Source organism: Lissotriton helveticus, chromosome 1_1 (genome assembly GCF_964261635.1).
Source record: "Lissotriton helveticus chromosome 1_1, aLisHel1.1, whole genome shotgun sequence".
Taxonomy (NCBI): domain Eukaryota; kingdom Metazoa; phylum Chordata; class Amphibia; order Caudata; family Salamandridae; genus Lissotriton; species Lissotriton helveticus.
In genome coordinates, this window is record NC_136057.1 from 1,071,316,692 (window position 1) to 1,071,388,780 (window position 72,089).

The 72,089-nt window shown below is 46.2% G+C and overlaps 3 pseudogenes; all 3 read right to left on the minus strand.

The window, feature by feature from the left end:
* Window positions 1–33,274: 33,274 nt before the first annotated feature.
* On the minus strand, window positions 33,275–35,454 carry LOC144778316 (28S ribosomal RNA; annotated as a pseudogene).
* A 424-nt stretch (window positions 35,455–35,878) lies between these two features.
* On the minus strand, window positions 35,879–36,032 carry LOC144779860 (5.8S ribosomal RNA; annotated as a pseudogene).
* Window positions 36,033–36,617: 585 nt separating this feature from the next.
* LOC144781545 (18S ribosomal RNA) lies at window positions 36,618–38,440 on the minus strand (annotated as a pseudogene).
* Window positions 38,441–72,089: the final 33,649 nt, after the last annotated feature.

The window sequence follows — 72,089 nt, forward strand, 5'->3', positions numbered from 1 at the left end:
TTTATTAATAATTTTTTTTTAATATTTTTTTTGTTTCGCTCCCGGTCCGCGAACCGGGAAGCTTCCCGTTAGCTCAATTTGATTCCGCGATCCGGTCTGCGAACCGGTAAGAAATCAACATAGTGACGGTATCGCGTTGCCGCGTAATGCGTCTTATGACGTACTGCGTTAGCGCACCCGGAAGTGCCCCGGGGCGCGGACCGAGGCGCGAAACGCAGCTCCCCGGAAGCGATCCGCGGCGCGAAAGCGCGACGTATCGCGTTGCCGCGAAATGCGTCTTGTGACGTATCGCGTTAGCGCACCCGGAAGTGTCCCGGGGCGCGGACCGAGGCGCGAAGCGGAGCGACCCGGAAGCTAACCGGGGAGCGTTCCGCAGCGCGTAACATGAGCGTGAGAGGTCATGTGACTTGTTAATAAAACTTTTCATTGGTTCATTTCACTTTTAGTTTCATAATTATGGAAGGCTAGGTCAGGTGACCTAAAAATAACACTTTTCATTGGTTGAGAAGTATTGTTTTTTCCAAATGATGAAAACCCCTCCTTCTTTCCTCACTCTGACTTTCATCATTGTGAGAGGAAGACCTATTTTGCTTGTTGGAAGACCTATTTTGCTTGTGTGAAAATGGCTTCATTGGTTGCTTCAGCTGGTGGACCCCCACCACCACCTCCACCTCCTCATGGGAAGAGAGGACCACCTCCCCAGGTGATTACCAACACTGAGGAGGAAGATGAAGAAATGGATGAGGAGGGAGAAGAACCACAATTCCTGGAAGAGTTGCCCCGGGTTTCCAGAAAGAAAGCCGGTTTCATCTGGCAGTTTTTTTCGATGCCTCGTGGACAAAAAAAAGTCAACGCGAGGTATGTCACCTGCCTCATATGCAAGGAACAATTGTCCAGAGGGACGGACAAAAAATACAGTTATGGTAATCACACCATGCATAGGCACATGACGAGGAAACATCCCCTAAATTACAGCCGGGCGGAATTAAGGGATATGCTGGACAATCCTAGACCAACTCCTGTGGCCAGACCAACAATACCGGTTTCTTTAACACCAGAGGAGGCACGGGAAACTGTGCCAAATATCCAACAAAATTTTGGGCATATGATACATTTATGTATGCACTGTCGTGCATTATTTGCTTGTGGCAACATGAGCATCAATGCACTCAACCTTGCATATGAACACCATGATTGCCCTAACCGCCCCCAGTAATTTTTTTTGCTCCTGTTGAGCCCTTTTCAACGCCTGTTTTTTGTTGTTTCCCCCCCCAAAAAAAACCAAAACAAATATAAAATCGTTCAAAAAATACAAAAAAAACAAAAAATGTTCAAAAAAAAAAAATATATATAAAACAACAAAAATATAAAAAAAAAGTTCTTTTCAGAACTACCTTCCCTTTCAAAAAAAATTGCTACAATGTTTAGCACTCTGGCAAGCTCTATTTCTTTTGGTTCGCTCCCGGGTTAGCTTCCCGGTACGCGGACCGGGAGCTAACCAAAAAAAAAAAAAAAAAAAAAAAAAGTGTAAGTATAAGGAAAGTAAACAGAGAGTGATGTTAAAAGAAAGACAGCTATAGGGAGTAACGAAGAGATACTGTTTAATAGATCTATTTACCGAAGAAAAGACAGAAGAGGGTATAATTGTGAAAACCAAAATAGATAACGAAGTGAAAGAAAAACAAGCATTGGCATAGCCAATAGGTCTCGCCTTTGGGACCTTCTAAGTATTTAGTTATGCAGCATAATATCCTTGGTGCAGCAACATCAACTGTTGCATGGCTAAACACGTATAAGGTCCCAAAGGCGAGACCTATTGTCTATGCCAATGCTTGTTTCTTAAGTAGTATTGCAATACGTCTGACTCTTCCATGTGAAAAGATCTTATCTTGTGCTCTAAAGATTGCTAAAGTCTCGACAGAGAACAGGCTAGGCTGTAAGTAGGGTAAATTGCGCTTGGTGATCTGTTTGAGGGAGCATCTGCTTTGCCTGGTGTCTTTGGAGAGCAATTTTGATTGGTATACTGGACAATGTTAGTTTTATTGGTCCAGTAGACAATTAAACTGCTGCATGACCACACTGTGTGATCCTGGGCACACTTTACAAATCCTACCTACCATCCAGCGGCTGAAGTGCAAATTGTAAAACCTGATAGCTGGGCACAATTACAGTGTCATTGCAGGCACACCCTGTGTGATCTTGGACATTTATCACATCTCAAAGTACTTTTAAATGCTTGAGCTTGGGATAAACCCTAGAAAAATACTCTCATGCATTTGACCTACCCAGGTGTTTGCTGCTACGTGCTTGATAAGAAATAATGCAACACACAATTGCAACTTCTGTGCCCCTTCCAAATAAACACTAGAAATCAGAGTTGTAATTAGTCTCTAGAATGAGTAAGATGCCCTACAGCCTCCACTTGAAAGCAGGGGTGTATAGTTTGAGGGGAGTGAGGGGGGGGGCGAGGGAGGCATGCAATACTTTAACGCAGGTAAAAGTGTCCAAAGTCACACCATCTGCCCACTAAAGAGCGGCTCGCAGTGGCCGGCTGGCCCGGCTGATTAGGGGAGCTGTTGGTGCCGAGCCTGGTGGGGCAGGTCCCAGCTGTGCTCTGCCGGGCTGCAGGCAGCTCAGTTATTAGGCAGCTGGTGGCGTGGGGACCACTGCTATTCCGTCTGTAATGTGCCCGAGCCTCCCGGCAGGCGGGGGGATCACAAGAGCGACCGCTCCCACCCTCGGAGGCTAATTAATTGGCAGAACAAGAGCGCATTAATGCGGATATAGGAGGGAGCCCTGTGCTGGCACCTTCTGAGTGTATGAGCTAAAGGCAGGTGGATGTGTGTTTCAAATGCCTCTCAGACTACAAAACGCAGCGAATGCTACGTCCAAATCTGAAATTAGGAGTGCTCGTGTGCACGTGCCTAGGTATGTCTATCTAAGTGTGTGTGCTTCATAGTAATAGTCTATGTGTCACTGCATCTTAGACTGTGTGCCACTTTAAGCATGTAACAGTGTGAGGGTATGCACTACTGCGCTTGTGAGTCACGCTGTTTGCGAGTGGGTTTGTACCTGACAATTACTGACCTTGCAGTTGTGTGTGACTCACTCTGTGTCTGTGCCACTTTATGCGTGTGCATTTAACCTTGAGTGCCTGTGTATGTGGAGCGTGATGTACTGCGTGTGTGTGCGCGTGTGTGTACAGCGAGTTACTGTATGTGGCCTACTGTGAGTGTGCGTGTGTGAGCCACTGTGTTTGTGTACGTGTCCCTCGCTGTGCTGTGTATCTATCTATGTTTGTTAGTGTGTGTGTGCTGCTGTGTAGGTACCACTGTATGTGTAAGCGGGTGCTGGAGTGTATAGACAAACACACGTGAATCCTCAGTTTGTATGCAATGTACGTCACACGTAATTTACGGTCCTGTTCCGCTTTATTTTATTTTGATTGCAGTATAAAAAATGCTTGTTTATATTAGACTGGGGAATACAAACAGGAATCTAGTCTTCAAAGGGAGAGCTGCATGCCAATGTAGAACAAGCACCGGCCAGCTTATAACCCTACTCTGCGATGTTCTTGACTCCCATGCCATTGTTCACCATTTGAGTGAAGTCATGACCCCGCCTACCGAGCGGGGTAAGAAATGCTGTTCACAAGTGTGGTTGTAGCTGTCTGGGCACTTAAATATGTTGCAGCTGTCACGTTACTTAAAAACATTGTGAGAGCCTAAGTAAAACTGTGGTAATGCGAGGCAAGCGGCTGGTGGCATTGTGCACGCGCTTTCACGTGCACTGGAAGAAATCGCCTGGGAATCGCCTGATCTCGGTAAGCTCTGTTTAAGCTGCAATAGATCGAGCTCCCGCTCTCAATGCGCACATGCGCATTGAGATAGGTCGCTCGACCTAAAAAAGAGAGTATAACATTAACAAAGAAGAGTTTCTTGGAGAATGTGAGTGAATGTTCAAAATAAGATTAAAACATGGGGAATAACAGAGAGAAAAAATAGAAAACAGAAAACAAAAAATAACAGAAAAAGATTAATTGAAACAGCAAAGAAATGTAAGTAACATAGAGCCATATCATCAACATAGGCAATAAAAGTTTTGCAGCTTTTATTGGCAGAAATGTGTCGCTAAAGCTGCTTTTGCGGCAGAAAACTGCCACTAAAACTACTTTTGCACCAGTTTTCTGCCAATAAAAACAGCAATAATTTTATTGGCTGTGTTCATAATATGCCCCTTAGTGTGCTTCAACTACACAGAGAAAGCATTATGAACAAATAGTGATACAGTGATCAGTCAAAGACACTAAGAGTAATAGAGACGGAGTGAGTGAACAAGAGTGAGGAACTATGAGAAGAGAGGGACTGAGAAAAAGAGTGGAAGGAGTTGAGTAAGTAGGTAATAGAGAAAGGAATGAGGGAAGTAGCAAAGGCAGGAAACTGAGGATTAAAGAAATGAAGCAGTGGAACTAATAGTAGTTCAATGTGATAGAAATGTAACGAAAAGAGTACAAAACATTTACCTTATAATTGTCGTTAAATTACTCACTTTTTGTTTTTATACTTTCAATCTGTGAAAGAGAGAACAAACATTTGAAAAATATTAAAACATGTATTTAAAAATTACAAAAGACAAGGGCAAAGATTGAAGGACAAACAGTTTTTCAACAACTTTGACACTTACAGAAGCTTCTGCTTCTCCAGGCCCCCTACACAGTCCTAAAGATATACATTTTAAACTAACAGTATCTTGATGCAGATGAAGTGAGGCCTATCTTAAAACATGGTGCATATTTTGCATTGCTGTTGTTTCAGAAAAGTGTCGCAAGACACTAAAATTTTAAATAATTGCTTCAGGATGCCAATAAGATGTCTACTATCCAGAGTTTTGTTTCAGGTGAGGCCTACTCAGGGTTGCAGATGAAATTTCGAGTTGTTGAAGAGAATAGAGGACATAATACATGTGAAGGTCTACCAATGAAGTGAGTCATGTCCACTGCACTCTTCAACAAAGTCCAAACCTCCTATGTTTCCCTGGACAGACCTAAACTTGATCTGCACAATGTGATTCGTAATGATAGGAAACACAGGTGATGTAATTGAAATACATGCAATTTATTTTGCTCATTTCACAATCACATCACTTGTGTTTCCTTTGCTTAGGTATCTCATTGTGCAGATGTAGTCTAGCATATGAAAGAATACGCAGAAGTGCAGCACTGCATGCAACAACTTTGACACTTACAGAAGCCTCACCTTCTCCATGCCTCCTACACAGTTCTACATATACATCATAAATGCAAACAGTACAGAATTAATTATACATGTTAAATGGTTTATTTTTGCTGTTCTCAGAATGTATCAAAATTCACTAAAAACAGTGACTTGAAGGTATTCATCATGTAACAGCGGGGAAAAAAAAACACAATCAAAATGATTGTGTTTAAAAAACCCATACAACATCAGAAATCAAAATTCAGAACTCCTTAAAGTTAACTTACTTTCCATGACGTCCAAGGATGTCCTATGAACAGCTTACACTCTTTTGTGCTGTTATTACTTTCAGCCCGCCACTTTCTGAAAGAAAATCTCCATCGTTTTTAAAAACACGTTACATGCAATAAATGACTTCTTGCTCTCTACCACAATTTTCCACAAGGCCAAATCTGGTCAGAGCCATTTATAACTCTTGGATTTCTTGTAAGCCAATCCCGTCATTTGGCATTTCCGCAACTTTCAGAATTAAAATGTTGAAGATCATTTTCACAATCCTGGAATAGTAATATCTTCCCCTTCTTGCTCAGTCATGTTCTACTTTTCCTATGACACTGATACAAGCAGACTTACACTACCTCTATGACTACTACAATTATTTAATTCTCTACATCACTTTTAATCACAAAGCAATGTAAAACAGTAGACAGCATTGCAGACTTACATTCCCTCTACTCCATGTTTTGATTGGCTGCTTCAATTAGTTTATAAAAAGAAACAGTTTTTCTGAACTCATTCAAAGTGCACGTATTTCTCCATAATGTCCAGTCCTATGGTTAGAAGTTATGTCTCTGAACTACACTTATCCTCAAGGCCAAATTGTGTAGGAGCCATTAGAACTTCTTGAAATTCCACAGAGCACATCCCGAGATTATTTCCCTAAAATTTTGGTTTTAAAAACACCAGGTAAGAGTTTTTAAGGTCATACGGCAATTTTTTTTTGAAAATTAAAACAGAATCATTGCAGAATGACCAGCCATTTCTAGACTTTAAATAAGCTGCGTAATGTCCTGATGTTATTGAAGGGCCGTCATGATATATAATTGCTGCAGTTACAAAAGTCCTTCCTGATATTGACAACTGCGAAGCTACAAAATTTTTAATTAAAGTTGTCAATTTTGTTCCATCAGGCCTACATCGTTGGAACATTAAAATGACATACTGGCCATATGTTCGTATAAATAATGTGGACATCATTTCAGATTTACATTGGCTACACTCCATGTTGTGATCAGCTGCTTTTACTAGCTTATTAAAGGAGACTGATTTACTGTCTGGCAAAGTTAAATATATAAATCTTTCTGAGTCTACACTAGTAGTACTTGATACCATACAGTTCTCGCAGTCATGCTGCCATTGATAAGAAAGCCCAAACAGCTGATCTACATCTACACCTTCAGCATGTAATACATCAAGCATATACATTAAAAACTCCTGACAATCTTGCTGAATATTTTGAGAGAATTGTGTTTGGCCTGAACATCTGTCTAACAGATTTCGAATTTCAGACACACTTTCTATGTTTCTTCTATCAGTGGTACATTTCTCTAACACAGAATTTAACAAACTGCAAAATCTTTGATCAGAATTGACCACAATCTCTTCTTTTACATTTTTTAGAGAAAACAAAACATTAACCACTACATTAGCATAGCAGTTGACACCAGAACTGTTTTCAAACTGAAAACCAACAACATCTTCAACAGAATCCTTTTTGTTTCTGCTTGTAATTTTAGGTTCATTGACTTTTTGTCTTTTTGCTACAACCTCCCCAGTATTGTTCTCATTTCTTCGTTTCCGGCCTACCACACGTTTCTCAAACAAAGGATACTGAGGCAAATGTGGCGCATACTCTCTTCTTAACCTATTGTATTCCTTAACACAATCTAGATCCGCACAAATGTTTGTGACATCACACTCAATCAAGTACAATCCCGATAAAGTTCTAACTCGTGACAATGCCACATATGCCATACCCTCCTTGAACACAGAACTGCCAATATTCACCAATGCACTGTCTACACTTAAACCTTGCGATTTATGAATTGTCACCGCATATGCCAAGCAAACAGGAAACTGCTTACGGCGAACATATAAGTCTTTTACAAGCAAAAATCTAGCAGAACAACGAGCAATTAGCTGTACTTCCTCAATGCCATCAAATTTAATTTTTAAAAATTCAATTCCATCTCTATTTCTGTATTTCACAAAATCAACAACATTACCCATTGATCCATTTACCAGACCTCTTTCAACATGTAAATTCCTTCTTAAAATTATACGGCAGTTCAAGCACACATTCAGAGTCTTTTCAAAACCTGCAGTTTTAGATATACTCTTCTCTAATGAATCCAATTTTGTTTTCAGATTCTCAGACAAAATAATTGTTGATCCCATATGCTCTACTCTATCAATAGCTTCCAGTTTCACAATCTCTTGCTTTTCTAAATGCAACATTTTGTTGTTAAATTTGGCACATTCTGCAAGAGTTGGCATCAAACATATTCCAGATTTCTTCTCAGTAATTTTCTGAAAAATATTCTCAGGCACAACATCTTGTTCTGGATATAAATTTGACAGTAATCGTGCATGTAAAGCTTCTTTCCCATGCTCGGTCACTTTTCCAATTCTAACATCTTGTAGAATAGTCTTGTAAACTTCATCCTTCGCCTGACGCATATTTTCATGCAGTTCAGCATAATTGAAGTTTAACCATATATTGACGTTGCCAATGCTGCCTAGGCACTTCCTGGTATCTTCATGCGTGAGCATTTTGAACACAGGTTGCCCTTTCACTGGTGTCAGCTGCAGAAGATCTCCGAAAACAATGATGTGTTTGCCACCAAATAACACATCATACTCTGTTTTGAGAACTTCTTGCATTCTCAAATGCACAAAGGCAAGCATGACATTGGAAACCATGCTTACTTCGTCAATGATAAGAAGTTTCATTTTCCTCAAGATTCTTGAAACTTCAAAACAAGCATCTCCAGATAGCTTGTGATATTGTAATTTGTTGTCATGCTCCACTGGCAGCATCAGTAAACGATGTAAAGTAATCCCTTTAATATTATGTGCTGCCAGTCCAGTTGGAGCAGTGACAACACAAGACAGCGATGACTCTGTCCTTTCCTGCAAATAGCATGAAATTGCTTTAATGAGGAAACTTTTTCCAGTTCCCGCTTCTCCACTCACGTACAGTCGGACAGGCTTCAACGACGTACATGAGCACTCTTTCTTATCATGACTTAATCCATGATCAATTTGCATGGTAACTTCGTCATATATTTTCCTCTGCTCAACGTTGAGTTGTCTTTCCAACTCTTCTAAGTTAACCGCATCCTCTTGAGCATGTGCCATGGCTCTTTCCACTTCATTCATAGCAGTGGCAGCTTCATTTTCGATAACAGGTCCTCCTAGTGGATCCTGACTCAATGAAGCAGAACTCTGACTGTCCTGAGAACTGTCTCTGGCAATCTCGGCTGCAATCGTTGCTTCCTGCTCAATTTCCGCATTCAACATTTCTACATATTTGGGAAAAGCAGGACATTCTATGGTCTCCTTGGCGGCATTGAAAGAGTCTTCGTAACAGAGGAAATCTCCAAGCAGTTCCTCTTCTGCACGCCAAGGCTTGAAAAGTTGCAAAAGTGCTAAATAGAAAAACTCCTTTTTTTCAGGAGATTCACCACTCAATTTTCGATGGTTTACCAAGTGGCATTTTCTTTGCTTGACCAGACATCCCTCACTTCCTATTACAGCATACACTCCTTTCTCAGTATCTTCTTTGATGTTCCTCTTGAATATGTAATTTTGCAGAACCTCATACAGACAAACATTCTCGAGGTGACTGCTTCGATTTGGATAATATGTATCCAACATGTTTGTCTTCAAAATGTCGGTACTGTTTGGCTCCTTTTCCGCCAAATACTCAAATTCCCGCACAGGTTTGAGAACTCGATTACGCGTTGCTGCAAGACCAAGACTCGCCCAAACGATACTCCTGGACTTGGCATAGAGACTTGCTGAAGACAACCGGTCAGAACATTCGTACGCTCCGATTTCTCGATGCGACAACATCTTCAGACTGAAACTGTACAACTTCTTGCTGAGGCTCTTTTCATGGGAAATGTCCTCCCACATATCCTTCAATTCTGTCTTCTCTTTTTTGGTGATGTAAGACGTCACATACCGAGCCACAGCCATACAGTTATCAGCCACAAACTGTATATCCATGTTAGCATTCCACATGGACAAAATCACCGGGTTGTAGTCGTTGATGTACTTGGACTCTTGGTTCCTCTTCAAATTGTAAGTGTTTTTAGGTGATTTCTTCATGACATTGTGTCGCAGCGAAGACATCAAACTGTTTACTCTTCCTTTAGAAATCACCGGTCGTGGAAAGCCGAAACGACATTTAGTGTAGAACTTGTCCTTGTTTCGGAATTTACGACGGCAGTACTTTCCACATCGATGGCTTTGGAAACGCAGAACTTTTTCTCTTAGGCTTTTCTTCTCCTTTGCGTTTGGAACAGCACACGTAGAATACTGTTGGATGAAACTCATCACTGAGTCTTCTGGATCCGTTCCAAATTTAGGTGCATCCTTGATCCACAGCAACATATGTATATGAGGAGCACCTCTTGCTTGGTACTCCTTTCTCCAGAAGAAATCCAACACCTCTCCAAGAGGTGGATTCTTCTTATTCATGATGAAAGACATCATAGCTTCAAATCTATGATTGAAGTACCTACATACATTGACTGGATCCAAAGAGCACAGTTCTCCAGGTGTCTTGAATTCGATGTTATCTACGTTAGCATTTGCCTCTCGTAGAAATTCAAGTAAGTCTTCCCAGCCATACTCGGCACAGCTCAGAGTGAGGAACCATGTGGGAGTACCTAAGTTCCTCAGCATACATTTTAAATCACCATGACGACGGTACCAGTACTCATTAGTACCACGCTGACACGCCATGAGATTAATCAGGTGAGAATCCAAAATACTGTCTTGGACATTGACTTTATCCATAAAGTCACTTGCCGAGATGTTTTGCATGTGTATACCACTTTTCAAGATGTGGTTCACTGCATATGACAGTCCAGACAGATCGCTTTCAAACAGGAGATGAAACAAATAAGGAATGCATTGTCGAAACCTAGCATCTCCTGCATACAATCGCAAAGTCCGGTATTCAGAAGCAGGAATTTGATGAGGTCGCTCATCATATCTTCCTCCCTGACCTGTTGGAAAAAGCTGTGGGAAACACCGAGCTTCCAAACTTTCCTCCCAAACACTAATGGGACTCCCTTTGGCTTGTTTCATTTGAAACAACTCAATAGCATTCCCCATGACTTCCTTGGAATGCAAAGGATGAACACTATAATGTTCATATATTTCTTCACTAGTAGAGGGTTCTACTTTCTCAATTTGACCAGCACACAAATCGCTATCCTCTTCCTCACTTACTTCCTCTTCTGCAACATATACATTCTTATAGTATTTATTATTTTTTTTCAAATACAATGTTGCCTTTTTAACTTTCCTAACATCTACTAAATCTTGCCATATTTTCTTATTCTTTATCGGAACCCCATTAACTAAGATAACCAGAGGTTCCTCTTCCACTTTTTCTACTCCAATTGTGTTAATGTTTTTCTTCAAATCTAGAGGCAAATAAACAACTCTTCCCTTTAATCCTCTCTGTAAATCTGATGGAGGCAATTTCCCTGTCTTTGGCTCCATTCTTACAATAGCCTGAAAGGGATGGATACTTTGAATCAAAATAGATTCATAAGTATTTAAATCCTTCAATTCAGAAGGAATCTCAACCAATTCCAGATTATTATGAACTGCTCTAGCAGGCATCTGGTTTTGATTTAATTTGCAACAACAATAAGTACACACACGTTGATCCAATCCCAAATCAAAACAATTTTCTACCATCAAGTATGTTGCAAAATCCTTCCATTCACTATTATTTTCCCTTTCACTTTTTGCATATAAATCCACTAACTTAGTCTGATTCTTATAATAAGTGCGTCGACAACACACACAAGTGAAATTAGGCCTCTCACTTGATTTCACCTCAAACGTCGCAATTTCCCTCTGGAAATTATCTGTACTGGAAACCTGCACACTATCTTCCACATGACCCTCTTCTTCTTGCTCAATTTCAACATTCTCCTCTTTACTTCCAAAGTAACAAAACTCAATTTCTTCACATATATTCTTCACATCTATTTCAGAACCATGCAAAAGAGCAGCGCATAATTGTTTAAGCATAATTGCTGGACTCTTAGCATAATACAACATTCTAACTAATTTCCTCACTTTGTTATGATGCACTGCTAGCATCCTGAAATGATGAAAAACACTCTGGCATACTCTCCTGGAAAGACAAGCCAGTGAATGTCCATGCAAACCTGTCACTTCTCTTACTCTGCAAGGATCTAATTCTTGCAACAACATCATTTTCTGCTTCAAACTTTTCTTATTAAATGACCGTACAAAATCACAAAGCAAATTGATGGAATCCTGTCGCACACTGCAAATACTACTACACTTCCAGGTGTACACAGGACCCTTAGCACGTCTTCCTAAAACCTCATTACCTAACACCTCTTCTGCCTCTGTTGTCACAAGTTTTTCTTTTTCAACTGGACAACCATCTTTCACTTCATAAGCACGACCACTGGTGTCAACTGCATGCACCAAATCATTATCCTGGAAATAACTCTCCTCATTAATAAATGCCTCACAGCTTGAACTATGCATCCATTCTCCAGAAAAAACTTCACAAAAATTACTACGATTAACTATTCTCTTCCATCTACTATTTCTTTTGAAATCAAAAATTGCCTTGTTTAGCTTCCTAATTCTATTGATTATCAAAATAAATAACTTACGTTTAATTTCAAATGTCTGATCAATAACTTTCTCAACTTTTTTTTTTGTCTTATAAAAAACCAGTTTCTGTTGACCTTTCTTAATATTTTTTAACAAATTGCCAATTATCCTGTTCCGGAACATTCGTTTACAAATCTCCCTAAACTGTTGTTTCCTTCTACTATCATGCACAGAGTTATCTCTTGCTCTAGCAGTAACATTTTTCATTGGCCTTTCTTTTCCATTTGATTTCCTTCTCGTTTTATGGACTGAAACATTTTCTGTAGTAATATTTTTTTTACTACACATATTTCTTATAAATTGTTTTGTGCTCTTACCCGGTGCTTTCTTCGTGACTTGACAAATCTTTTTGTTAGAGGACTGCTGCGTATTTTTTTTCACCTGCTGTCTTTGACGTTTTGCAGCCTTTCTCTGTCTTTCTATTGTAGGCATGGTGAAATCTTGAAATGATCTGCAGTTGAATCTGTGGAAAAATATAATAAATAATGTTATTAACCATTATTACCAAACAGTAAATCAGTAACAGTGATAAAAAACTTAACACACTACTTGACATTTTAATTAGAAGATTTTTTAGTCGTTGGCAAATTTACAATACAGAAATACCAGAAAAGAAATGACATTTATATTTATGTTACCTATGCTATTTTATATGTGAATCTGATCTAATTTTATGAGCATATTTTAATATTTTATTGAAGACACTACACATAACCTGCTTTTGAAGGTGTCTTTATTTTTAAATTAAACGGTTTACCTTTTTACTTTTTATTAATTATAAATTTTAAAAATAAATGTTTATATTTCCAAAGGCTCAAGCAGGTCAGCTTCCCATCCTATATCATATAATTCGGACAAATCTGCATCCTCATCACGCTCTTCTTCATCCTCAGGATTTAAATCATCCAAGGGATCAACATCCACTGATGTTTCAATTACAAGTTCAATGATGAGGTCAAAATCAACTGATTGCAGATTGTCGCTCATGTTGAGGTTGTCTTTATCTTTAAAGAAAGATAACAACAATGAGATGTTGCAGAGTAAGAGACAAATCTCACAGATTATAATAGTAAAATTGTTTAACAAGAGTAACATTTTGCAGCTATTATTTAGCCATGTCCAGCGATGCTGAGCAGGTGAAGCCTATGTCTAATCTTTCACTGAACAGGACTCATCTCTTCTTAACCTTGGATAAGCCTCACCGACTCTGTGTCCCCTGCACATACTTAAATGTAAAGGGGCAGATTTATGTTAAATGGCACATCCCCAGGCATGCACCAGTTAACGTGCACCACTGCTCTGCCACCCATGGTGTGCTGCATTTACAATCAGATAGGAGAAACCTGCGTCAAAACCCTGCGCCTGCTTGAAGCAGGCATAGGTCTTGACGCAACATTGTGGAGATGGTGCACCCCTGAGCCTTGCTGGAGCTGCATCGCACTTGCGATACAACTCCAGCAATGCGCCACCTTAACGGCACAGATGCGTCAAGCATCTGTGCCGTTTTTGCCCCATGCTGTGCCGCATTGTAAATGCAGCACACCATGGGTGGCGGAACAGCGGCGCAAGATGACTGGCACATCCCTGGTGATGCGCCAGTCATCATAAATCTATCCCTAAGCTTCTTATCTTGTTAGAGATGAACTGCCATATGTATCATCAAAATATTTTGCATTTCCTAAATAGCGAATTTTAAGGAATAAATAGCGATTCTTTACCATTCCTAATTTGCGATGAGCAAATTGCTAATTGCAAGTTACCCATTCATTTCCATGGGCTAGGAGGCTCATAGGAATGAAGGTTTAATTTGCGATTAGCAATTTGCTCATCACAAATTAGGAATTTTTCCAAGGGTGCAGGGGTGTCTCAAGAACACCCTGCTGCACCCCTGAAAAAGAAATTTGGGGGCATATGGCACACATACATGCCCTAAGGGCATGTGTTGGCGTCATATGGGACCTTTTGTTTTTTTGAAAAAAAGCTTTTTGAAAAGAATTCACAAATTACCACCAATTTACCACAATAGTTTCCAAATCCTTAATGTCATTTTTTACATATTTTTTGTTTGATACATTGCATTTAAGTAGTCACAAAATATGCAAATCCTTCAGTGCAATTGCAAAATAAGGAATAGCAAATTTTGCTACTCCTTATTTTGCATCAAACTTGTTTGATACATACCATTTGTCTAATTAACATTCGCAAAGGCCAAAATTCGTAGAATTTTGATCTTTGCGAATGCTAATTAGCTTGATACATATGGCCCCAAGTGAGGCCTGTCTTACGACATGGTGCATCTTTTGCATCACTGCTGCATCGGTTTCATGTGGTACGTTTTTTTTACACCATGACATATCTGCCTAAATGCATCAATTTGTAATGTTGTCGCCTCATAGCAAATCTTTTGCACCGCCGCTGCATCATAAAAGTGACGCACAGTGGCACAAAAGAGGCATACACCTATCATAAATCTGTCCCTAGCATTTTAAATGATTAATCCAGGATGACGATAAGGTGTGGCCTATCCAGAGGTTTGTTTAAGGTGAGGCCTACTCAGGATTGCAGATTAAAGTTACGCTTGATGAAGAATACAGAGGAGATAATACATGTAAAGGCCTACCAATGAAGTAAGTAATGTGCACTTTATTGCGCCAGTCATCATAAATGTATCCCTAAGCTTCTTATCTTGTTACAGATGAACCACCATATGTACCATCAAACTATTTTGCATTTCCTAAATAGCAAATTTTAAGGAATAAATAGCAATTCTTTACTATTCCTAATTTGCAATGAGCAAATTGCTAATTGCAAATTACCCATTCATTTCCATGGGCTAGGAGGCTCATAGGAATGAAGGTTGCAATTTGCGATTAGCAATTAGCTCATCACAAAATAGGAATTTTTTCAAGCGTGCAGGAGTATCTCAAGAACACCCTGCTGCACCCCTGAAAAATAAATTTGGGGGCATATGGCACACCTACATGCCCTAAGGGCATGTATGGGCGTCATATGGGACCTTTTGTTTTTTGGAAAAAAATGCTTTTTGAAAAGAATTCGCAATTTACCACAAACTAGAAGTTGGTGGTAGTTTCCAAATCCTTAATATAATTTTTTACATATTTTTTGTTTGATACATTGCATTTAAGGAATCGCAAATTTTGAATTAAGGACATTTTAAGTCATTTCCACATGTGCAGTGTTTTCAAATTATGATTTGAAAATCGTTTTTGGGGAAAAGTAATGGTTTGCAAATTTATGACAAGGACATAATGGTGTATGCTTCTCTATAAGGCATTTCAGTGTCTCTGATGTCATTTTTCCCATATTACATTATAAGACCTTTCCCCATGGAGCACATTCCTTGTAAATATGCTCCCACCTGTGCATGGCGAATTTAGATTTTGACTGTTTGAGTCACATAGCCATGTTAAAAGTGACCCAAAAAAATTGCAAACGTTTTAAAAAAACACATTCATGTGTCTTAAGGACATTTTAAGTCCTTTCCCCATGGACAATGTTTTCTAAGTGGCGCAAAAGAGGCATACACCTATCATAAATCTGTCCCTAGCATTTTAAATGATTAATTCAGGATAACAATAAGATGTGGCCTATCCAGAGGTTTGTTTAAAGTGAGGCCTACTCAGGATTGCAGATTAAAGTTACGCTTGATGAAGAATACAGAGGAGATAATACATGTAAAGCTCTACCAATGAAGTAAGTGATTTCTACTTCATTGCGCCAGTCATCATAAATGTATCCCTAAGCTTCTTATCTTGTTAGACATCAACCGCCATATGTATCATATAACTATTTTGCATTTCCAAAAAAGCGAATTTTAAGGAATAAATAGCGATTCTTTACCATTCCAAATTTGCGATGAGAAAATTGCTAATTGCAAATTACCCATTCATTTCCATGGGCTAGGAGGCTCATATAAATGAAGGTGCAATTTGCGATTAACAATTTGCTCATCACAAATTAGGAATTTTTTCCAAAGGTGCAGGGGTGTCTCAAGAACACCCTGCTGCACCCCTGAAAAAGAAATTTGGGGGCATATGGCGCACATAAATTTTAACAACATTCCTTTACCTCAAAAACGATTTTCAAATCATAATTTCAAAACACTACACATGGGAAAATTACTTAAAATGTCCTTAAGACACATAAAAGCGTTTTTTGATTGCCTTTCCTGCATGGTTGGGTCACTTTTAACATGGCTATGTAACACAAACATTCAAAATCTAAATTTTCCATGCACATGTGGGAGCATATTTACAAGCAATTTGCGCCACAGAGAAAGGTCTTACACTAAAATGAGAAAAATAACATCAGGGACAGTCAATTGCCTTATAAAGAAGCATACACCATTATGTCCTTGTCATGAATTTAAAAACAATTCCTTTTCCCCAAAAACGATTTTCAAATCATAATTTCAAAACACTGCACATGGGAAAATGACTTAAAATGTCATTAAGACACATGAAAGCGTTTTTTGATTGCCTTTCCAGCATGGTTGGGTCACTTTTAACATGGCTATGTAACACAAACATTTAAAATCTAAATTTCCCATGCACAGGTCGGAGCATATTTACAAGCAACTTGCGCCACAGAGAAAAGTCTTACATTAAAATGGGAAAAATAACATCAGGGACAGTCAATTGCCGTATAAAGAAGCATACACCATTATGTCCTTGTCATAAATTTAAATCAATTCCTTTTCCCCAAAAACGATTTTCAAATCATAATTTCAAAACACTGCACATGGCAAAATTACTTAAAATGTCCTTAAGACACATAAAAGCATTTTTTCATTGCCTTTCCTGCATGTTTGTATCACTTTTAACATGGCTATGTAACACAAACATTCAAAATCAAAATTTTCCATGCACATGTGGGAGCATATTTACAAGCAATTTGCGCCACATAATTCATAATTTTCTCCTTAAAGCACACTATTCTCTATCTAAATTAAAGAAATATTTTCTCACCTTAGCAAATACTTTGAGTTTGAAAACAGTCTCAGAAACACACCAATTTGTCTTCAGCAGAGCAAAAGGTATGCACTCCAGAGTCTGCAGCTATCAAAAGCACAGAAATGCTGTAATTCTTCACACATATTTCTCATGTCACCCAATCAAAACTCTTCCCTCACTTTTTTTCAAATGAAAACCCTTCCCCCCTCTGCCCTTTCTGTCTTTTCTGCATGGCAACCACCTCTTGGAAGACTTCTGGTGTTTGCAAGTTCACACAACTTTGTTGCAATTGAACTCTGAACTCTCAGTGCACCTGCATATCCAGTGCATTCTTTCATTTAATGATTTTTTATTGACCACTCAAAATACATCTTTCAAATAACTCATCCGTGCACCCTAACTTTCTGTTTTCAGCAATCAAAATCCACCAATCACTGTTACTGCTTCATGAACACAGAAACTCCACAGTTTTTTTCATTTTAAACTCTCATTTTTTCAACTGCCATTTCATTGCCACACTTCATCTGACTGCAGGAGAACCTTCTCTCACCATGTTTTCTGTCTGGATTGTTGGACATAGTTATATTCACTGGGCTCAAAGGTACGTTGAAAACAGGAAATTACCTAACCTCAATTTACAAGATGTGGAAATTAAGTGGTTTGGCCACAGAGGATTAAAATGTCACCAATTGATACCATTGGTGAAAACCTTTATGCATTTGCCCAAACCTGACCTGTTAATTGTGCACTGTGGAGGTAATGACTTGGGCACTTTGACTGGTGTAGGTCTGGAAATGCTTTTAAAGGACACCTTTGAGCAATTAATGGCACTTTTTCCTCAGACTGCCTTGGTATATTCAAATATATGCCAAAGACAGAAATGGAGGTGGTCAAACCAATTTTGTCCACAAATTGAGAAGTCGAGGAAGCATGTAAACAAATCTGTTTCAGCTTACATGAGAGACCATGGAATGGGCTCCCTGTACAACAATAACTTGCGTTACTACATGCAAGATATCTACAGAGGAGATGGAGTTCACTTCTCAGATGAGGGCAACAGAATTTTCACTCTGAATTTAAGAATGTGCATTGGTACCTACTTATAAGTACCTAAATGTACCATAAACCCAAAAGCTCTTCTCAGAGCTACCCTACATCTGATCACTCACAATTATTATTGTACTCTAACATTTTTCACTAATTTTCAACAAAGTACGCTCCCTGGGGCGCTACCCGGTACGCGAACCGGGAGCTAACCTCGCGAAATTTTTAAAAAAAATGTTTTTTTTTCGCACATATGGGCCTCCTCAGCCACCCTCACAAAACCTAGGGGGTCAAGATAAGTCTACCGTGCCCCCTTCTACCCATTCTGAACATTATTTGCCCTCCATCTTGTATCTTAATTCGACCGAAACACAAAATGGTGGACTTCTGGAACGCTTAAGGTCCGCGAACCGAGGCGCTCAACGGTTCGCGTACCGGGTAGCTCCCTTGGAAGCGCACCATCAAAAAAGGTGGGAAAGTAGTTCACAGAAAAGCCACTGGAGACAATTTCACCAAATATAGATTAGCTCATACTACATACCAATCCCTACCATTTTCACAAATTTGATTGGAATTCCATTTAGTCATTTAGCCTGTAGACCTCTCTAAATACCCTGAGGTAAATTACTTCACAAAACACATCTGAAGTGTTGGAATTGACAACCAATGAAAATGTTACTTTCATTTTCTACTTTTTTTACCTGACATTTGATTGGTTATGTACCTGAATATATATAAAGGAAGAGAGAGAAACACAGCCATTTTGACTACTACTTCCTGAACTACATTGCAAGATCATTTTCACTCACAACTTAAACTTGTTTTTAGAAGGTGAGATATTATTTTATAAATTTGAAAACATTTTCAGATAGTTATATACTATCCCTCTGTAAGAGTTAGACATTGAGAAAGGCTTCTTTATTATAATTATGGATTGATTTAGGTTTCTGTGGTATAATTATGAATTTACTTAGGCTTCTTCACAGGCACTTTTTAATAGTACTACTTCACGCCTGAAACCATACAGTGCCCATAGATTACTTCTCTGTTATAAACTCACAAGTACCTGTCTGAACTTAAACCCAACAGTGCCCTATCTCTACTGATATATTTATTTTTTATGCAAATTACAGCAAGAAAATGGAAGGTGAGCAGAATGTTTCCTTTGAAATTGTTCTGGAGAACAACACAGAAAAAGATATTGAGGACAATGATGACTCAGATTTCATGGATGAATCACGGGACCATGAATTAGTTCAATGTGTAGAATCTGTGGATCATTTACTTCATTATGATGACGGTCAAATGTGGGAACTTATGTTCACTCAACAAGAGGACATATCGGACAGTCAAATGCTAGACGTTCTATTAAATTTTGAAAAACAATCCGAAAAATAAAATTGTATGTAATATTAAAAAATTGTTTGAGTCTTTAATCATTTTTATATGTAATTAATAAACTAGTTAAATGTTAGAAATGTTATAAAATTTTCAACCACAATCACAATAATAAATAATTGCTTAAAAAACTAAAAAAAATAAAAAATAATCAACAAAACCAACAATCAATTAACATACTGCATTTGAAAAGTCTCTCATTCATTTTTCATTGCAGTACGCTGCCCAGAACGCTTCCCGGTTCGCGGACCGGGCGCTACCCACGAAAAAAAACAAAAAAAAAATTTTTTTTTTTTTGCCCCGCGGGGCCCTTTTAAAGCCTCCACATTAAACCTAGGGGGTCAGGGAGGATCTACTATGCCCCCTTATGGTTATTTCCCCCTTTGTTTTGGCCTCCTCTTGTCTCTCAATCCTACCGAGAGACAAGATGGCGGCCGCTCCGGACTGTTTAGAATGTTGACAGACACCGGAGAGCCAATCAGCTTCGCTACGCGAAGTTCTGGTACGCGCCCCGGTCCGCGAACCGGGGAGCTGCCCGGTCCGCTGTTACAGATATATATCTTTTTTTAAACGTTAATTTCTCAAAATCCACTGGAGCACATATATTGAGACCTACAAAAGGCACATCGGGCTACCAGTCCCTACAATTTTGCCAAGTTTCGTGCAAATCCATTCAGCCGTTCGGGCTAAAAGTGAGGCCAACCGCCCTATGGAAAACTCAATGTTAAAAACACGTTTTGGGACCCCCCTTTTTTCCGGCCCCCCCTGGACGAACCCCCCCCAAATTTTCAGGGGCTGCTCAGAAACAAAATGTTCCATTTTCCAGAAAATTTCATCCAATTCCGTCCACAAACGCCAAAGTTATTAGACATAGAATTTTCAAAAATCCCATAGGGAAAAAATCCTAACTATATATACCTACTGGCGACCGCCAGTAGGTAATATATATATATATATCCAACACAACAGGGCTCCTGCTGGCAATCCCTCGCCTTTCCCAGGGGTGGCTCGTTCCCGGCGGAGCAACCGGCAATAATATCCTTTCAAAACGGCGTTCCACAACAGGCACTCGGACAAAGAACCACAGCTCACGTGTCTAGTCCAAAAAGTGAGGTTTATCACACCATAAACCCAACGTGACACGTTTCGCGCTCCACAGAGTGCTTGATCACCCAAGATCATCGTTGGACCAGCGCCTGAGAGTGAAGCAGTGCAGTCTCTCTTTTCTTCCCACTCCCCTTTCCCCCTCTTTGCTACTTGGGAGCCTTTCGTTCTTGGTAGGGAGGTAGGGGATAGTGGATAGTGGAATAGTCATCTGCTCCTGTGGCTCGTCCAAGTTCAGCATTCAGGTACTTGACACGTGTGCACTAGATACATGGAGCACTGAGTTACAGGACGTCTTCTTACGATAAAGTTTACTCTGGATGATGTCATGTTCAATGTAGAATGTAATGTCCGAAAAGTTGATACACTTTTTGTTATAGGACATGGTAAACTTGACATTAAAGCCATTACTGTTGAGATAGGCAAAGTACTGTTCCAGATGCTCAACTGACCCCGACCACAAACAAATGACATCATCGATGTACCTCCCCAGTACACAATGTATTCTGTCCAAGGGGAGGCACATCTGGCCCAGGCATGCTCCCTCTCATACCACCCCATAAAGAGGCAGGCATAAGAGGGAGCAAACCTGGACCCCATCGCAGTACTATTGATCTGCTGTAACCAGCGATTGTCAAACATAAAGCAATTGTTCAAGAGTATCAAGTTAATCATATCAACAATCATCTCATTGTGGGCATGGAGTTTCGCATCCTCCCTATCAAGAAAGGACTGCACTGCCATGACACCATATTTCCTGTCAATGCAAGTATAAAGACGTTTTAAACAAACATTAATGATTGGTGTGAAACAAATTAAATATTTTTAAAAACGCTCCAAAAACATTTTCTGAAACAACAATTGCAATAAAATTGACCTATCTAATCTGATCGACTAGTAGTATTGCGGGATTCACGGACCATGTAGTTATTATTTATGAACACTAATCCAGTGTTCCATTCTGATTCCTGAATACTAACTAAACCTAAGTACCACCTGACCTAGCCCACCTATTCCTGATGGGCAAATTGTTCCCTAAGTCTGCATTTCCATGTATTTTAGTCCTCAAAAATGCATAAATGGAGGACACATGCATACATTGTTGCATGCACCAAATTGTTGGTTGGTTGCTGCTGATGTTCTGCTAGTGATAAGCCTATTACCACTCACTAAACAAACTACAAAAGGTTCTACTAAGGACTGGGGTAAGCAGCACTCATCAGCAAGTGACGTGACAGAAGATGTGTCACGCAGACCACTAAAAAACTACCTTCTAATAAGTAACTAATCCTATCAATCCACCACTATCTCTTCTTAGTGGCAGGAAGACAAAGGAAGGACTAAAGTCTCTCTAGCATTACCTTACTTAAGTTCTCTAAAGTAAACTCCTACATAATCATGCAAGCGAGCACAAAATTGAAAACAAGTAAGATTAATAGCACCAATCACCTGTGTCATAACAATCACAGAATATTTTTAAACATAATTTACCTGCAATGTAAGCAGCAGCATTCTTGCTGATCGGGAATAAATATATATTTGCAATATATAACATAAAGCAGAAGAGCACAAAGTAGTAATATTAAATGGCTACTCACCAAGCCCCGGGACCTCCACTCCTAGCAGGGCCAGCAGGTCCTGCTCCCGGTCCAGGATATCGGATCACAGGTGCGTCAGCTGGTTATCGGTGCGCCAGACACCAGAGCAGGGAAACACTGCCCGGGGCACATTTCCCCATTGCTGGTGATGCTCACGGAGCCCTTACCCGGACCCAAGCCTGCCGCCTGCTGCCCGGGTTAAGGGGAGGTGGCACTGGACAAAAAAACAAGTGCGGCCACCTCTGCCTCACTGAATAAGACCCGTGGCTGCAGAATCAGAACAATAGAGGGATATAAATAAATAAAAAAAAGGATTGCAAAGATAGAAGGAGGATAGAAAAGTAGGCCCAGAACCATAAAAAAAGAGTGAAAAACAAGATGGCCGCACCCATTGTGCCTGCATCGGCAAATTTGCGCTATATTTCCCTCCCGAGCATGCAAAAAGCATCACGAACATGTAATACGTGTTCCCGAACAGGAAATACTCATCGTGAATGGGTAGAAGCACGAAATACCCAACTTGGAACAGGAAATAAGCATAGTGAACGGGCGAGACAATTGAAAACAAGATGGCCGCACCCATTAGCGACCTCATTGGCAAATTAGCGAAATATTTACCCACAAGCACACAAAAACTCATTGCGAACGGGCGGGACAAGCAATTCTTCGTGTTCACGGAATTTCCGTGTGCTCGCAAGGATTTTTTACTGTTTCGTGGAACTTTGCGTAACGCTACTAAGCAAATTCCTCCCACCTCTAATCAACAGTTTGAAATTGAGTGCAGCTTGTGTTGGCATAGCCAGGCCATCATCCAGAGCCCATTGAAAGCCCATTTGAAACGGGCAACTTGCATTGAAACACAGGTTGCACACAGGTGAAGTAACCGTCCTGGGCCACAACTCCAAACAGCCATGGCATACGCTCACTGTACAGTCGCAGTGATGCCTCTTCTGGAAGGACCAGAAAGGGAGCAACCATTGTGGAATAGTAGGGACAGCACTATTACGGCCAAAATCAAGACGAGCTGTAGCTGAAACTCACAGGACGAGCTGGAAAAAATAGAATGTATAAAAGCTGGTATTACGCCAAAAATTGTTTGAAAAGATGCCACGAGGCCGGAGCCCACATGTTTAAAGTGTGCCAGACCTGTGGTATCAAAATAATTAAATATTTGATGTGTCAGTTCACCAAAGTGTTGGGGGGGATTTGTATTTAACAATGACTGTATTTTACTGGAAGATCTCGCCACGTGCAATTTGAAACAACAACACTTTGAGTCTGCTTAGCTTATTGAAATCTGTTTCGAAGGTGGAATGGAAGGCCATAATGAACAATGTACACTCCCATACAGAAGGGGGAAACAGGATATTGTTGCAGCAGTTCTCTACGAAGGTGGAGGCAGCACCAGGGCTGAAGTCACAATTCAGCCACTCTATTTCAAAAGTGCTTTATTAATCTTCATAAAAACACAGGACAACAGCGAACGCGTTTCGTTTCCGTTAAAGGAACTTCATCAGGGCTGTAAGCAACATAAAACAACATATAAATGACCACATAAATATACATAACAAATCCAAATACACATTTATACATAAATAACTATACAACAAAACCACATATAAATGTACCTATGGACATAGGCAATCCTATAAAATAACTACATAGCACTAATAATTGATCAGCATCATCTTGGACGGTAAACTCATCATGAAACAACAAATCAACTTGCTTTGGTTGCTTCACTAGTCTTCACTTGCTCTGAAGTATCTTCAAATGTCTCCTCACAAACACAAGAAAAACTGTTGCGCAAATCCTAATCACTAGTCGTCTGGACTATGACAATGCACTGTACGCAGAAACCTCCACCAAATTCATGGGAAGGCTCCAGACAATACAGAACTCAGAGCCCAGAAATTTTTTCCAGATGTGTATTGCGTGCAGCTACACCTAGAGGTTTCCCATTGCAAAGCGTCAGAGACTGAGAAGTTATGGGTTCATCAGGCTAGAAAAGCCAAGTCTTGAAGCCCTTATGGAAAGCAAGTGATGACGTACATGCTCTCAGGTGCTCTGGAAAGAAATTCCATACTTTCCGACAAAGACAGAAGAAGGAGTACCCTTTCATGTCGGACAAGTTAAATCTTGGCATGGTCAACAAAGCACAATTCAAAGCTCTCAAAGTGTGAGAAGGCTGATACGGCACCACCAGATTTTGGATGTAGCAGGTGCCTAAACCAGCCTTAGTCTTAAAAATGTAGCACATGGTTTTAACAATAATTTGTTTGAGAATTGTAAGCCAGGCAGTAGAAAGGGAGGCATATTTTGGCAGGTGGTAAAGAAGACTAGCAACTGCATTCTGTACCGTCTGCAAATGATGTACAAATGCTATGTCTATGCCCAAGTAAAGAACATTACCATATCCCAGCCTAGACAACACTAAGGCTGAGATCCTAGTCCTAAGGGCTGAAACGAGGGTCATTTAAGTGATCTTCCTGAGCCATTTAAGAATAGCAAAATGCATGGTGGTCACTTTAGACACTTGAGGTTCCATGGATAATGTATCATCCAGCAGGAATCCCAGATTGTTTACTTTCACAGAAGGAGTCAGTAGAACCTCAAGAAAGGCTGGCCCCACATAGAGGGATGTTTGCCCAGAATCATGACCTTCATCCTATACCCACTGACCTTAAGAGGAGTTTGTACTCAATCAAGCATAGCTTAAGGTTAGAAAGTATGGGACTCTGTGCTGATGACAGTGAAAAGATGATCTGCAAGTCATCTGCATATCTAAACAAGGTCAAACCACAGCTCTCCATAAAATCTGCCAAATGAAGGATAGACAGATTGAACAATAGGGGACTTAAAACTCAGTCTTGGGGAACACCAGCTGTTAAAACTTGTGGACTTGACTTAGTGGCAGATGAAAAAACCTGGAATGACGGATCTTGTAAAATAGAGCTGATACACACCAAGGCTGAATCTTTGAGCCCTAATGACACCAGTCTGTCCAACAAGAAAGATTGAGACATGGTGTCAAATGCCACACTAAGATCTAGTAAAATAAGTGTGGTTGTTTCACCTTCATTCAAGCACAGCCTCAGGACGTCAGTTATGTTCAACAGGGCAGACTCTGTGCTGTGCTGTGCTCAGCCCCGAAGCCTGACTGAGAAGGATGCAAAAACATTTGAGCCTCAGTGAACGCAGTTTGCTGGACATTAATGCACTTCTCCAAACTTTTGGAAAGATGGGTAAAAGGGAGATGGGGCAAGAATGTGACAAATTAGTAGGGGTGTGCAGAGAACTCCGCTCCGCCAGTGGCGCAGAGTTAGCTGGCCACCCCCGCCCCCTGGCCCGGTCCCTGCTTCTAAACCCAGCCAGGTCGGTGAGCCTGCCCTGGTTGGATGGACCCCTGTCTCCAGCGCCCTGACCCCCTGGATGGTTTGCAGCATGGGGGCTCCTGCATCCTGGGGCCCACCGGACGGAGCTCAAACCTCTGGCTCGGTCCCTGCTTCTGAACCCTAGCCAAGCCAGGGAGAGTCTCCCCGGACCCCAATGGACCCCCTGTCCCCAGCACCCAGACCCTTGGCTAGCTTGCAGGATAGGGGGTCTCCTGTACCCTGGGGCCCACTGGACATCAAGCGCTGGGCCTGGTCCCAGCTTCTGAACACTAGCCTGGCCAGGGAGAGCCTCCCCGGGCCCGATGGACCCCCGTACCCAGCGCCCGGATCCTCGGCTGGCTTGCAGGACGTGGGGCTCTCGCACCCCGGGGCCCACCGGATGGAGCTCAAGCCCTGTGCCCGGTCCCAGATTCCGAACCCTAGTCAGGCCAGGGATAGCCTTCCTGGACCTCGATGGGCCCTCTGTCCCTAGCACCCAGACCCTTGGCTGGCTTGCAGGATGGGGGGGGCTCCTCCACCCTGGGGCCCACTGGATATCAAGCCCTGGGCCTGGTCCCAGCTTCTGAACCATAGCCTGGCCAGAGAGAGCCTCCACAGACCCTGATGGACCCCCATCCCTAGCGCCTGGGCCCACAGCTGGCTTTCAGGATGGAGGGCTCCCTCATCCTGGGGCCTGACGGACGGAGCTCAAGCCCCTGGCCTGGTCCCAGCTTCTGTACCCATGCCAGGCTGGGGAGAGCCTCCCCGGGCCCCGATGGGACCCCTGCCCCCAGCACCCGGACCCTTGCTGGCTTGCTGGACAGGGGACTCCTGCACCCCAGGGCTCACTGGACGTCCTACCCTGGGCTCAGTCCCAGCTTCCAAACTCTAGCCTGCAGGGCCATCTAGTCGCCCAGCCCGCAGGGCTATCTGGTCACGCAGCCAGGCGACCAGATGGCCCAGGATGACCCAGCACCCAGATGGCCTGGGACGGCGGGACCCAGTGGCACTTGCAGTCTGTTGATGGCGAGGGTGGCCAGGCCCTCCAAGGCCACTGCTCAGGAGGCTCCTTCTCTGCTCGACTTGCACGGGAGCGATGAGAAAGGGGAGGCCCGGCTGGCCCAGGCCACCTGGTCACCCTGCAGGTTTGCAAGGGATGAGGGCCTGGTCCCCACACCCTGGTGGGGCAGGGACGGGAGGGGGAGGCCCCAATGCTAGAGTGCACATGGTGGAGGCAGCCTCCTGCTGGCCTGCGTTAAATGTAAATAAATGTAAATGTACCGGTATTTATAGAGCGCACAGCTACTTCCCTGAGGTAGTGTCCCGGCGCTGTCCGTATACCACTTAGGAACCCTTCCTGGTTTTCCCTGTGAGTGTCCACTCCTGGGCACCCCCAGGGTGAAACCAGGCATCCCAGCGCCTTTGGGCCGTTGTGGAGATTAAGCAAGCTATTGCCCAGAGTTGCAGAGTGGGATCCATGATTAGAATAGGCACCGAGACGAGAATCATCAGGTCTGAGGAAATTGAGCCCAAGATCCGCCAAGGCAGGTATTGAACCCTGGTCCCGTGCCAGACCTCTGCATCAGGGTCTGCCGCTCTAACCATTTGAGCCACACTTCTCCCCCCCTGTGTCCCTCACACCAGCCTGGCAGCAGAGGGACCCACTCCAGGTGTGGTGGAGGAGGATGTCTGTGGGTGCCCACACATGGAAAAACAAAAGCTTGGCTCAGAGGATGACTTTCAAAAGACCACAGCAAGGTAAATGCTCTGCTACTTATGAAACCCTGACCCAGAATCAGGTCGTCTACGAATGATTTGGCACCGGGTGCCCCATGAACATGCGGTGCACAAAGGGCGATGGAGGTAGCCCCCTTCCATCTGTGCTTCAGTCCCCAAGCGAGCAGCTCTACGCACCGGCCACCCGAGAAAGGCCAGCTATCCCAAGCCAACCAAGGCTCCACGGCACTGCTGTATCGTTACGGTTTAGGGGGGATTCTGACTTAGAAGCGTTCAGTCATAATCCCACAGATGGTAGCTTCGCCCCATTGGTTCCTCAGCCAGGCACATACACCAAATGTCACACGTCATCAATAGGGTAAAACTAACCTGTCTCACAACGGTCTAAACTCAGCTCACGTTCCCTATTAGTGGGTGAACAATTCAACGTTTGGTGAATTCTGCTTCACAATGATAGGAAGAGCCGTCATCGAAGGATCAAAAAGCGACGTTGCTATGAATGCTTGGCCGCCATAACCCAGTTATCCCTGTGGCAGCCTTGGCCAGTGGAGGGAGTTCCGGTGGGACAGAAAGGCGGGGCGTGGGAGGGTCATGGTGGGTGGTGCTAAAAATCGGAATATGGAAAATTGGAGGAAAGTAAACAATTTAATTAATAAAACGAATTTTGTAGCGCGCGCTGCATTGCATTTTGCATATTTATTAAATACTCTCGCAGCCAGAGGATCCGACTCCCTCCCTTCCTCCCCAAACACACGAAAATCAACTGAGGAGAACCCCAGGGATCATCACTCAGCCCCACGCTCTTCAACATCTACTTGCCGCCCGTCGCCGTCATTGTCAGACAGCATGGGCTCAGCATTGTATCCTAAGCAGACGACTCCCAGCTCATCCTCTCGCTCATGAATAATCCCGAAGACACCAGACTCTGTTTCCAGGAAGGTATTAAGAATGTGGCAGCGTGGCTGAAGGACAGCTGCCTGAAGCTCAACTCAGAGAAGACTGAGATCCTCATCCTCAGCCCCTGCACCCACCCCTAGAGACCACACTTGAAAACCTCTGCATCATCCTTGACTCCTCCCTCTCCATGAACCACCAGATCAACGCCGTCACCTCCACCAGTTTCAACTGCCTTCGCATCCTCCGTAAGACCTTCAAGTGGATCCCCACTGACTGCAGAAGGACTGTCACCCACATACTCATTACCAGCTGACTGAACTACGGCAACGCCTTCTATGCCGGAATCAACAAAACTTTTATGCACAGACTCAAGACCATCCACAACGCCGCAGCCAGACTCGTCCTCAAGACACCATGCCATGAGCACATGACCCATCACCTACGATGCCTCCACTGGCTCCCCGTTGAGAAGAGGGTCACATTCAAACTCCTCAACAACGCCTAAAAATCCATCCACAATATCAGACCCAAATACCTCAAAAGGAGAGTATCCTTCCACGTACCCAAGAGGAACCTCTGCTCCACCGCCCTTGCCCTCGCAGAGGTCCCCCGCATCCGCAGGAACAGAACCGGCGGGAAAGCTTTTTTCCACATTGCAGCCAAAACCTGGAACGAGCTCCCAGTGAACATCAGATGCTCCCCGAGCTTGCGCAAGTTCAGGAAGGACCTCAAGACCTGGCTCTTCAACTGATCCGGAACCACCCTCCCCCCACAGCAACTTGAGACCCTCACAGGTGTATAGCGCGCTATATAAACCCCCTGATTGATTGATTGATTACTTGCTAAGAATTTTATACCATCACTTTGGACACAGATATTTTCCCATTTCTCAAATTTCTCTTTCCCCCAATCATATGTCACTACCAAATTCAATTCATAACTCAGAAATCTACTGTCTAAAATGTTGAGTTTGTGTGTTTTGATGATGCTAACAATTTTTCAATGATTACTTCACCTGCATACCTGAATGAATGAGCTATGTGTAGATCTGGAACTTCCCTGAGATAAAATAAACTATTGACTTTGTTTAGACCAATTGTTGTACATAACTTTGGTATATTGAGGCCCCCAAATGATATTTTCCAATACAGGAAACCATCACATGTGTTTGCAGGTAGGTATGGGAAATGTTTGACATACTATTTTATTGTTTGATCCAGAATGTTTAAAGATTTAGCTTCTGTTCCTGCCGTTTCCAGTTTAAATAACAATTTAGGGATCAAGTATTGACACACAATTTCTATTTTCTGTGTGGTCTTAAGTGGTAGATTGTCGAGTTTTTGAGCCCAGTCACCAAGCACCTCATTAATTTTGTTGTTGCTTAAATGGGCAGTGTGTGGATCAAAGTTCAATCTGAGGTATCTCTCACTTTCTCCTGGATGAATATTTTCAATATTTTGTTTTTCAAATTGCCATGGTTTACAGCTGTTAACCAGGATCTATCTTATCTTTAAGGTGACATATAAAATCCATGTGTTTTTTTTACATTAAGTTTTAAGCCTGTAGTTTTCCTGAATTCGTCAATGATTTTCAGATGTGTACTCATTTCTTCCCAGGTGTTGCTGAGTACTGCGATGTCATCTGCAAAGGTAAGTGGTGATTTGCTCTATAAGACCATCGGAGCCAAATGTGAAGCCCTTGCCGTGTTTCTAAAGATAACAGATCAAAGTTTCCATGGCAATGTTAAACAACAATGGGGATAAAGAGTGAGTCACCTTGCTTAACTCCAGACTTCATTGTTATTTCTGGAGCTGCTTCGTTGTTTTTTCCCTTGAAAAAAGTTGTTTAGTCAGTGTATAAGTCTTTTATTATGTCTTTGATGTATGATGGAACTCTGTGCCTTTCAAGACTCTGTAAAATGTGGCCAAGGCTGACAGAGTCAAAGGCTTTTGAGATATCTTAAACACCACTGCTAACGAGCTTCTGTTCTTTTGTGCCCCTTTTATGATGTTTTGCAGAAGAGTCAGATTTTTGAGACAACCTTTCACCTTCATGAAGCCTTTTTGTCTCGTATTCAATTCAACAAAAAATTTGAGTCTTTTAATTAATATTTCCGTGAACAACTTCATGAATGCCGTACCGATGGTAATTGGTCGCCAATTACTGATGTTTTAAGTTCTCTAATCGGTACATTCTTAGGTATTAATATCAACCGGTTGTTTTTAATACTTTCTGGTACTCTTCTCATCGATAACCAAGACAATAAGATTCTGGGCAGCAGGCTTGGTTGCTTGTTATGCACCTTATTCAAGACATTCAGGCCAATCTTGTCAGGCCCCACTGCTTTCTTTCAATCTGATTCATCGAAGGCTTTAGTTATTTGGAGCAGTGTATTCTCTTTACACAGTCTTCCAATTTCCGATTCATCTGATATCCGATCAATTAGGATGAATTTGGGATTTTTCTTGTTTTCTTTTTCAAGTATGTCTTTATAATATTGGAAGATTTCATCACCACTGCTTTGGCAGGTGGCATCTTCTGCCCCATCAGTAATTATCCTGGCATTTTTCTTTTTGTATTTTTTAAACATTGCCTTGTACTCTTTGTAGCTGCCTTTTGCTTTTGCATAATTTTTCTTGTGTGTCCAATTGAGCCTTCCATTTTTCTTATCTTTCTTTGCTATCTTGTTTTGTACTGAGGCAATATGTTGTTCATCTTGAGCAGAGTTCATAGGCCCAATATTGGATTTGCTTGTTGGTTCGGTACGATTTGCTGATACAGGACTTCTATCATTGGTGTTTTCTATCACTATCTCATCCATCAGATCTATAGCAGCATTGTGATGCTGGATGTTTTTGGTGTACTTCTCGACTTTTGTGATTTCTATCATTCAGTTCATTAAAGTTTTTTATTTTTGGCACTTGTTTCCAATTGATAAAGTATCCGCACCTTTCTGTTGTTACTTCCACTGAAATATCTGGTTCATCGCAGGAGTCATTCTCAGAGATATTGGATGCTTGCAGTACATCCTTTGTAGATTTTTTTTCTCTTATCTATTCTATCTCTTCTTTTTTCTGCAACTTGTTTTCTGTTTTTACTGTCAAAATGCGGAACCATCAGCACATTAATGTTTCTCTTTTTCTCATACACTTTTTCCAATTCTGCTAATAGCAGTATTTCCTCCTGTGACTATAATTTTGATGGTTTGCTGCTTGCTAGAGCTGCTAGTCTAGTCTCATTTTGCGCCCTTGGATGCGCATACCGAGCATGTTGTGAAACTCTAATATTTGATTCGAATCTAAGGTTACAGAAGCTGCACAGGAATTGCAGCTCTCTTTTTTGAGGTCTTCCTTTACATTTGGCATAATGGCATTAACCCTGGACGAAGCACTACACTACGCTCGTGTAGTTTGCGAACTTTGTGCTATTTCGCACTCCGCAAATTGCATGTAGCACAGTGCAAACACGCGTAGCGTAGTGCAGCGGTCATTTTTTGCTAGCTCGCGATCCTCAACATCAAGTTGCTAATCGGAAGCGTGGAAAATAAAACTCTCGGGGAGATTCTCAATGCGGGGAAGTCAGGTTTCTCATTGCGAGTGGTCATGTATGCTCACCACCGCTTGCGATGAAAAACTACCAGTTCACGTTGAGAAAGCTGCCGCTCGAGTAGAAATCTACTCGAGCGGCAGAAAACGACCGCTTACACTGTGCAGGATGCAGTTTGCACTGATTGCACAGTGCGGACAAGCATCCGGCACTGTGCAATCAGTGCAAACAGCATTTTGCACAGTGCACTATGCAGTTCGCGTAGCTATGCGTAGCTCGCGTAGTGCAAAGTGCACTTTGCGTAGCTACGCGTAGCACTACTACACGAACTATGCCCAGGGTTAAATGGCATGCAATATTATGGTATTTGGCTTCTTTGTCACATTTTGAGCAATAGGTTTTGAGATAGAAGACTTTATGCTTGTTAGAGACATGTTTTCTTAGCTCTGTAAATGTTCCCAAAATGTATCCACACAAGTATGTGACTTTCTTTGTGTAATCATTTTTCTTTGTATTCAGTTCTTTGCTGACCTCATACACATCATGTAGATTTTCAACGTTGGTTGTAACAATGTCACTCTTGGCTGAGGAGGCCACAAATTTGATGGTTTCACTGAGGTCTACTGCTGTGTCTTCGTCTGCTACGGAGGGTGAACTATGGCATATATCGTGACCTGAATCGTTGTTGCTTGTTGCATTGTTTGAAGCGGTGCTGGTTTGTCAAATTTGATGAGTAGGTTAATGATTTCTGGAAAAGACAGCACCTCCATACACCATCTTAACAGGGTTTTCATGCTCTAGGAACTACCCCATCTGGAATTGTGTTTGTTTGCTTCGCCATTACTCTCTATCATGCTCGCCGCCATGATAGAACCTTGTTTGGTCTGTCTCTATAGACTTCTCTACGCAGAGTCTAGCACTATAGAGGCAGTTGCCAGCAGGACCACTGGGAGGTAAAGGCCACTACAACTGAGAATACGTTAAGCTAGTCATAGTTACTCCTGCTGTTTACCCGCGCTTCATTGAATTTCTTCAATTTGACATTCAGAGCACTGGGCACAAATCACACCGCGTCAACACCCGCCTCGGGCCTTTGCAATGCTTTGTTTTAATTAAACAGTCAGATTCCCCTGGTCTGCACCAGTTCTAAGTCAGCTGCTAGGCGCTGGCCAAGACAACGCCGGCCCCATGCCCTGTGGGTTGGGGGCACGGGCGAGGTGACCACCACAGCTGGGTGATCCACAGGAAGGGACCAGCTCGAGTTCAGACTCGCTACTGCCCCAGAGGGCGGCGCTTTGTCCAGCCACGGCATTTGCCTAGCCCCGCTTTGTGCCCGAGCTTGACCGATCCAACCCTTAGAGTCAATCCTTATCCCGAAGTTACGGATCTGACTTGCTGACTTCCTTACCTCCATTGTTCCAACATGCCAGAGGCTATTCACCTTGGAGACCTTCTATGAATATGGGTACGGCCCAGCGCTAGATTTACACCATCTTCCCCAGGTTTTCAAGGACTAGCAAGACTCACCGGACACGTCCGGAACCGCAATGCTTCCCAAAGTTCAGGCCCCTCTCTCGGGGCGAAGTTGGCAAACCCATTCCATGGCACCCTGCCCTTCACAAAGAAAAGAGAACTCTGCCTGGGGCTACCGCCGGCTTCCCCAGGATCATTTGCATTACCGCACTGAACCCCACGAGGGAGTCCATCTCTGCTACTCCGGGTTTGGGACATGACTCCCTTTCGATCGACTGAGGGCAATCGAGGCCATCGCCCATCCCTTCTGAACGGCGCTCGCCCATCTCTTAGAAACGACTGACCAATGTTCAACTACGGTTCACATGGAACCCTTCTCCACTTCAGCCTTCAAAGTTCTTGTTTAAATCTTTGCTACTACCACCAAGATCTGCACCTGCAGCGGCTCCATCCGGGCCCTTGCCCTGGGTTTCTGTGCGCACTGCAGGGTCCCTCCTAGTCATTGCGGCTTAGCCCCCGCAGCTCTCAGCACCGGCAACTATCCGGGAATGGGCCCGACACTACAGCACCGTCCATTTTCAGGGCTAGTTGATTCGGCAAGTAAGTTGTTACACACTCCATAGCGGATTCCGACTTCCATGGCCACAGTCTTTCTGTCTATATCAACCAACATCTCTTTCTGGGGTCTGATGAGCGTCAGCATCAGGCACCTTAACCAGGTGTTCGGTTCATCCTACAGCACCAGTTCTGCTTACCAAAAGTAGTCAACAAGGCACTCGCATTCCATGCCCAGCTCCAGGCTAACGATCCGGGCTTCTTAACCATTTAAAGTTTGAGAATAGGTTGAGATCGTTTATGCCCAAAGACCTCTAATCAGTCGCTTAACCAGATAAAACTTGGGGCTCCGAGCGCCAGCTATCCTGAGGGAAACTTCAGGGGGAACCAGCTACTAGATAGTTCAATTAGTCTTTTGCCCCTATACCCAGGTCGGATGACCGGTTTGCACGTCAGGACCGCTACGGACCTCCACAAGAGTTTCCTCTGGCTTCGCCCTGCTTAGGCATAGTTCACCATCTTTCAGGTCCTATCACACATGCTCATGATCCACCTTCCCAATGGAGCGAGTGAGATAGGCCGCTGGTGCGCCCGCCACTGGAAGCGCATTAGAATTCCACCTCAGCTGGCGCATGCCGTCCCTCGCCTTCATTGCGTCACAGGGTTTTGCTCGGCCCTCCGACCGTGCAGGTGTTAGGTTCCTTGGTCCGTGTTTCAAGACGGGTCGGGTGGGTAACTGACATCGCCGCAGACCCCTGGCGTCTGGCGTGGGCCTCCCTGCCCGGCGGCATGATGCGGATGGGGCACACTGGGCAGTCAGCCCCAGTCAACAGTCATGCCAGGAGCAGGGGGCCCATCCACCCTTCTTGGCCCTGCCGCGTCCCGAGGGACAGCTAGGAGCGGGTGCCCAGTGGGGGGCGCAAAGATGGTCCAATCTCCCTTGACCCCACGGACATTGTGAAGCTGCTGCCAGGGGGGCTGTTATACCCTCGGCTGGAGTGGAGGGCCACTTGCCACCCAAAGCCTTCCCAGCTGACCCTGAGCCGGTTGCGGTCCCCCGCCATGGAGGAAATGTACCTTGCAGGGGCTGGGTAGGATCCAGGTGATGGTCCCGCAGAGGGGATCCGAAACTTCTGAGCCACCTACCTTCCCGCCATGTTGAATCCTCCGGGCAGACTGCATGGACCCCACCCATTTATGTCTTAACGGTTTCAGGCCCTCTTGAACTCTCTCTTCAAAGTTCTTTTCAACTTGTTGGCTATCGGTTTCGCACCCGTATTAAGCCTTAGATGGACTTTACCACCCACTTTGGGCTGCATTATCAAGGAACCCAACTCGATGAAGAGCCGATCCTGGAGCATGGGGGCCACAACCGGCCTAACACCAACACGACCATGGGGTAAGCCACGATCAGAAAGACTTGAGCCCCCTGACTGATGACGGACAGTCAGTCTACTGTACGCCACATTTCCCATGCCCACCTCCGAGCGGAGATTTGGCGCTCGGCTCTTCATTACTGGGTGAATCCTGGTTAGTTTATTTTCCTCCGCTTAGTAATATGCTTAAATTCAGAGGGTCGCCACATCTGATCTGAGGTTGCAGTCAGAAAAAATGACAAAGCATCGGGGGAACTGCTGGGGAAGGGGCCTGGCATCCTGGTAGCGCATGCCCTCTTTCCCCAGATCGGAACTGGAGGGGGCTCACCCTCCTCAGGAAGCCAGCCGGGGAGGCGGGCGCCTGAGACACGTGCGTGCTGGTAGCTGGTGGGACACCACAGACAGCCACGTGCAGCATGCAGCCAGTTGCCCTGAGACAGGCCCAGGGTGGACTGGTCACTGACCCCCTCCCTGCAACCAGCTAGGCGTGACGGCGTCATACCTCTGTGACAGGACCCAGTGAAGGAGGGGTCTGACCTCGTAGGGGGATGAAGTAAAGTGGAGCTAACCCTGCGATGGCCCCAGCCATGTCCCGGAGAAGCCCCGGGGTGATTGACGATCAAGCGACCCTCAGACAGGCGTAGACCCGGTAAGAATCCAGGGCCAAAAGCTGCATTCGAAGTGTTGATGATCAATGTGTCTTGCAATTCACAATAATTCTTGCAACTAGCAGTGTTCTACATCGATGCGCGAGCCGAGTGATCAACTGACAAGAGTCACTGGCAACGTTTCAAGAATGTTCGCCCACCTGCGGGTACAGGAAAAGCAGGAGGAATGTAATGCCGCCCTTCCACTGCCCACACAGTGAGACGACCCGAGCGCTCTGTTCAAGGCTTCCCCTCTGGGAGTCAGCCTGCACCATGTGGAGAAAAAAAGCATTACCAGGCACTAGCCCACCCGCAGCCGGTCCATCCGGAGTAACCGGGAGGGACCGCGCGAGTCTTCAAATCCCTCAGCCGAAGGGGGGTGGTTCTAGCTCGGGGAGGCACTGACATTCAGTTTGCCCCCACCGCAGGGGGTCGTGCTGGGTGAGAGTGCGTTCAGTCTCAGGAGGGCCTACCGCTGAGCCCTTCCCAGGAAAGGGACAAGGGATTGGGGCTGCCCCCCTGTCCCCGGTCCCTCACACGTCGGTCGGGTTCTCCTGGTGGAAGAGGCTGGCTGAAGGCCCGCTCCTCACCCAAGTGCCCCATGCAGCCACGGACCGCTCCGCCGGCTGGGGCGAGCCATGGCAGGGCCCTGTGCTTGCAGGAGGCAGCTGAAGGTTTCAGGCTGGTGCTGTAAGTCGCTCTGGCTGCTTTGCCATTAATAATCCTTCCGCAGGTTCACCTACAGACACCTTGTTTCGACTTTTACTTCCTCTAGATAGTCAAGTTTGATTGTCTTCTCGGCGCTCCATCAGGGCCGTGACCGAATTCTGGCAAGGCCGATCTGAGGACCTCACTAAACCATCCAATTGGTAGTAGCGATGGGCAGTGTGTACCAAGGGCAAGGACTTAATTAGTGTGAGCTTACGACCAGCGCTTACAGGGAATTACTCGTTCAAGGGAAATAATTTTAATCCCCAATCCATATCACAAATGGGGTTCAGCGGGTTACCCGCACCTGTCGGCGAAGGGTAGACACATGCTGATCCGTTCAGTATAGCGCGCATGCATCCTCGAACATCTAAGGGCATAACAGACCTGTTATTGCTCAATCACGTGTGGCTGAATGCCACTTGTCCCTCTAAGAAGGTGGACGCCGACCACTGGGGGTCACGTACCTAGTTAGCATGGAGAAGTCTCATTCGTTATCGGAATTAACCAGACAAATCACTCAACCAACTAAGAACGGTCATGCACCATCACCCACAGAATCAAGAAAGAGCTATCAATCTTTCAATCCTTTCCGTGTCCGTGCCGGGTGAGGTTTTCCGTGTTGAGTCAAATTAGGCCGCAGGATCCATTCCTGGTGGTGCCCTTCGTCAATTCCTTTAAGTTTCAGTTTTGCGACCATACTCCCCCCAGAACCCAAAGAATTTGGATTCCCGGAAGCTTCTCAGCAGGTCATGGGAATAACGTCGCCGTATCGCTATTCGGCATAGTTTATGGTCGGAACAACAACGGTATCTGATCGTCTTCAAACCACCGACTTTAGTTCTTGATTAAACAAACCATTCCCGGAAAATACTTTCACTTTGGTTCGTCTTGCTCTGGTCCAAGATTTTCACCTCTAGCGGCACAATACGTATGCCCCCAGCTATACCTCTTAATCATGGCCCCAGTCAAGAAAACCAACAAAATATAACCTGAGTACTAATCCATTATTCCTAGCTGAAGTGTTCAGGCGACCGGCCTGCTTTGAACGCTCTAATTTTTTCACAGTAAGCACTTCGGAGCTCCAGAACATTCAGTCAAGGGCATCAAGAATGCGCTGAGAGGCAATGGCTGCAACACGCGATAGCTCGCCTTGTGGCACACCTCCAGTCCAATCCCAAGATCCAACTTCAAGCTTTTTAACTGCAGCCACTATAATATACGCTATTGGAGCTGGAATTACTGCGGCTGCTGGCACCAGACTTGCCCTCAATGGATCCTCATTAAAGGTTTTAAAGTGTACTCATTCCAATTACAGGGCCGCGAAAGAGTCGAAAGAGTCCTGCATTGTTATTTTTCGTCACTACCTCCCCGAGTTAGGAGTGGGTAATTTATGTGCCTTCTGCCTTCCTTGGATGTGGCAGCCATTTATTTGGCACTCTTTCTCTGGAACCAAACCTTGATTCCCCGTTACTCATGGTCACCAGGATAGGCACAGAAAGTACCATCAAAAGTTGATAGGGCAGACATCTAAATGTATCGTCGCCGTCACAGGGACGTGCGATCAGCCCGAGGTTATCTAGAGTCACCAAAGCGTCTGGGCCAGCCCGGATTGGTCTTATAAATGCATGCATCCCGGGATGTCAGTGCTCGCCATCATGTATTAGCTCTAGAATTACCACAGATATCCAAGTAACATATGGAGCGATCAAAGGAACCATAAGTGATTTAATGAGCCATTTACAGTTTCACCGTACCGGCCGTGTGTACTTATACGTGCATGGCTTAATCTTTGAGACGAGCATATGCTACTGGCAGGATCGACCAGGTAGCCGCACCTGCTGACAGTGTGGGTTTTGGAGCCGCATGCCCGTCTCCCCAACCGTCAACCTTGGCACACTCCTCCTTCTTGGGAGCCTGCTAGGGGAAGGAGCCCGCCCGCCTGGGCGGGAGTGCTTGCTGGAGGGGTGGAGAGGTGCAGTCACAATGGGCACAGGCGGGCACAGCTGTCTCCCCCAGAAGGGAGAGGCAGACCGAGGTGCAGCCTGAGCGAGATGCACAGTTGCCAGAGCCTGGCAGTGGTGGTGGTGGCGGCACCCCTCGGAACGGTTGTTCAGAGCTGCTGCAGAAACGCGCTGGTTAGAGAGGGGTGATGGTGTGTTGTGTAGGGCCTACGGACCTGCCGGGTGGCAGCATCTGAGGGCCAGTTGCCACCCAACACCTTCTGCTTCGGTCGGACCACTGGGGGGCATGAGCTGCCGGGCCGCTCAGCCTTTGCTCTGCTGGGCAGGATGAAGGGCCTCCCAGCAGGCGGCAGGCCCTCGAGTCGGACGGTCCATGCTAGGTGGGAGCTCTTTGCTTGAAAGAACGGCCAAGGCTGGCAAAGCAGTTCATCCCTAAATGGATCGAGAGTGCCCAATTGATCGTCGTATGGCCGGGCTCTCCCCTGGCAGGCCGCTCTGCGTGGGGGATGCAGGCTTCGCGTCCCTGCCTGCTACCGGGAAGTGCAGGCTTAGAGGAAAGGCCGATCGGGAATAGGTTGAGAGGCAGGTATGGACCCGGGCCCCTGGGAGCTCCAGCAGGTGGGCCCGGTCCTTCCTTCCCCTGTCTTAGAATCAGCTGACCTCACGGAGGTCTGACTGACCCTCTCCTTAGTAATCTGGAGAGAAAATGACACCCTTTCTTGTAATCCGTGTGCACTGAGTGATGGAGGGGACCCAAGGCATGAACATGCCCAACCTCCTTGAGCCCTCGCTGGGATTGGTTAGGCAAATGAGCCCTCATCGGGTCTTCCAGGGAAGCCCAGCCATCTCGTCACCCCATTGGAAAGCATTGCGTGCTCTGTGTCCTAACGAAAGGGTAAGCGGGCGCCGAGGCATAGGGGACAAGAGGCCCGGGACCCTAGCTAGGCCTCAGCCATGGGGCTGCGAGGAGAGGAGACAATGGGCTCTCCGACCTGGGGCCCGTTAGCACCTTGACAAATAGGCAAAGTGGGGAGGCTCCCTGGGCATGACGGAACCCCTGTTTCGGGCCTTTTTCATAGCAGCAGGCTGGAGCACGTGACCCAGGGCCCGGTGGGGCCCCTGGACGCAGCCGGTGCTCCCAGGCCCAGAGGCGCAGGGGAGCCTCCCCGGGTCCACAGGACCTCATCTCAGGCACCCTGTGGCAGATCCGAGGACAGAGCCCGGGGAGGAGAGGTTGCCCTTCCCGGAGCTCTCGGCTTCCAGACGGAGCGCCTGAACCCAGCCAAGCGAGGGGGACTCCCTGGGCATGGACGGAACCCTGTTTCGTGCCTTTGGCATAGCAGCAGGCCAGGGGATGGGGCACAGGGCTGGAGCACCCGACTGAGCCTGGGGCCCCTGGACCCTGATGGGGCTCCCGGGAAGAGGTGAGGCCTCCCGAGGCATACAGGGTCTCATCCTGGGCACAACACATTGAGCTTGGGGCAGTGCCCCAGGCTGGTGGGTCATCCTGGCCTGTCCTGCTGCCGTCTGAGGACCACTAGGCCGAGAGGGGTTTTAGAGTACCCTGTCCCTAGTAATCTGGAGGAAGGGTACCCCCCTTTCTGGTAACCTGTGCGCACTGAAAGACTGAGGGGGCCTAAGTCGCGGACACGCCCAAACTCCTGGAACCCTGGCTTAGATCAGGGAGGCAAACAAACCCATGTCGGGACTTCCAGGGCAGCCCAGCCATTTGGTCGCCCCATTGGAAAGCATTGCGCGTGACCAGATGGCTGAGGGGGGAGGTGCGACCAGATGGCCTGGCCCGAAGGACGTCAAACTGCCTTCCCGAGCCTTCGCGGGAGGGCTCCCACCTGCCCTTCAGAGGTCTTGGGGGATCTGCAGCCCGGGGGCTCGGACACCCCGGCTGGGCCCCAGGCCCAGGGCTGCAGACGGGAATCCCCGATGAACCTCCAACCAAGGGCCCCCCAGGTGCCTTCACAGGTAGGCAAAGAAGGAGGGATGCCTGCCCGGGCCCGACGGACCCCTGTCCTTGGACCATGGTGGAGCCGGGGGGCAGAGCCAGGTCCCCTAAGCCTGGCTGGAGGTCTCAGGCTGGAAAACGCAGGGGAAGCCTCCTCAAGGCCTGCATCCAAGGCGCTCTGCCACGTGGCAAGCCTGACGGCAGAGCCTGGTGTGGAGATGGGCACCCTCCACCCCAGGGCCACCAAGGGCCCCGCCGGAGCTCCTGAACCCAAACTGAGCTGGGGAAGGGAGGACCGCCCGGGCCCAATGGAGCCCCTCCCAGGCACTTTGCAACACTGCAGGCTGGAAGACGGAGCCCCAGACAGGGTGGAAGGTGGTGCCCAGTCCCAGCCCATCTGGTCCCCTGCTGAAAACTGCCAGCCCAAGACCGCGGTTCCGGCATACCTGTTCCCTAGTAATCCAGAGGAAAGCTGCCCTTCTTTCTGGTAGCCCATCCACACCGAGTGACAGAGGGACACAGGGCTCAGGGCGCCTGAACTCCTGGGGCCCTGGCTGGGATCGGGGAGGCTAGCAAGCCCTTATCGGGACTTCCAGGCCAGCCCGACCATCTGGTCGCCCCATTGGAAAGCATTGCGTGTGACCAGATGGCCGAGGGGAAAGGCGCAACCAGATGGCTGGGCCCAAAGGATGCCAATCTACCTGCCCTGAGCTTTCACCAGAGGCCTCTCTCCTGCCAATGTAGGGCTCAAGGGCTCTGCGTCCCGGGGGCTCCGGGACCCCAGCTGGGCCTCAGGCCTGGGGCTGTGAATATGGGTTCCCGGCAGACCTTCGACTCCGGCATGCGTCAGGCCAACAAAGGCCCTTGCCTATGCTCCTGAACCCAGCCAAGCAGGGGAAGGCCTGCCCGGTTCCAGGGCGTGGGACGGAGCCAGAGGTGGGAGCACCCGTCTAGAGATCTTGGGAACCGGACACCCAGGGGAGGGCTGCTCAGGACCGATGGAGCCTGTCCCAGGCAGTTTGCCGCACTGTGGGCCAGAGGAGGGAACCCCAGGCCGTGGGGAGGTGTTGTCTGGGCCTCGCCCAACTGGTCCCCAGCTGAGAACCGCCAGCTGTTCAGGCATACTCTGTCCCGAGAAACACAGAGGAAAAGCTACCCTTCTTTCTAGTAACCCATGCGCACGGAGTGATGAAGGGAACCCAGGGCACGGGGCACTCGACCTCCTGAAGCCCTGGCTGTGATCGGGGAGGCGGGCGATCCCTCTTCAGGACTTCGACGCCGGCCCGGGGAAGGGCGCGACCAGATGGCCGGGCCCGAAGGATGCCAATCTGCCCACTCCGAGCCTTCGCAGGAGGGCTCACATTTGCCCTTTGGAGGGCTTGGGGGCTCTGCTTCCCGGGGGCTCATCAGAGCCCTTAGCTGGGTCTTGGGCATGGGGCCGCAAGGGCAGGCCTCTGATGGAACTCTGATCCAGGGCACCTTGACATGCAGGCAAAGTGGACAGGCCTTCCGTGGCCCGATGGACTCCTGTGACAGGCACCCAGACCATCAGCTGACCCTAGGACATGGGCTCCAGCACCCCAGGGTCCGCCGGAGCCCAGGCCCCAGAACCGGTCCCTGCATCTGAACCCAGCCAGGCCGTAGCGGAGGCAGACAGACCCTTGACCGGCCACAAGATGGGGGCTCCCAAACCCTAGGCCCTGCCCAAACCCCAGGCCATGGGCCCAGTCCCTGCTTCTCAACCCAGCTAGGCCTGGGGGACCTAGGAGCCTTCCCGGGCATGAGGGGCCCCTGTCCCGGGCACACGAACCCTCGGCTGGTTTCAGGACGTGGGCTCCTGTTCCACGCAGTTTTTTCATACCTCTGTGGAACTCAACTCCACCCAGATTACAAATTAGTCTAATCCAGATGAGCTTTTTTCAGGAGTGGAAGAAATGATGCATGTTTCCACTTCTGAGGAATGTACCTCTCACATAAGGAGGAGTTCAAAAGGTCCATATTTTTTAGTGGTAGGTTAGGGTCCAGTAATCCATGTTTACTAGGTGGAGGAGGGTCCAAAGGGGATCCTAATTTAATGCACTGCAAAATGTTGGGTGCCACAACCCTATTGAGGGGCTCAAAGTAGAATCAAGAAGAGTGTCATTATTACTTACTGGGGTGGGAATACAGTTGTCAGCATCCATAGCCAAATTAGTCAAATGTGCTCCACTAGAGCAATTCTTCTCAAATTGAGCATGTATATATATATATATTTTTTTAAATATATTTTTATTGTTGTATTAAACACATCATCTGTGAAAAGATAGTGACACGGGCTGGCTTCAACATTCAGCCAGAGTCCGTACGGACCGCAACTTTTCATTTTCCAACGTGGCGTATCCTCCCCCCACCCCCCGTAACAGTGCAATTCAAACCCAAGCATGCTATAACTGCAACTCAGTGAGAAAAACAGCCCCCCCAACAACAGCACCTGCCCGCCCGCCCGCCCCCCGCCCCCACCCCATCGTCCTTCCATCCTTTCTCCACGGAGTCAGCCCCCTTGAACCAACGCAGAGCAACTCCCCAGTACAGTTTAAAAGGCTCGGACTCTTCCCCCCCTAAATTTGTGTATGCCTCTCTCATCTGGTGTAACAGTGCTGTCCTTTAAAACTCTAGTGTGTTCACTCTAGTCCGTGGTAGAGCCTCCACTTTGTCCATACTCTCCTGAACTTCTTTGGGCACCCTCTAGCCTTGTATGTCACTCTCTCCGCCGCCATGTAGAGGTCGAGCCCCCTCCTCCACTCCTCTAATTCTGGAGGCTCGGCCGCACCCCATCGCCTAGCGATGTCCCTCTTAGCCACCACTAGGGCTAGTAGTAGAAATATGGTCAGAGGGCGAGCCAAGTCGACTTCGGTCGTCAAGCCCAGCAGTGCTAGCTTGGGGTCATGTGGTAAAGTGGTCTCCAGGACCTCTTCCAGTTCTCCAAATACGTCCTCCCAGTACCTCTGTATGATTGCACATTCCCAAAGTGTGTGGTAGAAAGTTCCCTCTGTCTGGTGGCACCTAAGGCAGGACGTGTCAATGCCCTTCCCCATTTTAAACAGTCGTACCCTGTCGTAGTATACTCTATGGAGCACTTTCAGCTGAATGAGACGGAGTCTGGACTTAATTGCAACCTCACGAGGGTGCATGAGGACTAGCTCCCAGTCCAAGTCTTCCATCTCCCCTACATCTGCCTCCCATCTATTTCGCAGGTCCTGTAGTGTTCCCAATGTATTATTAGTCAGTGTTCTGTATGTTAGGGACACCGCCCCTCTCCCAATATGCTCCTGCAGTAACCTGCCCTCTAAGGGGGCGTATTCCGGGATGTCTGTCAGATCTATGTTTTGTGCCCTCCAGGCGTGTCTGAGCTGGGTATACCTGTAGCGCTGAGTGTCGTGCATGCTAAATTCTTCCTGTAGGGCGCGGAATGTTTTCAGTTCTCCCCCGGCAATCACGTCCCCGATAGTCGAGATGCCGATGGTGTCCCATTGTCTACAGCCCGTCAGTTTGTGGAGTTCGCCCAACCACCTACAGTGCCATAGCGGGGTCTGCCGGGTGGGCCGTTTGTCCCATCCCATGCGTTTAATTGCCCTGTTCCACGCCGCCAGTGTGATCTTGGTAGCCGGTAGGAAATGTCTCCCCGCTGGACCACCGTATAGGTAGTACAGAAGGTTCGTGTGATACCATTTTGAACGTTCTAGCGCATATGTAGGGTGGTCCATTGGTGCGTGTAACCATTCATTTATCGGAGCGAGGTGTTCTGCCCAATAGTATGCCTCGAGGTTGGGAAGGGAGATCCCACCGCTGTACTGGTGGCGTTGCAGCGTGGTTAAGGCTACTCTTGGGTGTTTCCCCAACCATAAGAATGTTCGCAGATCCCCGTGTATAGTAGACAAGGTTGCGGGAGGGAGTGGATAGTATTCATTCTGCAGGGCATAGAGGAACTTTGGCAGCAGAACCATCTTATATAGCGCTGCACGTCCCAATATGGTGAGAGGAAGCTGCTTCCACCTGTCCATGTCTACTTTAGCACTCGCCACGACGCGTGTCACATTTTTGGTAAAGGAGAGTGTTTCATCTAGTGTTATGAATATCCCCAGATACTGAAAACCCTCAGTGGTGTGAATGAGGAGTTCCGGCAGGCACTCCCTCCGCTCTCGGCCGTGTGGGTCATATAGAATCGATTTATGCCAATTTATGATATGGCCCGCTCGCGCCCCAAAATCATCCAACTCCTTGAACAGGGCCGGAATCGTGGTCTCCGGTTCCGTCACACACAGCAGGACGTCGTCCGCATACATTGAGATTTTTTCCTGAGCAGACTCCGGGGTTCCCCAGGTAAACCCCCTGATCCCTTGATTCTGTCGGATCCGGATCGCTAGTATTTCTATCGTCAAAGTGAACAGTAGGGGGGACAGTGGGCACCCCTGACGTGTTCCCCTGTTTATGTGGAATTCGCGGGACCGTCGTCCATTTACTCGCACTCGTGCCTTTGGACCCGAGTACAGGAGCCGAAGCCATTGCAAAAACTTAGGTCCAAAGCCGAACCTCTGCAACGTCACAAACAAGAAGGGCCAGTGTACCGCATCGAAGGCCTTCTCGGCATCTAACGAGAGGAACCAGTGGGGCTCGCTCCTCTCTCGGACTTCCTGCAGCCAGTTATGAGTGCGGCGGAGGTTTAGCTTGGTCGCCCTGTCTGGAAGGAACCCGGACTGATCTGCATGCACTAAGTCAGAGATGACCCCCCGTAAGCGCCTGGCTAATATCGTAGCCAGAATCTTTGTCTCCATATTAAGGAGAGAGATCGGGCGGTAGGAGGCGCACCTGTCTCTAGGCTTACCCTCCTTATGTATAGGGACAATTGTGGCCATGGCTAGATCAGGTGGAAAGCTCTCGCTTGGCGTGCCTCGGCAAATAGCTGTCTCATATGGCGTTGCAGGAGGTCTGCCGTACGTTTGAAAAATTCTGCCGGGAAGCCATTAGGACCCGGCGTCTTCCCCGGCTTCAGGGACGTTATTGCGTCTCCTATTTCTTCGAGCGTGATCTCAGCCTCCAGTTCCGTAGCGTCTTCCTGAGACAGTTGCGGAACCTCCATGTCACACAGATATTGGTTAGCGTCTGTCTCGTCCCCCAAAGCCCTAGCTCTATAAAAGTCCTCGTAGTACGTTGCAAAGGCCTCCGCTATAGCCTCGTCTGTACAGGCTGTTATGCTCCCTGCCACTTCAATCCTGTCAACCCATCGCTCCGCCCTTTCTCTCTTGCTCAGCCACGCTAGGAGTTTTCCCGATTTGTCCCCCACGTCATAGAGGCGGTGGATTGTCGCCAGGGCTTGTGTGCGTGCCTCCCCCGTGACCAGTTCTCTATAGTGTCTTTGTGTGTCTAGTAGTTTTCTAAGTGTCTTTTCTTCCTTTCCCTGGTGGTATTCTGATTCGAGGGCTAAGATCGTGGCCTCCTCTGTCGTAACCGCATGCTGTAATGCCCTCCTGGCAGTTCCCAGTCTGCTATTTATACGATCCCTAAGTACTGGCTTCATTGCTTCCCAAAGCGTGATCCTCGATTCTACTGAGCCCTCATTCTCAGCCATATAGACCTTTATGTCCGCTCTGATTCCCTTCAGTATATCTGGTGTTTGCAGATCCCACGCTGCGAGGCGCCATTCCCTAGTCGCTTCCCTTCTCCCTCTTCCCAAGTGTACAAACAGGGGGGAGTGGTCCGAGATTCCCCGTGGTTTGTAGTCCGCTAAGTCATTAACCATGATTTCTTGCCTAGAGGTAAATAGGTAATCTAGTCTGGAAAAGACCTTGTGATCCCCGGAGTAAAAGGAGTAGGCCTCCCGTGTCGGATGGAGCCATCTCCAAACATCAGTGAGGCCCAAAGTGTGCATCTGTCTAGCCAGTGCCGTGCCATGTCCTGCTGTACGTGGGGACCCCGATCTATCTCTAGTAGTAGACATTACATCGTTAAAGTCCCCCCCACTATCTGAATCATGTCTGCCGTGTCCAGAAGGATAGCCGTGACCGCAGTGAGGGTGCGTGCCTGCAGTTTTGGTGGGGCATAAACTGAAACAATTGTGTATCTGCACCTCTTCCATGTTCCCTGTACCCCTGCAAATGTCTCCTGCGGGTCCAACCATGTGCGGGTGACGGCAAACGGTGTGGATTTTTTTACTAGGACTGCCGCCCCCCTAGAATCTGCCGTGTAACCTGCATGTGCCAGTACCATGTGCCTACCTCTAGCTATAAAAGCGCATTGAGTGCCTCTGAGATGCGTCTCCTGAAGTAATACTATGTCAGGCGCCAGCCTCCTAAGATATGCATTCACCAGACCCCTTTTAATCTTAGACCTAAGGCCATTCACATTCCAAGAGAGTATCGTGACACCAGAGTCACCAGTGCGGTTGTGATCTAGTGGGTCTGCCATTGTGTGTTTCTTCCGTAGTTCCCCGAATGGCACTCGCAGTGATGTGGTGTAAGGAGCGTTATGGCATGCAGTCGCTGTTTCTCAACCTCCCCCCTCCCCCAACTCAAGAGAACTCCGGTCCCCCATGGACCCCCCCCCCCACCACCCTCCCCGTCCAGACTCATCCCCATATAGGACCGAGCTTTCAGCGGGAGACGGTCTGTCGCCCACCCTCTCTACCCCTTAACTCAACTAAACTCTTACCTTTCCCCCCAACTCGAAAGGCAGTGAGCGCACCCTGTCCAGTGTTTACCTAGTCCAATGCCTCAACCAAATCAGGAGAGAAAACATATACACTGAACAGGGGAATGACAACCAATACAAGGGAGGACTGGGAACTTGCTCCTCCTCGTGTCTCCCGGCCGTCTGCTTCAGTAAGCCACTCTGCAGTGTTCAGGAGTGTGAGTCTTGCGTGGCGGTGTCGGTCCCGCTCTGTTTGCTGGATGAGTCTAGTTCCAGATGGTGGATCTCCTTCTCCAGCGGGTGTATCGAGCCACTCTCCTCGCCCGGGTCTACTTCCCCAGGTTCCGAATCCCTATTGTCTGCTCGAACTTCATCGTCACCTTCCGAGAGTGCTGAATGGCGTGGGATTTGTCGTCTTGTGCCTGCCGTGGAGGACCCTCCCGGCGATTCCGATCGGCCTCTCCTGGCCCCAGCGGGCGCCCGTGCTTGATATGGTGTCCCAGTAGCGCGGGAGTGTAGTCTCCTCGATGTCCGCCGTTGTGGCTTTGGGAGCCCCCAGCCGACTCTCTCTCTCAACGACCTGTCCAGTTCCTCGCGTCCTGCCGTCTCTCTGCTGTTGAGGACAGGCCTTTCCTCCAGCCACTGCCAAGCGTCGTCCGGGTGCGTAAAGAAGATCGATTTGTCCTTGTGTAGAACTTTAAGTTTCGCTGGGAACAGCAGCATGTAGGTGATATTCAGTGTTCTCAATTTTGCTTTCACCAGGTCAAAGGAGCGTCGCTGTTTCTGAACCTCCTGGCTGTAATCCGGGAAGATCATGACGTTGGTATTCTCTAGCCTGATCTCCCCCAATTTCCTGGCCTCACGAAGAATTAGATCGCGCAAAGTTCAGGAAACGTGCTATTACTGGTCTAGGCCGTGCACCCTCCGGGGGTTTCGCCAGCAGCGCCCTATGGGCTCTTTCGATTATGAAGCACGCCGAGAAGCGTGCCGTAGGGAAGGTCGAGGTCAGCCACGTGCGGAGGAAGGCCGCCATATCGTTCCCCTCGATTCCCTCCCTAAAGCCCACAAAGCGGAGGTTATTGCGGCGTGCCCTATTTTCCGCATCATCCACCTTCCAGAGGAGTTGTCTATGAGATGCTTGGAGTTCCACCATTTCTCTGCGGAGCGTGGTAATGGAGCCCTCCGCTTCTCCAAGTCGTGTTTCATTTTCCGTGACCCGCGCTGAAAGGTTCCTGAAGTCCTGCCGGAGGAGGGTGACCTCCGACCCCACCTCGCCTATTTTAACTTCCAACGCCGCTCTCGATTCCTGGATGTCGGATCTTGAGGCTTGAATGGCTGCTAGAAGCCTGTCAGTGTCTGGCAAGCCCTCTTGTGGTGCGCTGGGGTGTTCCTTCCCTGGGCGGGAGGTCGCGAAGTTGTCCATTGGGCCTTGCTTCAGGGATTTGGGAGCCGGATTGTTTTTCCCCATGGCCACCTACCGACAAGGCGCACGCCTCCGGGGCCAGTGAGGTCTACTGCCCCTCCTTGAACTGACGGATGTATTCCGTGTGGATCTAGTGATTGCAGATATCACCCCGTCAAATCCCACTCCGTAGCCCGGGATATCGCCATGCGTGTCTGTTCCCTGTCTGCTAGGTGTCTTCCACTCCGTGGGCTGACGGATAATCGCTTCTGCTGTGTCACAGTGTGGAGTGAGGATCTACCAGTAGATGAGGAGGCCGAATGGGGCAGGGTCAGAGTAGGGATCCCCACAGACAGAATCCGCAGTGTCACTCAAGACTCAGATGTTGACTGGGTATCCCACTGTGGGGTCTCACACGGCTTCCCCGCACTCGTGGACAGTATTGGGTGGGCGGGTGGTCGAGAGGGAGGAGGCCCACGTGGATGTGGTTGCTGGTCGGCCTCCGAGCCGGTAATCTGGACCCACCCGGGTCTGGGGGTGTCTCCGTTTACTGCTGGGCCTGTCGCCCCACCAACACAGAGCCGGCACTCCGGTGACCGCCACCGATTGTCTCCCGATGGCGCCCGCTCCTCAGACTGTTTCTGTCCGCCTCCCCTCCGTGGTCACACCGAGTTTGTCTCTCGGGCTGTTCGTGTTCAGACGCGGGGCCACCTTATTTGGGCGCCATGTTGGTAAAGGGCGGCCCCGTGTGAGTCGGGTTGTGTGGGGCCGCTCCCCGCCGCGCCAGCTCCTCCGTGGGTGGTAGGGATGTTTCCCCCAGTCTTGCACCCCAGCCCCAGGCAGGTCTCGCCGCCCCCCGGCAATCCCGGACCCCCAGCTGCCAGTCAGGCCGCCATGTTGGTAAAGGCTGCCGGTGTTGAGGCGCGGCGCGGGGGGGAGGGGGGCGGGGGGGCACCTCTCTCCTCACCTGGGGCTGGCCGCAGGTCGCCGCTGCCGCGGGGGGGTCCCAGGCTCCGGTCGGAGTCAGCTATGCTGTGGGGTGGAGACCCCCGGCGTACCCTGCTGGAATCTTCTTCGCCTGTACCTCCGCCGACTGTTGCAGCTCCCGCCTCTTTCGGAATGATTCGTGCGGGTAACCTGGCCGCAGCAGACTCCTCTCTTGTTCCGCGCCCAGTAGCGCCAGCGCTATCACCTCTCAGAAGCCGCTGTGTGCTCCCGGTGCCCAGCCGAGTCTAACGCCGAGCCCGGGGCGCCATCTTGGTTTTCGCCGTCTCCTCCGTTTTCGAACAGGGGATTCACGCGATGCAGGCTCCCTGCCCGTCTGCGGACTCCTGCCGCGGCGTCGAGGCTTCAGGGTCCCTTCCGGAGCTTATAACAGTGATTTTTGCGTTCTTGGCATGTAATTTAAGGCGGATTTGGTTAAAGACGGCCGGGAGCTCCCGAGCCCTGCGTCTAGCTCGGCATGCTGCTAAGCCACGCCTCCGAGCGTGTATATTGTTGACTTTGTGAGTGAACACTTCTTAAGCCCTGCTTTATAAATAGATTTGTCCTCCGCTGTGCAATGCTTTCTCCTGCAGCATTCCATGGCTTGATCCTCAACCTGCCCAAAATGGAGCAAACTGACCCACATCACCCAACACCTGAGGAACCTCCACTGGCTCGCCATCCAGAAAGATGCCAATTCAAGCTACTAACACATGCCTACAAAGCCCTCCACACCAAGAACCAGCAAACATGAACCACTAACTAAACGTCCACCAACCATCCAGAAACCTTTGCTCCACCTCCATCTCCCTTGCACAGACACCACACATTCACCATTGCCACAGCCGAGGCTGTTACTTCTCCCACCTTGCCGCTAAGTCCTTAAACCCCCCCTCCTCTGCACCCTTGAACATCACCCTCGCTGACGGATTTCAGGAAGATACTCTAGTTTTGGCTTTTCGACTAAGCCCAGCAACGCAGCACCTAGATACCCTCACGGGTGATTAGCAACGCTATACTGATTGATTTATTATGTAGACCATCAAAGACAGAGTAGTATTAAGAGCAGTAATACTTTCTTTTTGATCTACATAGTTATTACATGCTGCTATCAGCTACAGGAAAAAATTGCTTAATATAGAATTGCATGTTCACTTTGCTGTCACAATGGGTGTTCACCAAAGTGAACAAAGTAGTAAATTGTGTCTTAATGACATACAGCAACCTTAAGATCTATTTTTTACACATTTACTCTAATTACCAGAGCGAAATTGTAAAGGTCATTGTATGTGATAATGCATTTCTGCTTAATATAATAGGTTTTTGTTACATGACTGATTGCTTTCCCTATCTGGAGATACTTAGGAAGGCAGAGATATTCATTAATTAATGTCAAACTGTTCAATATTTATGTTATTGCTTCCTTATTCAAAATTAAAATGTTCCGTTGTTTGGCAGCCTTTTATGGCTCTGATAAAATATGTTGACATTTTGCACTGTCTTGCCATCAAGCAGATGGGTTATTGTTGATCAACAAGAAAATTGTGAACAAAACACTATTAAACAAAATTAAGGAGGTACATCATTTCATAAACATTTATGGTGCTGAAAACATCCTTCTCATCATTAAAAATTAAAATGTGTTATTACTTTCTTCACAGTTTTAATCATTGCACTGCCTGCCTTTTGAAAAATAAAACACACATTTTCTGTTCGCTGAACATGGAATGTATTTCTAAGAGAGGACTCCTCTTAAGTGAAATGTTTCTGCTTGCTATCCTACCTCCATATAAGGCCTTGGTCTAGCTATCAAGGGTCCCGACTTCATAAACCGCCCTTGTTGTGCTATTTTACCCAAAATTTTGTTTAACATTTTCAATTTGTAACTAATGTTACTTTGTTCCTGAGGGTTCAATGTTAGTATTTTGTCTACATAAACAAAACAGTTAAAAGAAACCCTGACTAAAGAAAATGCTACAGCATGCCAAAATTAGCATTTTAAATGCTGCTAAATAGCAGTTTCATGCAAATTATTACCAGTTGAGCATCTCCAGACCCTCAGTCCTGCTACTTGCAGACGTAGCCGCCTTGCAATAACATAGAGGGCCGCCATTGTGTTCACACTGTTGCATTTTGGGGCTGTTTAAATGCAGCGCACCTGATTACCACCTGCTTTGAGTCAGTAGTAATTTGCGACTCCTAAATACCGGAAAATTGAAAAATCGGTATTAGCGATTTTTGGTACATCGATTTGCGAGTTTTTATTTTGCGATTCAGTATTTAGGGTTTAGGTGTCTGCTAATTGCAAATTAAGGAACCGCTAACTGGTTTCCCTTATTTTTATTGATTCCTTATTTGCGATGGCCATTAGTGTTAACTACATTGTACATGGCTATTTACCGGTCGGTAACGCAGAAATTCTACGAATTTCTGCGTTACCACTCGGTATTTGGCCACCTACATCTGGCCCATAGTTATTTGCGATTCCCTAATTTCGAGTCACAAGGATTCGCAATTAGGGTGTTGGACTTGGCCCTTTTCCCAAAATGTTTCGCTTTTCACCCCCTCATTTTAGGATGTCTCCCCCATGGTAAAGAACACTGTATAGGCCATTTGTGGTGTGAGATGCCCTGTTTAATGTGAAAATGTAATACAATGGTGTGTGCACCTATTAACCCTCCATTGTGGAAATGTATCCTTGTAGCATGCTGCATTTAAAATGGATGCCATGGCTGTGTGTTGTGCCACCTGGCTGCAGTGGGTTAGCGGTCTAGTTGTTTGGTACCCAGCCATCCCAGCTTTTGGAGGGAAAGCCTGGCACCCAGGGTGCTCTACCCCTCCCCTGAGCCAGTCTGAACCAGTCCCCCACAGGATTCTAGAAGCTTCTGGCACTGACTGGTAGGTGGGGTGAGGGGCATATAAATAAGGGGGTTGTGCCTCCATGTGCTGAGACAGAGCAAGGACAGGAGCGTGAGGGGACCTGCTGCCAGGGGATACTGCAACTTGGGCCTGTGTGCTGGACCCTGCACCTCACTAAAACCCCTCTGCTGACCCCCAGGGCTAGTGGAAGCCCCACTGCAGGAGTACAGGCTGCTGTACAGGAGGAGTGCCACGCTACAGTGGGGGATGGTGGAAGCCTACCGCCCTGTCTTTATGAGTACCCACTGACTGCTGCCCTTGCCCAGTAGTGCCTGCTGCTCTGCCACCTGGCCCCTAAGGAAGGAGCGCCATCCTAGGTCCCTGAGGCGGCCACGAGCGCTACGCCTAAAAGCCCCTGAAGAGAGAAGGAGCGCTAACCCTGGGCCCTGACGGCTCCCTAGCTCCTGGAAGGGAAGAAAGCTAGACCTGAATGTTAAGGAGCACCATGGACTGGACCCCCCAGGAGGTGAGGAGCGTTACCCTGGGGCCCCTGAGGCTTGCTATTGGGACTGTCTGCCCCCTAAGCGCTATAATCCCAAAGCGCTGTCCTGCCTCAGCTATCTTGCCCCTGGACAGCCTGCCCTGAAGCTAGGGGACTGTGCCTGGGAATTCAAAAGTGCTGCTATCCTAAAGCGCTGCTTGCTGGATTCACCACCGCAGCCCAGGTCTCCTCTGTGAGCCCCTTTAAGCGCTACTGACTCTGTGAGCGCTGCTGGAAATCACCGCTGCGGCCCCCTGCGCTGTCCACGAAGTAGCGCTGTGTGTGTCGGAGGAGCTAGTGCCAAGAAACAGAAGGCGGGAGGCTACCCGATTGGGTAATTGTAACACTTCATTGAAAGAGTTTTGGAACATTCTCACCTATTATATTATGTTAACACATGCATGTTATTATTTAAAATTGAAAGCTTTCATTGCTCCCTGTGTCGATAAGCTTAGAAATAGAAGAATATGACCCAGTGAAGGCAGAATAGTTTGCCTGGCTCATGGTTGCTGAAATTGGCCTGCCCAGTACTGTTTCCGCCTCAGTCACACTTAGTTTGCTGGGCATGGCTGTGTGCAGCACAGCTGAATCACTTCCAGCCCGCTAAACACCCATGGGGACAGAATGGAGGACAAGGCATTTAATGCCAGCATGCAAACATTTGTTTTTCTCTGCTAGCTTTATTGGGAAGAAATAAACAAAGCACTACAAATCAGAAAACTGGAAATCGGTGTTCAATTCTGCTCCCAGGCCTTTCAGTGAAACGCCAGATCAATATTAAATCTAATTTACAGCCTGGCCCTTGTAAAGCTCGCAAATGCTATGTCAACATACCTTAATGGTCTTGGCTTCCTGCGCTGCCTTGTTAGCAGTGGCCTCATCTGCTTCCACCACTCCTTTAACTAGTTCCACTTCGAGAGTCTCATCTGCTCTGATGTTTACAAGCTCTTCTGTCTATCGCCCCGCTCAATCAACAGCGGCTGCAGCTCTGTCAATTCCTATTGCATAATAGCGATCTGATGAAGGAAAACAAACAACAACAAAACATTTTCTCCGAGCTGTTCACACAAAGAGCTTTTTAATGCTAGCTCTTAAAGAAGAGCAAATTGAAAACTGTGTGTAATCACGTCCTTCAAAAGTGAAGACGGCGGTAGCAGGCGCTCTGGTTGGGATCACAGCATCTATTTAGACAGCAGAAAAGTGTTGGGCGGGATTGCTTCAATCAGTCTGAGCCTCCAGTGATTAACCCTGCAGCATTCCATCCCATCATGTTTAGTTTGTCTCTGCCATTACAGATAGGGACTGTTAGACAGTCTTTGGGTGGTCTTCCCCAAAACTTTTTGCCTGCTTGACTCCGATTTTGCTGAATTCCTTTTGTTGGCCATAGGACTCTGAGCACTTTACCACAGCTAATCAGTGCTAAAGTGCTTGTGCTTCTCCTCTAAAACGTGGTTTGATTGACTTATCCACATTTGGCATATTTATTGTATATATAAGTCCCTTGTAGAGGGCACCACATGTGCCCAGGGCATGTAAAATAAACGCTACTAGTGGGCCTGCAGCACTGATTGTGCCACCCGGACAAGTAGCACTTGTCTCGGGGCTGAGACTGCAGAGCTTGTGTATGTTCCGTTTTACTAATATGTCAGCTTAGCATTTAAAACCCCTTACCAGGCCTCCTATTCCCCTTTTATAATGTACAAGTCACCCCTAAAGTAGGCTGTAAGTATCCCATAGGGTAGGGTGGTGTGTGATTGAAAGGCAGGACAAGCACTTTTAAGTTTTACATGTCCCGTGAAATAAATTTGTGCATAATACATAAGCAGATAAAAATCAATACCAACAAATTCAGCCCTTGTTCAAGAGAGCAAATGAAAGAAAACTAAAGTCTTAATAGATTATGGTAGTTTATGTTATGTTATGTAGCAAGAATTTTTCCGGATCGGATTATACTATGATAATTATACAAATGTTTGACTCTACAGTTAATTCAGAATTTAATTTAAGATTGCTTTGCAATTGAAAACAAAATTTAGGGATTGGTATGTTGCAAAAGATGAATACGCATTTTAATCAAACATCAATAAAAAAGGGCACTTTCAAAACCATTGAGGACCTAATAATACCAAATATACACCATGCATAATGTTGTTTATTTTACAATAAACTGAGGACCTGAATCAAAGAGTTTGATGGATTAGGGTACTCGGTCCACCAAACCCTAGGACCACCCACTCAGTTATGAGTTATGTGGAACATTAGTTTTTCGACAGTGGTGCTACCGCTTAGGGAGTTTGTTTTCTGAAAACCATAAACTTTTGGTGTGCAGCCACCTAAAAGACGGCGACCATGCATCAAACTTTTAATGCCTTCATAGGAGCTGCTGTAGCAGCGACTGCACAGAGATTGCTGCATTTTAGTGAGCGGCATTCATGACAGGGGCTCAAAGCAGATGTGCAAAGTCACACTGGTGGATGGTGGATTGCCCGCCAGGTTATGAATAAGGGTCTAAGGGCCAGATGTAGGTGGCCAGATACCGGTCGGTAACGGCCGATTTCGGTCGTTACCGACCGGTATTTGTAGTTTCAGATTTAGGGGGCCTAAAAATTACCGAAACGGTAAATGTACCGATTCTGTAAATTACCGAATCGGTAAATTTACAAAATCGGTAATGTGGGATGTAGGTGGCACTGAAAACAGTGCCACAGGCCCTTAAGAATTCGTTATTTGCCATCAAATACTATTTGATGGTAAGTAACGAATTCCTGTGTATATGCACATCTGTGCATGTACACCTGTGCCATGTGGCACACATACATGCCCTAAGACCACATGGCACACAAGCCTGAATCAGGGGTGCAACAGGGTGTCAAAGTGATACCCTGTCCCCCTTGTCAATTCTGTAATTTTACCGAATCGGTATTTACCGATTCGGTAATTGCCATTGGTTCCTATGGGCCTCAAGGCCCATAGGAATCTAGTCTAGTAGTCTAGTAGTCTAGTAGTCTAGTTTGTCATAACTGTGCGCACCACTTGAGTACTGAGCATAAATTACTTGCTGCTGCCATCTTCGAAAAGAGGACCACCTCTACCTTCTCCCAGAAGTTGAGCAAAGGAACATCAGGTCTCCACCATACTGCTGTAAATCTCGGAAGACCAGTCTGTGCTCTTTGCATACGACACCCAGACCTGCAAAATGTTTGTATAATTCCGGACAAAGTAGTCTTTCTGTTATCAGCACCTTAACTGAAATTTGACATCTGTTATTGTGGTGAAAGGAAACATTTGAGAAAATGTCTTGTTTAAGGAGTTCCAGCAACAGTCTTATATTCAGCTTGGTGAAACTGGAGGCTGTGTCTTATTTTCAGCCCTGAAAGCTAGGTTCATCTAGAGGCACGCAGCAGTCATAGTAAATTATCTGGATGAAAAGGCTCCAAATAGTGCAAGCTCAAGGCGCTGTCTGACTTTGACATCTAGAAAATAGAACACAATGTGCAGGAGCTTGTCTCACATTTGTGTACAAAGGAAAAGAGTTACTCTCTGTAGGTATAGCGCAAAGAAGACTCACTAGCCAGGCTGTCAAGCCACATCCTAGTAAGAATAATAAAGGCAGTTTTTCATGTACTAACTTTCAGTAGCGGCTCCTGGAGGGAGTGCTGCGGGGAAGTGGGGCGGGGCGGGGGATGAGCAGGGTGGAGGGTAGCAAACTACGGCATACGACTGAACAGAGTTAAGCCGCTACGGCTAATATTCGTAAAATCTTTAGAGAAGGCATATGCTGATCATGTCAACTTGGAAAAAAATAGTTTCAAAATAGTTTTCAAAATCTTTCCACCCAGGAACATTATCCACAGTGTGCGCTCATGACTAGTTTACTCTCTAAAGTTGCTTCCACTTTATTGAGAAGTCCAGCACTGCATTTGATTCTAAAACCCTGCACTGAGTAACTGAGTAAGGAATCACAGAAGCCTTTTCAAGTTACACGTTTCAAGAACAGAGTGATCAGCCGACTAACATACTGTTCAAAGCAGATGCAGTTCTTAATATCCATGGATGCTGTATTCAGGAGACTGACTAGTTACAGTTCTGCTTCAAGTAATTTTCAGCTGGGGAATTCCGGCAGGAGGCTTGGTCTACTTTACTTGTATTTTCTAGAGAATTGCACTTCCTGTCTTTAGCTTTTGAACACCCTGAAAAGGGAAAATGCTGGACCTATTCAAATTAAATTCCCCCATATCATTGAATAAAAAATATCTAGGTAAATCTTAGAATATATTTCACCCATCTGGATAAAACTATGGATCTGTAGACTTCCTCACTGAAAATGGCCAAGGCTATCCCCAAATCACTCCAAAAAGAATGAATGCGCATGTGTTGTAAAAAGACGGAGGAAGACCTGCTGCATATTTCTGAAGTAAGGAGCATGATGCATTCATACCTTACAGGGAGAATTAACGTAGGGGCATATCCACAAGGAGTTATCGCCGCGTCAGCGGCACTTTTCTGCCGCTACTGCGGCGATAATTTTATCGCCCTATTACCAAGCTGTCGCTAACAGCCGTTAGCAACAGTTTGTAGGCAAAAATATCTGTTGTAAAGATCGTTACTTCTGTTAGCGATACTTATGGGCAGAAGAGGCATTCCTGTGCAAAAACGTCCGCAAACCCCACTACTCAATATTCACAAGGGGATTCCTGAAGTTCTGAAGACCAAAAAACTGTCTCTAACTGCATTTAGAGCCAGTTACTTAAGACCAGAAAATAGCTGGTCCTACAAATGGGGAAGACACTTGGGGCCTCATCTCAGGAGGTTTTGGTGCTGGACAGCGCTGCAAGCAATGTTGCAGCGCTGCCCTGCGACAAAACTACAGGGCAGAAATGCGCACCCTCAATAAGATAGTGCGCCTTCCTGGGCCTCATTCATGAAAAGTGTTGCAGTGCTGCGAAAAGACACTGTTGCAACATTACTCACTACACCCTTCTTGTGACAGCATGGAGGCGCTGTATTCACTGGACAGCACTCCATGACGCACGTAAGGAAAGATATGTCAGGAATCCTGACGTATCTATCTGCGCTAAAGTCGTGGATTGCTGCAGTCAGGTCACAACCATGAAGCAACTCCATCAATGCATTGGGCCAGCCTATCCCAGTGGCACTGTTTCCCCCTCACACCTGCCACCAGGTAGGCGGAAGGTACTGACGCAGTGCCGTTCATGAGGGGTGTCTAAATGTCGGTGCTGTTGGAGATCCATCGGTGGCTATTGCATGCTGTGGTGTCATCGTCCGTAAGCGTTGGTGGAGTGTTGGTGCGGAGGGAGTTGGCGAGACGTTCTTCGATGGCCTTGATCCAGCTGCGAGGGGGTGTGATGATGGCAGTGGCGTTCGGTGGGCAAGGTGAAGATGTGATGTTACCAATGATGGTCGGTCCAGGAGAATCCGGTGTTGTGGCTGTAGTTGAAGTTCACACTGGCGGAGGTGACGTGGTCCACCATGTGTCCTGCTATGTGGCTTGCTGAGGTGATTTGCTGCTTGCGTCTGATGTAAGGGAACTTCCCCAGGAGGGGGTGGTGTCCTGGTCACTGGAGTGGTCCAGTTGGAACTTGAGTTCACCTGAGTAGGATGGCATCAGTGGATGGGAGACCCTGGGGTGCAATGAGGTCTACAATGGTATTGGAGATTGGGGCGCCATGGCCCGAGGGGTGCCTGCACATGAGAGTGCCGCAGAGAATGTGCTTGGGCTTGGTCCGGATCTTAGAGTTGAGGTAGTCCATGGTCAGCCTTGGGTCAATAGAGTGCGTGGTCAGTCAGAGTGTGCTTCTGTAGGTGATGGCAATGCCTCCTCCTTGATGGTCAGGGTGCTCCTTGTGGGTGATACTGCAGCCATCAGTGATGGCAATGGCGATGTCCAGTCTGGAGCGGAGGTTGGTCCTGGCTGGCGAGGTGGAGTCCAGAGTTGATGGCAAGGAGGGTGCTGGTGTCGTAGCGGTGGAGTGTCCAAGAGGAAGGCTCCTTGGTACGGAGCGGGGTCCAGGGGAAGACGCAAATGGCGTTGCCTATGGGTTGCCTTTGGCACGGGAGATGACCATTACAACGCAGGCAGTACATCGTTACCAACCCAACTCCGACAACGCAGGTGCCTTTACATCGCATTTGGTTACAATGCATTGTGAGGTCAGTAATGGGTTAACTTAAAGTTTTTCAAGTGGGTATGGGTTTCGGATGTAAAATATGAAGCTTGGGGGTGTTTTGGGGTAAAATATGAAAATTTGGGTGTGTTTTGGGGTAAAATATGGAAATTCGGGTGTGCATTTGTATCACATCTGATTTTTGGGTGCGCTATGGGGGCTCAAAAAGGAATTCCAGGGTTCACTGTTGGGTTTGGGGTGCAAAGGATAGTTTTGAGTTGCACTCACTGAAGTGGGAATAATGATATTAATGTCTCCGCTATGCAACACCTACTCATTGTTGCAATGTGCCTAGTTTTAGTATGCATTGGAATGGAAAGTGATGTTATGGCATGTGTCACACCACCACGTATGTGCATTTGGCACTCGAGTGCATGGGCGCACAGCGGCCACCATTGAGAAGTGCTGGGGAGCTAGACAGCTGGGAGGTGGTAAACGCTGGAATGAATACTGGGTGGGCATTGGAAGCGGGGATGTGTGTGTGAGCGGGTATTGTAAATATTTTAATAAGGGAATTCTTACCTCGAAGCCTGGTCCTGTGTCTTCGTTGCTCCTGCTCTCCTGCGTCTGCTTCCAGGAACAGGAAGTAGGCAGCCAGGCTCACTCCCCTGAGCCAATCCTAGCTTCTCCTTACCTGGACATTGACACCGTGGTGCAATCCGCTGCACTCTCTTCAAATCTGTGACTCAGCCAGCAGGAGCATTAGCCAGGTAGGCTTTCACAAGCCTGGGTACAGCAGTCTCCGCCAAGTCTACTGGTGAACCTCCTTATGCAGTTGATGCAGCAGGGCCCCCTTAGGCGTGAAGTTGCAGCGCTCCCGCCTCACCCTCCACATCGTCCGGCCAGCCATACATTATACGGCCTGTGATGTAGAGAGGCGGCACCCACCATTGGTAATCCCCTCCGTGCACCCTGGTGTAGTGGTGGATCGTAGTATGTGATGCAGACCTCCCTACGTTGGGGTGCAGGAGCGCCTCTACTATCAACAGCTCCAAGGTGCACAAGGCTGTCTTCTCACACAAGTCTGCAACGTGTCTCCTTGCGAACTGCCAGACTTCACCACCAGGTACGCAACATACGGGCGATTGTTGCGGCTCAATGTCTACAGCCACAGCTCATCGACTCTATAGCTCCTCTGCATCCCACTCCAGGCTCCAGACGCAGGTCCAGCGAGGCATCCAGGCTCCAGACGCAGGTCCAGTGAGGCTTCAAGGTTCCAGAGGCAGGACCAGGGAGGCATCCAGGCACCAGACGCAGGTCCAGCGAGGCATCCAGGATCCAGACTCAGGTCCAGCGAGGACGTTGTGTGGCTTGCAGGGGTTGTTGATGTGTGCTGCACTTGGCCCAGGCAGCTCCAGGAGGCATTTTTTATGCCTATTTTCTATTGTATGTTGACTGATAGGCTATTTTTTGCATTAGAGGCAAAAAACACTCATGAGTTTTTGTTGCCACTAATGGGCCTATTGGTAGCTTCCGCCCGCTAACGCCGGGTTTCCTATCGCCTTCGTGCTGATGTTACAGGCAGTTTTCACTGCTGTTTCCTGATATGATTGCCATGTAGTGACGGCTTGTTAATACATGGCTAACATGGCAAAAGCTTTCAGGGTTAGGCGGCGATAAAATAACTGCCTCTAACTTGCGTTTGCAAAAGGTATCGCCAGTCCTTGTGAATATCTGAAAACATATACTGCCAATTGGAGTGGAGACACAGTGTCACTTATCCTACTGGATTTAAGTGCAGTCTTTGATACGGTATCCCACACTGTATTAATAAACACTCTAAACTCCCTAGGCATCTGCAGCTCAGCTCTAAACTGGCTTATTTTGTTTCTGACTAAACGCACGTTTCAAGTTTTCTCTCGAACAGCCTGACAGGCATGTTTTTGCTCATGGAGTACCACAGGGCTCCATACTCAGTCCCCTACTGTTTAATCTTAATATGAGTCCTTTAGCCAAAGTGGTAGAAAATTCCGGGCTGTCGATGTATTCCTATGCCGACGATTCCCAACTTATCTTTTCTCTCTCTTCTGTGAATACAAATGCTTCCTCTCCACTTAAAGTTGGTTTAATCAATATAGCATCATGGATGCAGAAAAGCTTTCTTAAATGGTGAAAAAACCGAAGTGGTCATATTCAGTAAAAATAAAAGCCTATGGGGTCCCCAACATTGGCCATGCGAAATGGGTTCTCTCCTTCTACCTTCCTCCCAGGCGCGTGACCTGGGCATTATTATTGATGAGTCCCTCAATATGCACCTGCAAGCAGTAAAAACCTCGGCCACGTGTTTCGCCATTCTCAAATTGCTAAAAAAAAATCTGTTGGATGTTGCCTGACTCCACCAAGAAAACAATAGTCAATGCCTTAATTACCTCTAGGCTTGACTATGGGAATGTGCTTTATTTGGGCTCAAATAAAGCCACAACACGTAAACTGCAGGTGGTACAAAATTCGGCCGCTAGGTTGTTATGCATGATTCCTAGAACCACTCCCACCTCCCAATATCTTCGTGACTTGCATTGGCTCAAGATTGAAAACTGAGTCAAATTTAAAACACTTTGCTTTATGCACAAAATTTAAGCAGGTAGTGCTCCGAAATATTTACAATCCCTTGTCAGCCCCTATTCTACTTCTCGCATTCTCCGCTCCTCCAAGTCAGAGAAGTTTGTCATTCCTAAAATCAAGCTTTCGCGAATGGGCGGAAGATCCTTTTTCTATCTTGGTCCCTCTTTGTGGAATTCACTGCCTCTTCCACTACGAAAACGAGATAGATTACATCAAATTTCGCAAAGCCTTAAAAACATGGTTATTTAACATCTAGACATTTACATCTACTCATCCCTCTCTCCGCAAGTCTGCAAGTCTGCAAACTGCGCTGGGAAAGCCTTTTTGGGTAGCTGCAGCGCATTATAAGTGCAAATAATAATAATAATAATATCCGCCCAAATCCTTAAGATCTTGTTTGTCTGGGTATTTGATCTGCAGGCAATTGTCAGCTTCTACCCTGTCTATCAGTATAAGCAAATTCTTCTGGTTGAACCCAGGTTTGTTAATTATACAGGAATTGTATGACTAGGGCAGAAGATTTGATTTGATTTTTGATTGGTAATTGACAAATCTACAGTTTCTGTAGATAAATTAATATGGTATTTCGATGAAAACCCCATCATAAAACAATTAAATACAAAAACACATCATTAAAACGTTAAAATGAGTACATGTCATAAATGCAATATAGAATAAGTTCCATACACAGAGTCACCCAAAAACTCAGGGGCATATTTACAAGATTTGTGGCACACGTCAGCACAGCAAATTACTTTGCTGCACTGCCCTGCATCACAGGGAAATGTTAGGAATGCACCACATTTATCCAATATGCCGCATTCCTGTCCTTTCCCTCTGAGCAGGTGCCGTTTCGCCAACGCAGGCACCCTTGCACCATGGTGCAAAGATGCATATGCTTTAGGCATAATTGCCACCTTCCTCAACAAAACCAATCCATAGAGTGTTTTCCTCTTTCTATGTGTGCAGCAGAACATAAAGAAAGACATGTGGTTCAATAAATAGCTATTTCTCCTCGTTTAGCCTCACCTGGGGAGGCGTATCTTTTTGGCGCAATCCTAGGTTTACAAGGTTTGGTCAATTTGGGAACACGTCAAAAACCATGGGATTTGCATGGAAACACCCACTGCAATATAGAATGATTCCCTTGCCCAGAGTAATGCAACACAGAAATGTGCGCTGTTGCATTATTCCATATGTTTGCAGCCATTCAAAGCCAATCAAAGTGGCTTTGCATGGCTTAAAAAATAGGACTTAGAGGTTTGCATCATGCATGTACCATGTTGAGTGGTGCAAGCATGATGCACAGCCCTCATAAACACACCATAAAGCCGCCCCACAGTATATAGATCAGGATCAACTTAAAACTGACCACTTTATTTGTGTCTTAGCTGCAATATTGAATATAAAATGTCTAGACAGAGCAACAATTATCACGTCATCATTATCTATTTTAAAGATACTAAATGCAATTCCATAGTGCCTTATAGCCAAGGTCCGGCAGATTAGAACAATTCATTTACTCCAAGCACAACTGAAGGCTTTGTAAAAAACAATAAATGATTTTGCATCTCTGCCTACTCCTTCTCCACTGGACACCTCTACTTTCGCATCACATCGAACTTGAGTGTAATTTTCACTGTGTATGCTGATTATTACTTCAAGTAAGTTACATGGCATATTAATGCTCCTCCACATCTTACACCAGGTTAGCTCATGGGACCAGGTCAAGAGTAGTTTCTAAATCCACAAACACCACATACAGTTGCGCTTGGCTTAAGTGTCTTCCAAACCAATATTTCAAAACAAAAAAACCTAGTCTATGGTACATATCTTGTTTTCTGACCTGCAATTCAGATAGAACATGTTTTCTTAATAAAATCCTGTATCATGGCCATTATTTGATGAAACAAGTCTTCAGAAAGTTATCAATTAGGCTAATTGACCTATAATTCCCAGGATTTTCTATTTCACCTTTTGTGTAGATTTGAATGATTTCCACCCCTCCCCAAGATGCTGGAAAGGTAGCACCAGCTACACTCACATTTCACAATCAGTTTATGTGTGGGACCCACACAGCTGGCTCTGCACGGAGGAAATCCACAGGGATATTATGCTTTAATTTTCATTTCATTCACCATCACCATGTTTGAGAAAATTATTCAACATAATTTAACATTTTTGGAGGAATGAGGCAGCAGTCAAATGTGGGATTCAACTAAATGCATCTTACTATAGGGACATTTTCCTGTAACAAGGAAATAAAATGCATTCTGCTTTATAGTTAGTTTATTAAGCACATTTGTCACTAGTAATACCACATGTGCATTTACTGGTACCTACAAATATCTTGGATATTAATTTATAACACATCTTTCTACTAGCCAAGAGTAATAGTGCTGCGCTGAAGATGCAGGGAAATTGGGATTTAGAATCCAGCAAAATTCAAACCAACAGATCTAAAACAGTTAATGTATTTTTACAAAGAAAAAGGTCTGTTTTACAGAATAGCATTAATTGCATTGGGCAGGTCCCCATGCAAATGAGCCCTGCTTCCGACTGCCCATAGTTTGCCCCAATGGATGATGTGCTCTGTAAAAGGGGGTTTCTACAACGTTTCAGCACAGTGGTACTCTGCAGCCCCTTATATGATGGGAACATTGATATTTTGATGCTAATATAAATGGCTGGAAGTTCAAACTAATACTTCAGCTTTATGGAAAAACTGTTAATTATCTTTTGTAAATTTAAACAAAAATAACCATTTAAAACACAAAAAATGTTAGAATAGGTGAACTACATGTTGATGTATACCTTGATATGTGCAGGGCTGACAACGGCAATGCCAATACATGCAATGTCATCATAGGCCATAACCTGTGCCCTTCATAGCAATGTCACCTACCCATAAATGCAATGTCAATGTAGGCCATAACCTGTTCCAGCACAACAGTGTTGATACTGGTAGAAACAAAGTCAATGTATGTCATAATTTGTGTACGCATACCAATGCCGATACCAGTAGAAACAATGTCAATGTACACCATGATCTAGGCATGCATAACAACGTTAGTATTAGTAAAGACAATGTTGATGTACGGTATGAGAACTGTACGTACAATATAGAGAATGTAAAAAAATGATATCAATGACTGCCACATTAATTGCAGAAGTTCTAAAGAATTTGTATCAATGCTGTCGGATTCACCCAAGGTGACCTCCCCTTCAAACCAGAGTCAGAAACACGTGGTCAGACAGGTCCTGTGACCCCAACCCATGCCTATCGAGTGACAGGTCACAAGCGGGGTCTCCCTTATCTCTAAGACAAATGCGCACTCAAGGAAAACCCTGATCGATCCCACAGATAGATAGTTGCACCAAAAACAGGTCAGAGGAAATTGGCTCCAATTAAACACGTTCTGCCGAAGGAGCACATTCCCTAAAAATGCCACAAAGCTAGATACCACATGTCAATAGAAACAATCAGCCGATCAGGACACAGCTTGCACACTGCATATAGTGATCACACGCTTCCCGCTCCAGATAGCTGGACACATACGTATTGACCCACACCAGGGCTCCCTGAGGTCGAGAACCATCTGTGTCCTTCTCAGATGACCAAACTTATTATGCTTAAGATGTTTTTTCAGGAATGCAGAACTGGTTTATTGTACCTCACAAGTTATGTATATATTGTCAGCCAAAACTTTGACCAGCAAAAGATCTTATCTAACCCTGAGCAGCGAACTCCGCTCGGCTTGTGGAGTTTGCAGAGTTTCCCACACTCCGCGTTACGCGGAGCTCACAAAGTTCTGAAAAACACTGCTTTGTGCAGCAGAGCAGAGCTTTTTTCCTCGCTCGAGTTCACCAACGTCAAGTTGGTGAGCACGAGCCAGGAAAATATACCTCCCGGCGAGATTTCCCAATGTGCGAAGGACAGGTTTCTCATTGTGAGTGGTCACATATGCTCACGACCACTCACGTTGAGAAACTTCCGATTTGCGTTGAGAAAACTGCAGCTCGAGTAAAAATCTACTCAAGCAGCAGAAAAGGTAAGCTTGCGATGTGCATGGTGCTGTTCGCAATGATTGCACAGTATGGACAAGCATCCAGCACTGTGCAATCATCGCGAACTGCATTTTTCTACCGTACTCGACCGCTTGCGGAGCTCCGCGTAGTGCAACAGTGTGTTTTTCGCATTTCCCATAGCTCTCCGTAGTGCAACTCCGTGAACTCAACCCGGGGGTAATTTGATCCAGACACACTCCATCAATACTCTCCTGGCTACTGCATTTAATTAAACCAACTTGTTCCTGTTTTGCCAAACACCTCTTGTCTTTAAAGTTCCTTCAGGTAAATTCATATCCTAGCAACAAATATAATATTGCATGTCATTTAAATTGAAATAAATATGTGCTAGGTTATTATATATTTTCCTTTAATATTAATACACAGAGAATCCAATTTTTAGCCTTCCCAGTTCTTCTCACCACAATGGCCTTTACTGATGATCATAGGATGTTTGGCATCACACAATAGCCCCAACAAAATCTTGTAATTCATTAACCAAAATAAAATATAGCTAAAAAGTGAAAAATAGATAAAGTTCACCACAGATCACTTAGTCAATTTTAGAGCTTGATTCAGTCCTCAGATCTTCTTAACCTTAAGCTTAAAGACACAGCCACATCCACGACTAGATTAGTATTAAAATACACCCCAAAATTATTTTAAATGAAATTAAACACCCCAAATAAAAATCATGTAAAGCAAATGGTATCAAGGTGCTCAAGTGATCAACGCTCTATGCTTCCAGACATTTTAACCTTTTTCCATGAATGCAAACATTTATGTGATGGAACATATTCCAATGCCTGCATTTTAATAGATGTCTTGCGGTCACAAATGTTGCACTTGTCATGATTCACTAACTGCTCTCTTATGCCCAACACTAGCAGACCTACCTAAGGGTTTTGCCAGCACTAGAATAAGCTCACTCATGTTTTGCAAAATCTATTCAGTGACTTCCTGCCTCTTTGACAATATTCATAACGTGCCTTTCAGGTCCATGCCAGACTTTGAGACAACTAGAATACTTTTCTTCTCAAAGACTACGGGGCATATTATCAAGAGAGGCGATAAAATGATCGCCGTTTTAGCGGCAGAAAACTGCCGCTAAAACCACGATAATGGGCTTGATAATATGCTCTATGGTATTCCAATTAAAGCTCAGGTTAGATGTCCACATCTAACATGGGCTTCAATTGGAATTCCATAGAGCATATTATCAAGTCCATTATCGCCATTTTAGCGGCAGTTTTCTGCAGCTAAAACAGCGATAATGTTATCGCCTGTCTTGATAATATGCCCCTACATTTCTGTGAACACCTGGCCTGTAGGAATATCACAATACTGACATCTAGGGAGCATATTAGCAAGAACCGTGTTAAAATTATTGCCGTTTTAGCGGCAGGAAACTGCCACTAAAACTGTGATAATGGGCTTGCTAATATGCATTATAGAATTCCAATAAAAGTCCAGGTTAGATGTGCAGGACATCTAAACTGGGCTTCTATTGGAATTCTATAATTCTATTCAGATGTGCTCGTGCTCTCTCGTGCTCTCTCCCTAAAGTATGACACAGTCGGCTTACACCTCATTGTCATATTTAATTTATGTTTAACTCCCTAGTATATGGTACCCAGGGAATGCAAAGTACTGCCAATTTGACATGGCAAAATAAACCTTTTGCCAGGACTTAATTAACTTTTTTTCTTTTTCACTACTGCAAGGCCTCTCTCTCCCTTTGGATGATATTAGTTTTGCTTTGAGTAGGAGCAGTTCGAAATGTCAAGTTTTATTTCAAATGAATTGTGACTTAAAATCCTAATTTTTAGTAAAGCCAGATTTTAAGTCACAATTCTGAATATTGCACTTTTAGAAAGTTGTCAATTTCTTGTCCTAACCATTTGGTGTCTCCAGCCCATGCCCTGGGTCACATGACTGTGAATTGCTTGACAGTTGGCCTTTGTGTATCTCTAACAGCCCGTGAGACAAAGGGGGACTAGGTGTTGGCATGATGGGTCATCAGGTCAGGATAGTAGGGCGAAGCTGTTCCCTGTATCACTTACACTTCAAAGGCCTGCCTCCAGCATACTCAAGGGCACTTGACTCCAGTCTTTTGTCACCTAGACTACTTGGAGCCTTGGCAGGGTAAAAGACTTTTCAGAACCCAATGCTGGGGTAGCCATGATGTCGCCCCTAGTGTCTAATTTGCTCCTGTGGTTACAGGCGGGACCCACCAGTAGTTATTTAATGGAGACTAACACTTATTTTTCCTCAATGGACATTTACTGAGAGCAAGTGAGAGTAAAATATACAAAGGCGAAAGAAGGAGGAAGAGAAAGACAGAAAAACCATCACAAAGGAGAAAGGAGGAACCTGCAAGAGTGCATGAGGTGGATTTAAGAGATAGCAGCTTTGGCATGAGGTGTAGCAACATTTAATAGCGCAAGTATCATGTTTATAAGCAAAGCTTAGGGTCTCACACTTATTCTTTTATGAATTAAGCACTGGTCACCCCCACTTCAAAGGCTGAGGCAAGGTATAAATATTGGACCTCCTGAAGCACCTCTCCAGTACATTCCTGGACATATAGAAGACTACAGAAGGACTGCATTGTTTTCCAGACAACTGAACTGCTGCTATAGGCTTGTCTGAACCCCCAGATGAGAGGACCAACCTTCCGCTACCATTGAAGCGCTCTGCTGCTATGACAGGAATGCCTTGCTGGAGGAAAACTGTGCAATCTCCCAGTTTTCATGCTATCTGACTGACTCAAAGGGTCAGCTAACTGACCTCCTGTTCAAATCTACAGGGACGAATGAAGCTCAAGAGGCCTCCTTGTTACTGCCCAGTTGACCTGCTGAGGGTGTACCAGCCTGGAGCTGCAACTGGAACTGCCTGAGCCCTGCTGGTCCTTGCTAAAGTTAATCCTTGATCCCCACGAGGTGCCTATCCAAGTCCTAGACATTGACTTGCATGAAAGTACACTGTTCTACAACAAAAGAAGAAATCCTGATTTTTGGGACTCTTCGCGTTAGACTACGTGAAGGTAACTATACAGCACGACTAAGCTGGCCACTGCTCCCGGCCCGCACACCATCTTGGTTGGCCTGATCGTGTGACTAGGACACTTCAGAGAAGCAGCGAGAGGATGACACTGAGGATGCAGGGTTTAAGTTAGAGATAGAGGAGGAGGAAGAAGGAGAGGTCCTTCGCATAGGAGGAGGGCCATTTGCCCACAGAAGTGAGGTTCCCCTCTAGAGCAGGGAGCAGGATCTTCTTACAATCTATCTCCTTTTGAACTGGAGGATGGAAAGGCTAAGTGGGAGCTTAATAAACTTGCTTAAGAGGAGACGAAAATGGCTTATGAACTGAGTCTTAAGGAGCTGGACATAAAATCAAGACAAGCATCAGAGTCCAGCAGAAATGGTGGCAGCGAAACCCCCAGTGCCAGTGGTGACAGGAGGGTTCTTATCCCCAAAGACCTGGTATCAAATATTTTTGTAGGGAATGATATTGACAAGTGGTTTGAAGCTTATGAGGTTGCATTGTAGAGGCACAGGGTCACTGAGGAGGATTGGAGAACCAGTCTCTGGAGGCACATTCCCAGTGAATGTAGGGATGTTGACACTAGGGAAAGGGGACAGCAAGGCATTTACTTGTTGGGTGAAGGACAGTGATGTGAGAGATTACAGGGGGCTGTGCCATCTGATTGCCAGAGAACATTTGCTCTGTAATTGCTTTTTAAAGTTGTGCCAACCCAACAACTACAGCAAGCTCACTTAATCTAGGGAGCTGCCCAGGGGTGGACCTCTGGATCAGTACCAGACTTTCTAAGAAGGTACCTGAGAGTTAACCCAAGGGGTAGTTCATATTTCCTCAGCAGAGTGAGGAGGATTTCCGGTGTGGCACAGCCAAGTTAGCGGGTAATGTGGGTGGAAAGGATTCCCAAGCTCCTTCTGGGGAAAAAAGAGGGGAAAGTTCTGGTGGGTGCTGACCCAGCACATCCCATTTCTAACTCTGGTGCTTTAAGAGTTCCCAGTTAGGACACAAGCAGGAGGTTTCTGTCCTAAGAAACCCGGGAGCACTATAGGCATGGGCAGCGTGGCCTTACGGGGTAGTAGTCCTCAGGGGCATGTGATAAAACATGCCACAGTCTCCCTTAATTGGGAGATAGGCTCAGAGGGTGAGCTTGTGATCTCTGAAGGGGGGAGTCATCACTTCTACCAGGTCACAGAAAATGGGATCCCTGTGACTGGTTTGGGAGATACCAGTACCAGCCAGCCTATGGTAGTGGAAAGGCAGGTTTCCACAGATGAGTATACTGGACAGGTGTGTAGGGGAGTATAGGGTGACTAAGGCCCAGGGGCAGGACTTCTTCCTCCTGTTTGCTCTGATGTCCTTGGAATGGGGTGTTGAGGAGACCCAGAGGAGGTTCATAGTCAATCCCGAGGTGTCCACTGAATCATCCTGGGGAATGAGTTGTCAACTGGGTTAAAAGAGCTGGGAAATAGGGCTGCCCAGGATGCCCTGAAAGCTCAGGTTTCTGGTGGTACCACTGCCAAACAGAGGGTGTTGATGCCCAGATGTAAGGTAAGAGCAAGGGGTGGAGAAGCTCACCCCATCACATGTTCAGTCTCAAGGTACAGAACCTGGGCTGGAGAACCAGTCTCAGGCTACCACCCCTGAACTGGTGGGAGTGAGAGTAGAAGTAAAGTATTTAACACCTGGGGTTGCTGTCCCACTCTGCGAAACCTCAGTGGTCAGAGATCCCTCGAGAACAGTTAGGAAACTCCTTCCAGCCCCAAGGATGGAAATGAGGCTTGCCCGATGCCCTTGCATGGAGCCTCCAACTGTAATTTCATAGCCTGGGCTCGGACGCTTGACAATGACAGCTGTGAGTGGCCACTTTTGGCTATTGTCCTTGTGGGCAGAGTTTTCCGTGGCATGAGAGCAAACACCTAATCCGAGAGGCGGAATGGGCCATATTGGTTTGTTAGCCGTGGTGGCACTGCCTGCCTACTGGGATGCTTCTGTAAGCAAAGTAAGGGTAGAAGTCTCACAGATGGGATCCACAGATGAGGAGACGGGTTCCCATGGGTTAGTCAAGTGGCTCAGGAGGGTGTTGACAGAGGGATCCAATTGGTTTTAGAGGGGCATAGGACCAACATGCACCAATGCAGTGTCCACGTTCTATCGCATACGCAGGGAAATTCATCAAGGTACTGATTAATCTACCCCAGCTTTAAGCTTGAGGGGGGTTGTGTTAAATTTGGTCCTCTCTGCAGGTCATCATTGAACTTTGTGAAATAATGAAATTAAATGAAACAATGATTTATAAAACCTGCACTACTACCCGAGGACGTCTAGGCTTGTGGATTCGCTAACGGGCTGGCCGAGATTAAGAAGAATCCTTATAATTTAAAGAGCCATGTTTTCAGTTTTTTCCTAAAAACAAAGAGGTCCGTTTCCTTTTTTATAAATAAGAGGAGGCTGTTCCAGAGATGGGAAATGCTACCTATGAAGCTTCTGCCTCCCCATTGTGCTCTCTTTGCACTAGGGACAATATTGTTAAATGCTGGTTCTTTACCCATCCTGTTTTCTGAATTTGTTTTTGTTGGCTTTTAGGACTCTGTGCACTTTACCACTGCAAACCAGTGCTAAAGTGCTTGGGATCTCTCTCCCTAAACATGGTAGAATGGGCTTTCACCTGATTGGCATATGGTATTTACTTATAAGTCCTTAATATGTAATACTATATGTACCCAGGGACTGTAAATTAAACACAACTAGTTACCCAGCAGCACTCATTGTTCCACCCACTGAAGTAGCCTTTTAAAACATGCTCAGGCTTGCCATTGCAGCTTGTAGTACAGTTTTAAAACTGCCATTCGACCTGGCAAAGTAGACCTTTTGCCAGGCCTAAATCTTCCTTTTCAAAACATATACTACCCCTAAGGTAGACCCGAAACAGCCCAAAGGACAGGGTGTATTGTATTTAAAAAGTAGGACATCTTTTTGTGAGTTTTACATGTCCTGATAGTGGAATACTCCTAAATTCTTTTTTTACTGCAGAAAGGCTTAACTCTCCAATTGACTAACATCCGGTTACCTTATTACATTTGAGCGCTAACCTTTGATTGGGAACAGATAGGAATGTCAAGTTTGACTCAAATAAATTGTCATTTAAAATATTATTTAATGGCTAAGTCAGATTTCAATTCACAATTCTGAAAATGCCAACTTCTAGAAATATGGCATTTTTTTTGTCCTGACCATTTGGTGCCTGCGTCCT